Source organism: Acipenser ruthenus, chromosome 5, assembly GCF_902713425.1.
Source record: "Acipenser ruthenus chromosome 5, fAciRut3.2 maternal haplotype, whole genome shotgun sequence".
NCBI lineage: Eukaryota > Metazoa > Chordata > Actinopteri > Acipenseriformes > Acipenseridae > Acipenser > Acipenser ruthenus.
In genome coordinates, this window is record NC_081193.1 from 46,629,534 (window position 1) to 46,701,622 (window position 72,089).

The window sequence follows — 72,089 nt, forward strand, 5'->3', positions numbered from 1 at the left end:
GCCCAGAGCAGGAGCCAGGGGAGGAGGAGCCCGAACGTCCTGCGCCTGAGTGGGAGGAGCCCGAACGTCCTTCGCCTGAGTGGGAGGAGCCCGAATGTCCTGCGCCTGAGTGGGAGGAGCCCGAACGTCCTGCGCCTGAGTGGGAGGAGCCCGAACGTCCTGCACCTGAGTGGGAGGAGCCCGAACGTCCACAACCCGAGTGGGAGGAGCCCCAACGTCCACAGCCCAAGAGGGAGGAGTCGGTGCGTCCACGGCCCAAGAGGGAGGAGTCGGTGCGTCCACGGCCCGAGAGGGAGGAGTCGGTGCGTCCACGGCCCGAGAGGGAGGAGTCGGTGCGTCCACGGCCCGAGAGGGAGGAGTCGGTGCGTCCACGGTCCGAGAGGGAGGAGCCGGTGCGTCCTGTGTCCGGAGGGGAGGAGCTGAAGGCCCAAACCCCTATTTTTTTTGGGAGGGACGAGGGCGTGAAGCTCAGGCTCCACAGCAGCCGCTGTTTTTGCTGCTGAAGGGAGCCCAGCGGAGACGCCCGCCACCAGCCCTAACCCCGCTGTCGGAGGAGCCGGCAGCGCCAACAGCTCTAACCCCGCTGGCGAAGGAGCCAGCAGTGCCACCGGAGGGAGATGAGCTGCTGTTCCCGCCGCCACCACCTGAGGGAGAGGAGCAGGAGCTGCCTCTGCCTCCACCACCACCGCCACCCGAGGGAGAGGAGCAGGAGCTGCCTCTGCCTCCACCGCCACCACCCGAGGGAGAGGAGCAGGAGCTGCCTCTGCCTCCACCACCTGAGGGAGAGGAGCAGGAGCTGCCTCTGCCTCCACCGCCACCACCCGAGGGAGAGGAGCAAGAGCTGCCTCTGCCTCCACCGCCACCACCCGAGGGAGAGGAGCAGGAGCTGCCTCTGCCTCCACCGCCACCACCCGAGGGAGAGGAGCAGGAGCTGCCTCTGCCTCCACCACCCGAGGGAGAGGAGCAGGAGCTGCCTCTGCCTCCACCACCACCACCCGAGGGACAGGAGCAGGAGCTGCCTCTGCCTCCACCACCACCACCCGAGGAGCAGGAGCTGCCTCTGCCTCCCGAGGGTCCGCTGCTGCTGCCGTCGCCTCCCGAGGGTCCGCTGCTGCTGCCGTCGCCTCCCGAGGGTCCGCTGCTGCTGCCGTCGCCTGGGGTCGCCAGGGATCCTGCTTCGCCTGGGGTCGCCAGGGATCCTGCTTCGCCTGGGGAAATGCCGGCCATGAAGAAGGGGGGGGGAGGTCAGGAGACCAGCTTCCCCAGCCGCACGTTTGCGGCAGGATAGTGTGTGGCGGGAGCCCTGGAAGAGGGAGCTGCCGGCCACGAAGAGTTGGGGGGTGCCGGACCTCCCACCATGGCCACCCCCATGGACACTGTGCTTCCCCCTCTTCCGGGACGTTGAGACTGAGGGGGGAGGTGGCCATTGAGGCCATGTGTGCTACGCACAAGGGGGGGCGTGTGTGATAGGGTACACCTCGTCCCTGTATTATTATTTGTATATTTCGTATTATTATTATTATATTTGTATTTGACGGTGGGAAAGCCGTGTTTTTTTATTGTTCGTTTTGTTTATTAATTTAAAAAACCTGTGTGAATGTGGCTGGAGCCTCAATAAGGTAATTGTTTTATTGATAATTAAATAAGGCTCCAGCCACAGCTTAAAAGAACGAGCTCCAGGGTAATGGGGGGAGATTTTCCTTTGAGTTAGAGACGGGAGGACGGTTTAGAGCGAGATCATACATCCGAAGCAACTGCTACCACTGTACCACTCGGTATTTGTTTCTTTATGTATTTTTGGCCATCGAGCCCTTTTGTTTGTTATAGAGTGTTTTGTTTATTGTTTGATTTATTATTAAAACCTGAGCGCAAACGCGTCTCGTTTCCCCTACCTACCTTTGCCTTTGTTTTGTATTGCTTCTTCCTGGTCCGTGACGTCAGTACTGCAACCGCTCTGCCACACTCCTCTAATAAGTACTTTCTGTTTTCTACCTGTTAACCACTCCCTAATCCATGTGCATGCATTTCCTTGAATCCCTACTGCGTTTAGTTTGAGAATTAATCTTTTGTGCAGGACTTTGTCAAAAGCTTTCTGGAAATCTAAATAAACCATGTCGTATGCTTTGCAGTTATCCATTTTCAATGTTGCATCCTCAAAAAAGTCAAGTAGATTAGTTAGACACGATCTCCCTTTCCTAAAACCATGCTGGCTGTCTCCCAGGATATTGTTACCATATAGGTAATTTTCCATTTTGGATCTGATTATAGTTTCCATAAGTTTACATATAATAGAAGTCAGGCTTATTGGTCTGTAGTTACCTGGTTCGGTTTTGTCTCCCTTTTTGTGGATCGGTATTACGGTTGCTATTTTCCAGTCTGTCGGTACAACCCCTGTGTCAAGAGACTGTTGCATGATCTTGGTTAGCGGTTTGTAAATAACTTCTTTCATTTCTTTGAGTACTATTGGGAGGATCTCATCGGGCCCAGGGGATTTGTTTATTTTAAGAGCTCCTAGTCCCTTTAACACTTCTGCCTCTGTTAAGCTAAAGTTATTTAAAATTGGATAGGAACAGGTCGACATGCCGGGCATGTTGTCCGTGTCCTCCTTTGTAAAAACCTGTGAAAAGTAATCATTTAATATATTTGCTATTTTTTTTTCTTCATCTATGATTTTGCCATTTGTGTCTCTTAGACATTTAACCTCCTCTTTGAATGTTCTCTTGCTGTTATAATATTGGAAAAATATTTTGGAATTGGTTTTAACCTTGTGCTCCGTCTTTCAGGTGAGACGTAGTTGTAAGTGACTCTGTAGCTGATGCATAGTTTACACACCCTAGTCTCTGTAAGTCGCCTTGGATAAAGGTGTCTGCTAAATAAACAAATAATAATACAGCATTGGAAAGGCCAGTCCATGTTCTATGAGGATTTCATTTCAGCACAGCACGATCTGGCTTTATTTACAGACGCTTCATTCACAATCAATGGTTTTCTAGTGCATGGCCAAAGAAATCGAAAACCTAGCACCGCATCTAAAATCCACAGCTTTTCTCAAAATGTACCCAATAGCACATCTATGGGAGCATCTTTGGTCAAAGAAATCAATACTTTTCTTTTGTAATAACAAATCTACAGTTTATATTATCAATAAAGTCCTTTCCAGTTCACCTGTTATTATGCGATTACTGCGGCGGTTAATATGGATTTCAGTATCAAATACTTTTCTAATCCAAACGCACCATCTACCTGGCATTTATAATAATGGAGCTGACGCTCTTTCTCGTTTACAGATTCCCCGATTTCACAGACTAGTCCCTACAGATCAGCAAACTCCAGCAGTGACACCACAGTTCAACCAGCTAATTTTCAACTGAACCCAACTATCAACGGACTACTCAATACAGCGCACACATATATGGCTGCAGCACTCGCTCCTCCCATCAGATCCTCTTATTCCACCGGCTGGACCACCTATTTGACTTTCTGCTCTCAAAGCAGGATTAATCCAACCCCATTTAACCAGGACTGGATTATGGCTTTTATAGTGCATGCAAAGCACTCTTTACATCTTGCACCAGCTACAATCAAAGTCTATCTTTCAGGAATACAATACCAATTTTGCTTGATGTCCATTACCTCCCCAATTCTCCTATCAATACCAGCTGTCCGTCTCTAAGAGCTCTCTGACCACTTCTCCTTCTCGTCTGCCTATCTCTATAGATATTCTGAGCAATTTGATTTCAATTCTCCGTAAAGGCTGCTTCTCTACATCTGATGACGTAACAATGGAAACTATATGTATAACTGCATTTTTAGTTTAGTTTTTTTTTAGATGCTCAGAATATGCAGTTCCTTCTATTGCCAGCTTTCCTATGCTGGGTATTCGCTGCTGTGATCTCACGCTCATCTTAGATTCCCACTGTATCCTCTTCCTGCACATTTCCAAAACGGATCAGCTTTGGCAAGGTCAATTTATTCAGCTATGAAAAATGACTCTCCAAAGGGTTCCTGTGTGGTGCATCCGGTATAGGCGCTCCACGTGGAGTGCAGAATGCGCCCTATAGCCTGGACATCGCCAGTTCAAGTTCAGGCTATTCCACTGCTGACCGTGGACGGGAGCTCCCAGGGGGGCTGCGCACAATTTGCTGAGCGCCGCCGGGGAGGGGAGAGCTTAGGTCGGCCAGGGTGTCCTCGGCTCACCGCGCACCAGGGACCCCTGTAGACTGGCCGAGCACCTGCGGGCTTGCCTGTAAACTGCCCAGGGCAGCAGTGTGGAGTGGGCAGCAGTGTGGAATAGTGGTTAGGGCTCTGGACTCTTGACCAGAGGGTTGTGGGGTTCAATCCCAGGTGGGGGACACTGCTGCTTGAGCAAGGTACTTTACCTAGATTGCTCCAGTAAAAACCCAACTGTATAAATGGGTAATTGTATGTAAAAATAATGTGATATTTTGTAACAATTGTAAGTCGCCCTGGATAAGGGCGTCTGCTAAGAAATAAATAATAATAATAATAATAATAATAATAATAATAATAATAATAATAATAATAATAATTATAATTGTCCTCCGACACTGTAGCTCTGGGCTGGCTGCATGGCGAGCCTGCAGAGTGAAAAGAAGCGGTTGGCTGACGGCAAACGCTTCGGAGGACAGAGTGTGTTTGTCTTTGCCGCTCCCGAGTCAGCGCAGGGGTGGTAACGGTGGGCTGAGCTTAAATACAATTGGGCATTTCAAATTGGGAGAAAAACAGGGTAAAAATTAATTGCTGACTACTAAATTTATATGGGGGTGCGTCCTTGCCCCAGCTTTGGAAGCTATAATTCATCGAGGGCAGCTCTCAACGAGACCCACTTTCTTTCTTCCTTTCAGGTTATCAAGCCTCTATTTATGTGCAGGGCCCCCCAAACAAGGGGGACCCCTCTTTCAGATCTCCCAAACAGTGGAGACCTCTCCTGTGTGTCGGGTCCCCCAAATGGCAGGGGCCCCCCCTTCTATATACTGGGCCTTTGCCAACGGCGGGCCCTCTCTTATATGTTTTCCTTTACTAACTCTATGTCCCTGAGGGTGTCAGGCTCCCAGCCTTGGTCCTAACGGTGGGCAACTCTCCGAGAAGTCAGGCGACATGACCACCGGTAGCCTGGCTCCTGCCCTGTGAATTGAAGAGCTACAGGGTTTGATTGCCTGCTTTTCTAAGTTGGAATGTAAACCACTGCAGGTGAAGAGGTATTTTAAATCATGTTTGAAAGATTTCTATATGGGACATTGTTTTAGTGTAAGTTTGTACAATATCTAGCTTTGGTCTTAACATTATTGATTGTACCACTTGTGTAGACTTATATGTTTGCTGTGAGCACTGTTATAATGTAGTTATGTGATGTGTATAACATTTTGTACTGTTTCTGATTTTAATATTGCATGTATTTCTTTTCACAGGAGGCTCCTTTTGCCTTTCTCTTCCCATTTTTCTTTTGTATCACTTGCTATGTAATTTACTAATCTGTTAATTTGTATAAGATTAATAGTAGATAGAAGGGCGTGGTGACTTCTTGTTTTAGCCTTTAGTAAATATCAAATTTCAAAATAAACTAGACTCTAAATCAAAGAAAGCATTTTAGATTTGTATAGACCCTGTGCTTTTGTATCTCCTTCTACTTCTGCCCGTTCTTCAGTTTTGGTGGTTTTCCATCTTTACAATAAGATTAATATTCCAGGAGCATCCAGAGGAAAGAGTGATCAGTTTATACATAGAACATCAACATAGAGGTAGATGTGTTCAGTTTGTTGGAAGATACTGCTGGAGCCACATATGTCTCAGGAGCTTTTTTCACTGGACAAATTGATAACCTACACCTGAGACCTCCTGACCAGGTACTGGAAGTAATGTTTACACCACAAGTACCTCCAATCCCTGGTACATTCATTTGTGTCGGCTATTACTTTTCTAATTTCAATATTATATTTTGTTGTTTATACAAAACCTTATGCTCTGTCTTTTGTTTTGGTGTGTAACAGCCGTGAATAATGTATGTTTTTATTTCTAATATGAAATGAGAATTTTTGTAAAGCATTTTCAAAACAAGGGAGGCATGTGAATGGTGCTATTGACCAAAATAGAGTGAATCCTACAGCGATCCAGTTTCGGTAATAGTTGTAAAACAGAAAGTAATCTTATGAGGCTTTGATCCATACAAGAAATATGGTCCATCAAAGTCACTCTGTTGTATGCAACTTGAGAGTCCTCCCATACTAATTGGTAAAACAGAGACCTCCCAGTAAAGCACTTAATTCCTTAAAGGAGCCATTTGACTAATGTGCCTGACGTTAAAACCTCTCATTTGTAACACATGAAAACAATATTTCAAAATGTCAAAAGGTTTCCATGTAATAATGGTAAGAGTTAAAACATCTGGGAACCTTCTTATAATTATATTACTAAAACCACTTACACTTACAAAAATTCTATAAATTTTGATGAGGCTTATTAGTTGGCCATTGTGTCTTCCTTGGTCTTTTCAAGTCAATTATCTTTACAACAAAATTCAAGGTCAAGTCAGAAAAAAATACCTGCAGTACTCCCTGGACTGACTCGTGGAGGTGGTGGTTTATCCCACACAAGACACCATATGTGACAGGTTGTCAGAACCAGGAAGTAACATACAGGCAGACAGCAGTGTTGCAGGCTGAGCCGCTATTGCGCTCTTATTTATTTATTAAACAAAATAAATTTCACAAACACAAAAGAAAACGGCGCGAGGTTCAAAACAAACAAACAATAAATAATCAAAACACCAAACAAATACCATGCGTGCAGGTAGCAGTTGTTTTTTTGTAATTACTTTTTACCACAACAATACTCTGTCACCAGTCTTAGGTTTCTTAATATAGCAATTTTAGTGTTAAGAGATTCTATATATAAACATATACAGCACGGTTGTTTCTAATACCGTTCATCATTTTGTTAATTTGATTGTTTTTACCCTCTATTTTCTGGATGGAGTAATATAATAATAATAATGACAATTAAATTACATCTACCCACTCTTTTTAAGTACATGTTTGTTTACCAATTTTTTTTTTCTAAGAAAAAATGTAAATAAAGGGGGCTCCCGAGTGGCGCATCCAGTAAAATCACTCGCTAGAGTGCAGGATGCGCTCTATAGCCTGGACATCGCCGGTTTGAGTCCAGACTATTCCACAGCCGACCGTGGACGGGAGCTCCCAGGGGGCGGCGCTCAATTGGCCGAGCGTTGTCTGGGGGGAGGGAGGGTTAGGTCGGCCAGGGTTTCCTCGGCTCACCGCGCACCAGCGACCCCTGTAGTCTGGCCGGACGCCTGCAGGCTTGCCTGTAAGCTACCCAGAGCTGCGTTGTCCTCCGACACTGTAGCTCTGAGGCGGCTGCACGGTGAGTCTGCAGAGTGTAAAGAAGCGGGCGGCTGACGGCACACGCTTCGGAGGACAGCGTGTGTTCATCTTCGCCTCTCCAGAGTCAGCGCAGGGGTGGTAGCGGTGAGCTGAGCCTAAAAATAATTGGGCATTTCAAATTGGGGAGAAAACAATAAAGACTAATTGGCAACGACTAAATTAAAAAAAATAAATAAAGAAAGAAATAAAAAATGTAAATAATATTACAGGCTGCTATGAGTCTTGCCATGGATGAGAGTGATGTGGCAGAATTACCTTATTACAAAATATTACATATGGATGTGACTAGATATGGGATACATTTTGTTAAAAATATTTACTGTAACACAAAACACTAAAAACTAATTGAGGGGGGGGGGGGGCGGGGGGGTGATAATTTAGCACCAGTAGGCTCTCTGGTGCAAAACTTTCAAAACAGTTTAGCACCAATTTTCTAAATGATTTGCACCCCTGGCGCTGTAGCTGCAGCTCAACATGTTGGCATCTCGTATAAGTCCTGTGAAAATGCTGCAGTACATGCATGAAAACAGAGGAGCCGACAGATCACTCCAGTGACGGTTACTTCTAGTGAGCAGCTTTTCCAGGCTGAAATTGATCAAGACGTATTTGTGCTCAACAATGACTTAAAAAAGGTGATAAAGTCTAACATATCATGAATATCATTTACCATATCTTAACATTAATATATGTTGTTGCATATGATTACATGAGGCACCTATATACTAGCTTTAAGATACGGTTGCTACTGCAGCATTCATTTGATGTTTTGGACCCTGCACAGTGCAATCACTATACAGGCTGGCCCTGCCTGTAGGTAAAGTGTATCTGCAAGGACAGCTTTCAGTTCTACGTCAGATGCATGTTCACCATTTAAGCCTTGCAAAACAAATACAATGTGTAACCCATACTGATCTTGGGCACCAGTTGACTCGTCAGTGACCACTGACAAGCAACCAGACTGTTTTACCAATTCCATAATCTCCTGCTGGGCTGATGAAGGAATCACTCCACAATTTGCTACACTCTGAAGAATTTACGTAACTTTTTGTTGTCCAGTTTTTCAAGAGGGATATTTGCGCAAACTAACGCCTCTTTCAGGTCAAAAATGTATGTATTTTGTGCTTCACGGTTTTCTGTGGACTTTTGGAACATGGAAGTCAACATTTTTTGTTTATTTGCAAATAAAGCAGTCGTGGTACTGCTCTAGATTTCTGCCTTTCTCTTTCAGTGAATACTTGAATCTAAATGCCTGTCAACAGGCAATTTTCGGTAGTGATCTACAGTAACGTTGCAGGACCTACAGAAGAGCTGTGAAAAACGCCTGCTGGATACTGCTTTACGCGATCTGCTGCAGACACCTTTTTTAACCTTTTCAGAGACATTCATTTTCTTGTTTACAGTGTGTAGTACAGTAATCCCCCACATATGGATATGTAAAAATACAAATAATAATTATGAAATAATTTTTATTTCTTAAGAATATTGAAAAAATCACAGTATTAGGCTAATTTCACGATTTCCACACAGTCCGTGAAATCGCCATTTACACAGGGCCTTAGTTATATTACTTTTGAGCTATATTCAACTACATGTTCAACTGATAATAGTTAGTGTAGTATATGGTACATTTTTATCAAATAGCAGGGCTTGAATTGGATTATGTAAAGTTCTGTTTTTTTATCAATGATGGGCCCTAACTGTTACGTGTTCCAGTTACTGCATGGTAATACATTTCATTCATTTTTATTCAATCAGTTGGGACAGATACAAATGAGGCAGGGTCCTTTTTCAACAATCAGGAATAGCCCAGCTTTATTAAACCTCACTCCTCAAAGGAGCTAATCATTTGGCATCATGCTATAAATGATGTAGTATAGTGTGAATATTTTCTTTGCCTCTCATCTACTTATTTCAAAGGTGCCACGGGCATGCGGGCAGCAGCGTAACATTGATTTATACAACGCTTTAGATTGTTTCAGCCAATCAGAGCACAGATAGCCATGTGTTTATTATGCAACAATAGCACACATCCAACCAGCACCATGTAAATATACACTCAACGATGCAGTTATACTGCTAGATGTGTCATTATAGGATCCTAAATGTTTATATCCAAAGCGTAGCATAAATGAAATACTTGAGCAGTATTTATACAGTGCCTTGCGAAAGTATTCGGCCCCCTTGAACTTTGCGACCTTTTGCCACATTTCAGGCTTCAAACATAAAGATATGAAACTGTAATTTTTTGTGAAGAATCAACAACAAGTGGGACACAATCATGAAGTGGAACGAAATTTATTGGATATTTCAAACTTTTTTAACAAATAAAAAACTGAAAAATTGGGCGTGCAAAATTATTCAGCCCCTTTACTTTCAGTGCAGCAAACTCTCTCCAGAAGTTCAGTGAGGATCTCTGAATGATCCAATGTTGACCTAAATGACTAATGATGATAAATAGAATCCACCTGTGTGTAATCAAGTCTCCGTATAAATGCACCTGCACTGTGATAGTCTCAGAGGTCCGTTTAAAGCGCAGAGAGCATCATGAAGAACAAGGAACACACCAGGCAGGTCCGAGATACTGTTGTGGAGAAGTTTAAAGCCGGATTTGGATACAAAAAGATTTCCCAAGCTTTAAACATCCCAAGGAGCACTGTGCAAGCGATAATATTGAAATGGAAGGAGTATCAGACCACTGCAAATCTACCAAGACCTGGCCGTCCCTCTAAACTTTCAGCTCATACAAGGAGAAGACTGATCAGAGATGCAGCCAAGAGGCCCATGATCACTCTGGATGAACTGCAGAGATCTACAGCTGAGGTGGGAGACTCTGTCCATAGGACAACAATCTGTTGTATACTGCACAAATCTGGCCTTTATGGAAGAGTGGCAAGAAGAAAGCCATTTCTTAAAGATATCCATAAAAAGTGTCGTTTACAGTTTGCCACAAGCCACCTGGGAGACACACCAAACATGTGGAAGAAGGTGCTCTGGTCAGATGAAACCAAAATCGAACTTTTTGGCAACAATGCAAAATTTTATGTTTGGCGTAAAAGCAACACAGCTCATCACCCTGAACACACCATCCCCACTGTCAAACATGGTGGTGGCAGCACCATGGTTTGGGCCTGCTTTTCTTCAGCAGGGACAGGGAAGATGGTTAAAATTGATGGGAAGATGGATGGAGCCAAATACAGGACCATTCTGGAAGAAAACCTGATGGAGTCTGCAAAAGACCTGAGACTGGGACGGAGATTTGTCTTCCAACAAGACAATGATCCAAAACATAAAGCAAAATCTACAATGGAATGGTTCACAAATAAACATATCCAGGTGTTAGAATGGCCAAGTCAAAGTCCAGACCTGAATCCAATCGAGAATCTGTGGAAAGAACTGAAAACTGCTGTTCACAAATGCTCTCCATCCAACCTCACTGAGCTCGAGCTGTTTTGCAAGGAGGAATGGGCAAAAATTTCAGTCTCTCGATGTGCAAAACTGATAGAGACATACCCCAAGCGACTTACAGCTGTAATCGCAGCAAAAGGTGGCGCTACAAAGTATTAACTTAAGGGGGCTGAATAATTTTGCACGCCCAATTTTTCAGTTTTTTATTTGTTAAAAAAGTTTGAAATATCCAATAAATTTCGTTCCACTTCATGATTGTGTCCCACTTGTTGTTGATTCTTCACAAAAAATTACAGTTTCATATCTTTATGTTTGAAGCCTGAAATGTGGCAAAAGGTCGCAAAGTTCAAGGGGGCCGAATACTTTCGCAAGGCACTGTATATACCTGGCAGGAATGATCACACGCCTTTAACTCATATTTATATATAAAATCAAATCTACAATTAAAGGTAACACTTTACATTAAGGGGTAGGTGTACTAAGATGGGCCAGTCGCAGTGCAAACATACGGCAATTTGTGTTTTCGTTGCAACACTTCGCAAAATATACATCTTGTCGTTCGTACTAAGAGAAAATATATTAATGAAGAGAGCCGCAATATACTAATTTAAATATTTATTGCGTCGTCTTAGCGAGAGCTATAGCATTATACACTGTGAGAGTCATGCGATATTGTTCAAATAAATAGCGGGAGTTGAGTTGTGGTTTGCTGTAGCAGAGGGTGCCCAAAGGATATTGTTTATATAGGCAAGGGTGCAAGAATCAAAACAACATTGTTTTTGTTAAATGTAAACATCATCTGTACAATGCATTCTGTTCCGTCTTCATTTTACCTATTTTAATACTGTTAAATATATATAAAAAAGGAAAGGCAGTTTAATTCCATCAGATTCTATAGTGGGGCCCCCACCTTCACACCCAAAATGCCTTTCATAATCATATAGTATGTCCGACATAAGGAGGTGTCGGGTTTAAAAAAATACAATACAATCGCACACACATACATTTATAGTGCTCAATGCATTTTAAATTACATTATGTAAAAATATTAATCTGTACAGTAGGCCTATACAGTACAGTAATAAAATCAAATGAACACCCAGCGCACTTTCTTTTTACTTTGGCCTACTGGTAACACAAAATAAATCATGATGCTGCATGGCAACCATTGGTGTACAATGCGAATAAAAGATTATTTTAAATTGAAATTGAATGATTTTAGTGTTTTTTATGTTTGATTTTATTATTATTATTATTATTATTAATATTAACTTGGCCTACTTAGTAGCCTAGACAATTGACACAAAATAGATCATGGTCCTATGCAGATGCTCAGAATGTGTGCAGTCTATTGCTCCCAGCATGTTGGGGAAACCAGAAATGTCATAGCAATTTGTTTTCAGGGCTTGTAAGTACACCCTGCCTTTCGTGAAAATTAGGTACTTGAGTGTTCGCCTCAAAAATGCATTGAGCACAACTGGCAACACACGAGAAAAAGCGGACTGTGAAATGCCCGCAACAATTGTGACTGTTTAAAACGTGCTTTCCAAAGTTCGTAACAAATTGATGCAATTGTAAGTGTCGCAATTATAATATTTGAGAACCCTCATTTGCACTATCTCCGCCCCCTATTTGTGATTTTATGCAGGAACACCCATAAATACACATTCATCTAAGCTTGAACTGCAATGTAAAGCTGTTGCCACAAAGCATTCCCTAAAAAGTCGCAACTAGCATTGTGTTTGTTTAGTACACTTCACCCAAGACTTCCTACTCATTTGCAACTCGTTTGCAACTATTGTGACAGGCGCAGCACTTTAGTACATCTACCCCAAGTGTCTCTAATTACTGTGTATTTACATGGTAGTAAATACATGTGTACTTAAACATAATTGCAATGTTATTACGCATAGTTACAATGCACAGTACTTAATATGTAAATCTTTATGCATGATATATGTAGGTACACTGTTGTATCACAAAAGGGTTAGAATTAGGGTTACAGGGGTTAGTGTTAAGTTAAGAGTTAAGGTTAGGGTTAGGGGGTGTTAGGGTTAGGGTTATATCGTGCATAAAGATTTACACATTAAGTACATTGTAACTATGCATAATAATATTGTAATTATGTGTAAGTACACATGTATTTACTAATTAACTACTATGTAAATATACTGTAATTAAAAACACAAATTTCAAAAACACAAAGAAAGCATTAACAATATTTAAAAGCAGGGGGTCCCCGAGTGGCTCACCTGGTAGAAGCACAGCCGCATGGTGCGTAGGGTGTCATACAACGCAGTTTCCCGTCCTGGCTGAGCGAAGTAGACCGGTCTTCGCTGGGGACCGAAGGGAGCATCGCATTGGCTTTGGCGCTCCAGTGGGTTAGGGAGGTCAAACCGGCACCTTCCTTCTGCCTCCTTCTACTCAGCAGCCCCGTACAGCCAAGCTGCACGTCTTAAATACCCTGCACCTGACATTAATTTACAATATCTATCAGGTGCGGATGATAATTAAACAATAAACAATTAAACAAAATAATAAAACAATTAAACAAAATGTACATTCCGCACATGTTTCTCTCGCAGGGAGGTTTTAACCCCCTCCCTGCTGTCTGTCATAACCCGCTATCTCACACATCCCCCCCCTTGTCTTTACAAGACACAGGCCACGAGACGGCCACCTCCTCCCCTAAAACACAACCACCCACCCTCAAGTCCATAAATGTCCTTTCTTGCCCTCTTCCACAGGCAGGCTTGAGGGTGGATCGGTCCACGTCCCGGCTCAGCCAGGTAGGGACCGCGCACCGGCGACGAGGGACCCCACCGGTTTGTCAGGGGTGACCGGAACGACAACCGAGGCACTGGAGCCTGCAGCAGCGGGCAGAGGTCTGCAGCTGGGACCCAGTGCAGCGACGTCCGGTCAGCAAGGGGGAGCGAAGCAGTGACCAGGGGGAGCGTAAGCGACGTCTGGGCGCAGCGCAGCGACGTCTTAGTGTCCGGGAGGAGCGGAGCAGGGGACCCGGTGGAGAACTGTGCCCGATTCTGCCGACTCCTGGGCTCTAGGTCTAGTGACGGGAGGTCCAGGCTAACCGACAGGGTGTCCAGGAGCAAGGGGCGAGGGACCGGACGCAGCGATGCCGGACTGGACTGTAGGGGTGGTGGTCGGGGCTGTGGTGGAGGTATGCTCTTCGCCTCCCCTCTGGGCTCCGGGAGCAGTGGCTCCTCCCCTCTGGGCTCCGGAAGCGGCGGCTTCTCTCCTCTGGGCTCTGGAAGCGGCGATAGCAGCTCCTCCCTCTCTGGCTCGGGAGACTGTGGAGCTGCGCTAGCCTGCTCCCATTTCTGGAGCAACAGCTCCAACTCGGTTGGCTCCCGCTCCTATCTGTTCGGCGGTGCCAACCCCATCTCGCTCATCTGTCTCTCCCATCTCGCTTTCTGCTCTATCTGCGCAGCAGTAATGCGGTTGATTCTCGCAATTAACTCCTCGATGCTCTCTTTGGGTCGTAGGGGCGCCCACACACTTCTGACACCATATGTAACCCAGTTGCACTCACTCGGGTTCGTGCCCCTTTAAAATTATGACCCAGCACACAGAAATAAACACAAAAATAAACAAAACACAAACAAACACCTAACTCCGATTTGGAGCACTTACTACACAGGTTTTTCCCTCACTAACTTGCAGGACGGCTAAGCCGTTTACCTGCTAACACAAACACAAACAAACTTCGCAGGTCTCCAGCACTTACTTTTCAGGACTGCTCGGAAGCAGAGTCAGGACAGGACAGTGATATTTTGAAATATACCTATTTCCAATGAGAAAATGGGCGAATTTGTGTCTTGTGTCTTTTCGTTCACATAAAGTCAGAAAAAAACAACATATGAATCCAAATTAACATGTATTTATACTAAAGTAATACAAAAATGGCTACAAAAGATTTAGAAGTGAGTAGTTTTTCGAGATTTACGATTATACTGTAAATCACTTTCACGAATCAGCCCCCAAATGTAGTCTCCCATCATGTTCTCGTTATACTGTCCTTGGTAGCGGCGTTCAAAGTCCAGTATATCCTGGTGGAAGCGCTCGCCTTGCTCCTCCGAGTACGCTCCCATGTTAATAATTTATTTATTTATTTTATTTCTTAGCAGACGCCCTTATCCAGGGCGACTTACAAGATATCACATTATATTTTTACATACAATTACCCATTTATACAGTTGGGTTTTTACTGGAGCAATCTAGGTAAAGTACCTTGCTCAAGGGTACAGCAGCAGTGTCCCCACCGGGGATTGAACCCACGACCCTCCGGTCAAGAGTCCAGAGCCCTAACCACTACTCCACACTGCTGCCCTACTACTCCACACTGCTGCCCTCCTTGAATTTATCAAGATGAGCATCAAGGATATGGACTTTGAGGGACATCCTACAGCCCATTGTGCCGTAGTTCTTCATTAGAGTCTCAACCAGCTCCACATAGTTTTCGGCCGTGTGTTTGCCCAGGAAGCCCCGAACCACTGCGACAAAGCTGTTCCAAGCCGCTTTCTCCTTACTAGTGAGCTTCTTGGGGAATTCATTGCACTCCAGGATCTTCTTTATCTGTGGTCCGACGAAGACACCGGCTTTGACCTTTGCCTCAGACAGCTTAGGGAAGAAGTCTTGAAGGTACTTGAAGGCTGCCGACTCCTTATCTAGAGCTCTGACAAATTGTTTCATAAGGCCCAGTTTGATGTGCAGTGGTGGCATCAGCACCTTCCGGGGGTCCCAGCCGTACTCATCATACTTTAAGGCGTCCAGCAAGGTCTTGATACTGTTGTAATCCTCTTTGAGGTGCACCGAGTGAGCCAGGGGAAGAGACGGGTACTTGTTACCATTATGGAGCAGCACAGCTTTGAGGCTCCTGGATGAGCTGTCAATGAAGGACAGTATAACGAGAACATGATGGAAGACTACATTTGGGGGCTGATTCGTGAAAGTGATTTACAGTATAATCGTAAATCTCGAAAAACTACTCACTTCTAAATCTTTTGTAGTCATTTTTGTATTACTTTAGTATAAATACATGTTAATTTTCTCTCATTGGAAATAGGTAAATTTCAAAATATCACTGTCCTGGTCACAAAAGCAAAGTTTGTGGGGAATAATAGCCATTTTCTATACTTTTGAGGCATAAGCAATTAGGAAATAACACTTACTACCCAGGAACAAAGATTGTGTTACATAGTGTTATTTAAATAATGCAGTGTGCTGGATAAAGTTTAGGGTTCCTTCTATCTGTGCAGTTTTAGAAAGGTCAGATGTTGAGAGCTCAGTGGCAGATGATCCAGTGCAGTCAGAGATGCCCAGAGCAGTCAGAATGCCCTAGCATGAAAAATTCCAACATTTTCCAAACTCAGAGTGATTGTAGATAGACACACAGAACCTGACACATTAAACTATTACTCTGGAACAAGGTTTGCAGCATACCCTTTTAAAAGAAAATGCTGCTATTAACACATGGGTAAAGGCAGTTGACATAATTGTAATACTGTCATTTCTGCTCTTGTGCCTATTTTGCCATAGACCTAAATAATGTATTCAACATGAGAAATACACATGTATGTCTACATAACCCTGGGGACCACTTGTCTTACAACAGAAAAAGCCTTACCCAAAGTGGCACAGTGTGTACACTTTATGAATTCCCAGATTCAACCACCACACTTCAGTCATAAGGAAAAACACTTGGAGTTTTAAAACCAAGTTGCAGGTGTCTAGTTCAGACAACCAGCACTTTTTTTTAGTAGCAGCCTCTAAAGATTTCACATCTTTGTCTGTCTGTTACTTATCACTGGCATGAAAAAGGAGATACAAAAGGAACAGATTAATCCTGTCTTGTTCTTGTGAGAAAAAAAAAGAAAATCCTGCCGCAGTTAACAAATAAACATTTAAATAATATGTAAACTGTTTGGATTATTATTATTATTTAAAAGTAAAAGTCTGCTATGTTGTTTATACACAGAAAACTAATTTATAGCCATTTTATGTTGGAACTTTAAAATGTAAATTCAGTCTATCCGGAAACAAAGCTTTCCCAATACATTCTTTACCAAAAGAAAAATAATATTTATACAGACACAGAAGTGTCTATTTGAATTCTATATAAAAAATAAAAAAGACTACATATATTAGCACTGCCACCAATTATTAAAATAGTGCCTACCCTGGTATTTTACTTTTACAGCAACTAGACTCCATGCTCTGTTTTCCAAAGTGTTCTATTTTAGTGATCTTTATAGTATTTAGTGCAGAGGTCCAGTCCAGCTCTTTAATGGTCTAATTTTTATGTTATTTAAACCAGTTCACCTCCATCCTGACCAGTAACTAGCTCATTCTGTCATTTTACAATATACCTTCCAGGGTGATTGGACTCCCTAATGTGAATATACTCCAGAGAAAAAAAAAATATTAAAAGTACATTTGTTGTTGTTGATTTAGTTTGAAATCTATATGTAACAGGGATTTTGTACGTGTGTGGATCATCACTGAATAGTAATGAGTCAGACACAGAGCATGGGGTGGTGACACGCCGCACGGGTGCGCAGATTTATTTAACACACATGTGCTGCCACTAGGATACCAGCAGTCAGATTTAATAAAGAAAACAAAAGAAAACAAAGCTGAAAAATAAAAGTTTGCCACACAAGGCGAGCACTGTGCAGGAACCTACTACACTACGCAAACCCTCTCTATACTATTTGGGATCAACATCCCCTAAACTAACCTACTGCTGTTGCTCCTGAACTCCCGGCTTCCCAGCGACTCCGAGTCGTTGTGATGGTCCTGGCTGAGCAGATCCTTCACAGGCACCGTCTTGCTGTTGAAGGGTTCCATAGTAGTTAATCCTGCGGAGCGGACGCGCTCCTCCTCAATATCAACAAAACGCCACTCTGCGTAGTATGGTGGTACAGTCACCTCAAGCTGGGGCTCAGATGCCTTTTGAGCTGCGCGCAGCCTCTCTGGGCACACCCCCCAGCCAATCAGGACCTTCCAATCAGCTCAGCACCAGGCGAGCCTAACTGGTTGCCTAGCAACGTGTCTCTTGTTCTGCATCCTAGCTGCACACATTTACACATGAACCACTGAGACACTGAAACCGCCCTCCTGTCTGTCACCAACTCACTTAAGTGTGCCCGAGCTGCCTCTCTCTCCTCTGTCCTAATTCTCCTCAACCTCTCTGCTGCCTTTGACACTGTTGATCACTCTATTCTACTATCATCTCTTGCTGACCTGGGGATCTCTGGCACTGCTCTGGCCTTGTTCTCCTCCTACCTCTCCAACCGCACTTACCAGGTAACCTGGCGTGGAGCAACCTCCACACCTCACCCTCTCTTAACTGGGGTCCCCCAAGGGTCAGTCTTGGGTCCTCTCCTGTTCTCTCTCTACACCCACTCCCTGGGCCCCCTCATCGCATCCTATGGTTTCTCATATCATTTCTATGCTGATGATGCTCAGATTTTCCTCTCTTTCCCCACCTCTGACTCCACCATCTCCTCCCGTATCTCTACCTGTCTGTCTGCTATTTCCTCCTGGATGCACTCGCATCACCTCAAACTCAACCTCTCTAAATCTGACCTCCTTTTCTTTCCCTCCTCCTCCCCCTCCTCTGATCTCTCTATCTCTGTTCCTCTGGAATCTACCACACTCTCTCCCTCTTCCTCAACTAAGAACCTTGGAGTCACCCTGGACCCCTGCCTCTCTTATTCCCTGCACATCTCCACTCTGGCACGCACTTGCCGATTCTTCCTGAGCAACATCCGAAGAATCCGACCCTTCCTCACCAACTATGCTACCCAGCTCCTGGTCCAGGCCCTGGTACTCTCCCGCCTAGACTACTGCAACTCCCTCCTGGCTGGCCTCCCTGCGTCCGCCACCCGTCCGCTCCAGCTCATCCAGAACTCTGCTGCTCGCCTGGTGTTCTCTCTGCCTCGCTTCGCCCACGCTACTCCACTACTCCGCTCGCTCCACTGGCTCCCGATCACCGCTCGCATCCAGTTCAAGACTCTTGTACTAGCCTACAGATGCCTTGACCAGACTGCACCCAGCTACCTCCAGACCCTCATCTCTCCCTACACCCCCACTCGACCTCTCCGCTCCGCCTACACTAGAAGACTAGCTCTACCTCCGCTACGCTCCCCTGCCTCCAGAGCCCGCTCCTTCTCCACCCTTGCTCCGCAGTGGTGGAATGACCTTCCTACAGATGTCAGGACTGCCCAGTCCCTGACCACATTCCGGCGCCTCCTTAAGACTCACCTCTTCAAACAGCACCTGTAGAACTCCTCTGTTTGTATCCTAGGACACTATCACCCTTCATGTAAATGTGCTTTATTTTGCTCTTATCTGCCCCCTATTTTACTGCATTTAATCCTGTACTTCAGAATACTGTAATCTGCCAAGTGTTTAACCTGTAGTACTTTGTATTTAATCATATCCTGATGTAACTATCACTATTTAATCATATCTTGATGTAACTATCACTATTATCTGCTGTATTATTGAATTGTGGTTTGTCACACTTGTACTTTGCTTGAACAAAAGTTATTGTATTTCTTGCTCTTATTATATTACTTGTATTGTAACACTTGAAATGTATTTGCTTACGATTGTAAGTCGCCCTGGATAAAGGCGTCTGCTAAGAAATAAATAATAATAATAATAATAATAATAATAATAATAACCCTGTCATATACACCCCCTTAGAATGGCACCACTGGTACATTCGATTTTCTTCAGCTGGTTCCTCTTCTGTTTGTGGGGTCAACGGGTGATGGGAGGTTCAGACACAATGGGGGGTCTGGAAGCACTGGTCGAGGACAGGCTTATCTCCTTCCTCGCTCTCGGGGATGGCAGCTCCTCCTCCTCAGGCTGTCAGACGGCAGCTCCACGTTCTCAGGCTGTCGAGATGATAGCTCCTCCTTCTTTGGCCCTCGGGATAGCTGTTACTCCTTTTTGGATCATAGCTCCCCATGCAGGCAGCCACTCCTACTCTGGCTCTTTGAGGATGGTAGCTCCTCTTACTTTGATCTTTAAGGAGAGTAACTCCTCCCCCTTTTGGGGCTCCAGCTCCTCCCCCTCTGGCTTTTCACCCATGTCTCCGTTGCTCCTTCAGCAGCGCTTCCGGTGGCTGCTGATCTTCACCTGGTTCTGTCTGTGCATCCTGGCAGCCAACTGCTCTGTGCCTTTCCTGCTTTGACTCAGCAGAACCAGTGACGCCCACCGCTGCCATCATACACACTATTTACAGGGGCAGGCCTCGGCCCTGCCACTCCTTATAATAGGATTTATCTTATTTTCTATGTTGTAATTTCTTGTGGGGTAAGCAAAAAATGGTCTGGCATAGGATCACACTCTGGGGGCAGATTAAATCTAAATATATATATCTAAAATATTTCCCTGAAAGCATCTTGCTTTACAAGGAGTATTGCTATACTTGTACTATTTTGGGAGTGTGTTTCAATATAAAAAAATAAAAAAAAATACTTCATATTTTTATTATCCAATTGATAATGTCTTTAAAAGCTGTCACAAATGCTTGTGGAATTCAGGCTATAACCAATGTATTTAGCAGCTAAATCTGTAAACACCATTGACATAATTCAGAAGTATTTGCCCCAAATAGAGTTTAACCATAAACGAGTATGTACTGATGTGTTTTATGTTAGTTAGATTTTTAAAAATGCTAGGCTATAGAATGTGCCTTTGTAAATTACAAAATAAGAATATAACAAATCATTATTCTAGTCGCTTTGCAAAATTATTAAACATCCTACTTTGCATAGTGTAATGCCGAAATCATAACAACAGGCTTACATGGGGCATCTGGCATTGCACAAATAGGCATATGTGATAAATAATGGGGCTTAAGCATCAATAGAAATCAGAATGTACATGTTAACTAATTAAATTCTGTCGTAATGAATAGTCTTTTTTTGTAGAAATATTTTCCATGAAATTTCTGAATATATTTCTACCGGTTTGTTCTTTGTTCTTTTTTCCCTATAAACTAGGCTAGGCCTGCCTTTGTCAGATATAATTAACGAAGTAAAGTATGACCATAATGTAAAAAGCAAATCAGCAGGTAAAAGAAAAATGTAAAGTGAAATTCAAGATGCTCGTTCAGACTGGAAAGTTGAATTTCTCGGGAGTTCTTCCCTCTCCGGAAGACAGGAAAAAACCGACTGTTCATTACAGCTTGGAGAAATCTTCTGGTGGTCTTCAGGGGAACCTCAATCAGAGAAATCATCTTCCCACAGACCACTGCAGGCTAACTTTAATAACTTGCTTTATATTGAAGAATAAATCAAATGCTTATTTATGATCTTTAATTTGTCAGTCAAATCTTCATTGACTAAATATATAACACAAATAATGCCAGAAGTTCATTCCTATGTTATTATTATTATTATTATTATTATTATTATTATTATTATTATTATTATTAATAATAATAATAATAATAATAATAATAATAATAATAATAATAATAATAATAATAATAATAATTTGTATCCAAAATAAACAAGATTAATTACCAACAGAACAGACTGTAAGAAATCAGTTGCTGACTTTGTTTTAATATTTTTTTAACAATAAAAACAGAAAATAAGATATAGGGAATTTTAATACAGGAATATTTTACACTATCACATATTTTTTTTGCCTTTTTTGAAGCATTGTCATTCGTCATTGCCTTCCCTTTTTTGTGTATGAGCAGGGGTAAGACCAAAAATGACTTTTCATAAACTAATTTATTAAAGAAGAAACGTTGGGGAATAGAACAGTTTTATAGCCTTCCGGTAAAATATACTGATTGATTTAACAGCCTGTTTTAAAAGTGCAAAAAAAAGTTTAATATACCATGGTTGATTATTGGCAGTAGCAGGACAGTGAAGCCAGGTATTTTCTGCTTGTGGTTTATTGATTATGACTAGTATACGTCTGAATAATAACAGTGTGGTGCACAAAAAAATAAATAAAAAATAAATAAATAAACGTTGAAGAAATGGCATTAACATTATAGTATCGTTGTAATAAGACTAGCATATTGTTTAAGGGATTATTCATTTTAAACACATTTTAGTGTTTATATAGTAGGCCTATAAAGTATGTACTACTTTGCACTGCTGTTTACTTTGGTAACACGATTTAAATAAACACAAGATGTGTTTTTAAAATGTGGTTTATAAGATGTATGTTTAATATGTAATGTCTGATTTTACAGTGTGGTTGTTTATCCTAACTATTGTAATTACAAATGTAATAATTAAAGCGCCCTTTTGTTGCTGGTATTTTGCTTCTTGGGTGATACTGGTGGAATACAAAAGGCTTTAACTCCTTAATCTGTCCAGTTTTAATGATGTGCAGAATGTCATCAGAGGTTAATCATAATGTAGCCTTTGCAAGCACCGGGGAAGGGCGTTTCAAATCCACCTCATGAAATTGTAATGACATTTTCATTTTAAAAGACTTGTGCGGTTTAAGCGGTAATCCTGCGGCTCGTGTCGTTATCGACATAATTTATCATTGAAGAAAATGTTTAACAATTAAACATAGGCCTGCATATGCAACATGTTTTACATTGTAATTTATTTTAATTGTTTAGCAACATAAGACGTGTTACTGAAATAACCATTACAGTGTAAAGTATTTTACAACTTAAATGTTTTCATGTTAAATGTGATTCATATTGAATTAACAAACAATTTCCAGACAATTGTAAGCTACTGCTGCATGCTTAAGACTGTAGAATTAAAAAAAGTCCGTATCAATGTTATTCTTGTGCGCTGTCTAAATTCATAAAAATCACTTCTTAAGAAAACTTAATTTCAACTTTTGAAAACATCTGAAGGCTTCACAAAACTATGCCATTAAAAAAAATACTCGTTTTAATAGCATGTTTATTTTATGTTTACAAATTCTCATGGATCTCTGCAATAAAGTGTGACAAATGTTACCCAATGAAAGCCAATATGTGCACCCTTTATCATGAATAAGCACAATTAAAAAAAAGGTTATGGTCATTAATAACGTTTGTACATAAGTCATTGTGTTTACTTTTCAGACCAATTGTACAAATAATAATCCACATAGGGAATCAAAAGGATTTACAGAGAATAACACTACGCTAAGTAAAGTATACATTGATCAATTAAGCATGATCGTGTAACAGTTGCAATAAAACGTTACCCCTGAAGAAAAGGCTACACATTGTTCTGTAACTGTTAACAATAATCGGTATGAAATGTGGCCTTGACTGGGAAACACAGGTCAATTATATCATCAAAATTAAATAGATATGTTTTAATTTGGATTTTGTAGGTTTTATTTTCGTTTATAGACATATAGGTATGTATAGGTATATTTAAAGCATTTAGGGTAGGGTGCACACGTTGACAGGGATAATCATAAAAGCAAACGTTTATTTAGTTTACAACATTTCTATAATCAATAAAAGTTACTTGTTATCATACAGAACATTTAGCACCACATTTTATTACCTGTCCATCGGATTAAAGAAAGGCATTAGGCACCATAAATGGACTGACTTCTGATTCCTAGATCTAAGCAAGGGTTCATAAAATATACCCATCCATTACGTTGCATATATGTGGAGCCAGAAAATATACACAGGCTATAAATTTCGGAGTCCTGCACTCTACTGTTTAAAGACATTACATTTCCAACTGCTAACATTCTTTAAAGAAAAGGCTAAAGGGATTACATTAGAATGCTTATGAAAAGGTCTGGGCAGCCAAGAGATGTTCACGTCGTCATTCATCAACCCCTTATGACTCTGATACTCAACAAATGGTTTGTCTAAAGTAGCAAGTCCTGACAAGGTGGCATCGTTATCCTGTCTAAATGATGCATAATATTAGTATTAAGCTTAGATCATCGCATGGTTTTTTAAATCATCGGTGCTAACCATCGCCAGACCCCTTGGTCTGTGAAATTGTTTTTGTTCTAAAAAAGGATGAGCGTTTTTTTGTTTTGTTTTTTGTATGAATTATATAGGTTTGCGATAATGGCATAAGTTCTATGGAAAATGATTCGTGCTGAATTCATTATAATGGATAAAAGTATGGAATACGTAAAAAGTAGTTAATTACTATAGCAGCCAAAAAAAAAAAAAAAACCTGAATTGTCCTACAGAATTAGCGCTGAAGTAAAAAGGGTTTCAAATCTGTCAGTATTATAAAATGAATATGCTATTATTTAATAAGCTACATTAATTAAATGTTCTAACTGTCTAAATGGTTTTGAAAAGGTACCATGTTAGAAATGTTAAAAGTTTCTAAATGAAAATACCAAATGTAGTCTATTAGAAGCAATGCCTTTTCTGTTTTAATTATTCGATTGCAGCACTCAAAGACAAATACAAATTGCACTAAAGAAAATTGGTTGTTTTGGGAATATGCTGGGGGGAGACAATTAAATTAAAAGGCATTTAACATTTTGCAGATTTAAATGAATACGCTTCCTATTGTTATCGGTTAAAAAAATGTATTTCAACTATAGGCTATACGGTTAACTAAAATAATAAAATTCGAATCTCGTCTGAACAACAGGAAATATGAAAGGTGCTTTATCGCGTTATATATGAGTAATTTGTAGTTAAAGACTCTTCATTTAAGGTTGATCTAATACATAGTCCTACAGCGAAGGCTATTGGTTTTAATACATTCCAAGGGATGCACTCTGTAAGAAGAACAAATGCCGTACTGTGTATATAATTCCTTATAGTCCTTGGAGCGTCATTTGGCTGGCATATACGTGACACCAATTAATTAAGGCTAAACCCTTTAATGATGCTCCTTGTTTTTGTTGAGGCCAGGTGGTGCAGATCACTGCCATCAGCAGCAGGGTTCCCTTAGTTCTGCCTGGACCCCACAGAAGACCATTAGATCAATAATTTACTCAATGGATTTAGGATTGTAAACCACACAGGTTGATGACACATCAGAGACACTTGCCACAGCAGAACTCCTCTCTTGGATGTGATCCTCACCACCTTGGCATGGTCACTGCATCAATTAAATGGGAAAACTCCTCCAGTCCATCTTCAAGTATTCATGTGACATGTTGTATATATACTGTATAAAGATACCAGGTTCAGGGAGTTTGCAAAACCCATCATTTAAGTCATCCCCACTGAGATAATGGCTGTTTATCAATCAGTCTGGACGCACACAAGGCATCTCCAATTAATGTATCTCATCAATTTAATTGATTATACTAATGTAAGATTATGGTATTTATGTGATCTATGCTGTACACCAGATTGTAGCAGAAAGGTAGTTAAGTAAAACTTTTCAAACAATCTAATTCAAATAAAACTGTAATGTTAAAAAAAACATTCTTAAATATTGTTCTTTATAAAACCTAAACACAGTAAGAGTTCCAGTGAGTTAATTCGGGGGGAATGTAGGGTAGTGTAACCCAAAGCTTCACATAAGATCAAATGTCAAAAGTCAAAATGTGTCTTGCAGGTACTCCAGCAAACCCAAAAGTAAGCAAAAGTAAGAAATAAGTAAATACAAATTAAAAGAAAATATAAAATGAAATATATTTTCTAATAGTTACAGACATGACGTCTCATGTCATGGTTTAAAGTAAATAGACTTTTGTTTTTGTTTACGCTTCAATGAGAATAAAATGTCAAATTGCTGAATTTACCAAATTACTTAAAGTCATTTGTTTAAAAGTGAAATAGTTAAATCCATGCTTTAAAGGTGCAGGTTTTGAAAATAATTTTATGAAAAATAAATAATTGTAGCCTATATTGTCATGTTATGATATACACAGAACTCTATCCTAAAAATACATTTAGTCACACAGAATTTGGACATAGATGGAAAGTGTGTTAAATCTCTGATTAAGAACAACACATTGAGTGTTACATTTAACACAAATTGTGTTGACCTTATCCAAACACACATAGGGGTATTGGACTATTTCAATTTTAGTCTGATTAAAAATTGTATTTGTAAGTTTTATTTTTTTCATTGACACTCCACAGCAAGTAAATTATTCTCTATTAATGCCATAGACCACATTTTGCTGATGGATAGTTTATAAATACAAAATGATAAAATGTCTGTAGAGTTTGTCTCTAAGAGGCGACATGTGACGACCTGTATGCACCCCCCGCCCCCACCCGTGACACAGAACCATTAAATAACGTGTAGCTGTTAAAAATTGTGATTTGTGGCCGAAGAAAGAGGGTCAGAAAAAGTTTGCTCACTCCTTAATGGTTAAAAAAACCCGACACAACTCATTTGAGACCAAAATAGGTATTGTAAAAAAAAAAAAAAAAAAATTTAAAAAAACTCCCCTCAGCCGTTCGACATTTTTTCATAATAGAAAAATATTGAGACTTTAAAACGTGTTTGACATTTAGGTGCTGCTCTTGCCCACAATATTTTATCATGTTCACGACGTGTTCCAGACTTTTTCTTAAATCTGTTCAGACGACACAGTCAGTCGTGGTTTCTAAATAATTTTCTAATTCATTAACTGCTCCTGCTTTCAAGCAAACTGTAGAATGCACAGAAACATAGATTATGTATAATGCTGCAGTGAAAGTTTGCACTAAGATTCGGCACTTGGGATAATGTTGATATAAAGAGCCCAATGTTCTGTGATTTTAATTTAGGGGGGCTCCTATCACAGAGTACAAAGTCAATATTAGGGAGGGTCACTTTATTACAGTAGGGCCTAGAGGGTGAATTCGAATTCCATTACTTTATATAATGTGCGTTAATAAAATGGGCTATTATAAACATTATTATTATTATTATTATTATTATTATTATTATTATTATTATTATTATTATTATTATTAATAATAATTTAATAAAAAGCAATAAGGTGTGTGAGAAATTGTGAAATACAACTAAATGTATTTAGGTACTTTCCTGGACTGTGTTTTTATCCTGGTAGTTTGCATTGTAAAGCACATTGCCAGCATTCAAATACCCAATAAGAACTGTAGTATCCACCATATTTTTTTTTGTCTTTATAAATATGTCAATAGATGGATTTAAAGTAGTATATCAATGTTCTGATATACAATTCGAATTGTAGCGATCAGTTTGTAATGTCGTCCTATGTTCAATTATGTCCTAGTAGTAGGCTGCCAGTAACAGTTAAGCAGAGGAACCTTCTAATCAGATATGGGCAAGTGGAGCCGAACTGTCTCACTTTTGACACAGTTAAACAAAAAACTAAATAAACACCACACGGTTTGCAAATCTACAGCACACGCTCATGTTTTCAGTTAATATAGCATAACATTAGATTAGCCCACTTTTTCCTCAGTGCATTGGATAGATATTGTGAAATTAACTGCAACAGCAGCACCCACTGCGTAAAATCCATTATCCGAATCTACACATGTATCATTATTAAAATAAATGTGTTTTTTTATGTATATATTGTATAGTTATTATATAATTGTACTGTTTTGTTATATATGCTCTGAGTGCTTCAAGAAATAAAAAGTTAGGGATGCAAATCTAATTTTGCCTCATTATTACAGTGTCACGTTCTTATCTTTACGTTTAACTCACACAGACTCACATGAATATGAGTTCTGATAATATTAGAATTATGGTACGTTCATGAAAAAGGATCTGCACAATATCAATTAATTATTTTTTGGTACACTATTGTGTTTAAAATAGAAAAGAAAATAATAATAAACTAAAGATAGTTCTAAACTGTCTGATACTGTAGGAAATCCATAAAGAAATAAAATTCTCATTTGGCATAAAATACAAATAAATAAAAAAAATATGTAGCAAATTAATAGCAGATGTCAGGAACAAAACAATAAGAAACCATTTATTTACATTACTTTCAGTGCAAAATTTCTTGACAAATACGATCTAAGCAAAAGTTATTAAATATTGGATGTTCTGTAAAAGACTTCACATTTTCAGCAACATGTGGACTTCAGTGGCCCTATTACATTGGCAGAAGTGGCTCAAATAAAATATGTTGTAAAACAGTAATTTTAGGATATTTTGTTACTGGTTTTAATCCAATTGACATCTACACAAGCATGTATATGATTAAAGGTTAATTGCAATGCCATGTCCATTTCTTCTTTAGAAATATCTTACTTCTCAAAAAATCTTCATTTCCTGTTTCCCTTTAAACGAACTTCCATTTTAAAGTCCAAGGCAGTGTTTATTATTATTATTATTATTTAATAGTTGACTGTACATGGGAATATATTTATATTAAATTATTCTTGTTATACATAGTGTCTTTAAAAAGGTGCACTTATAATAACATTTGCGATGAGGGTCGTGCCGTCGTCTCTGTACTGGCCTCTGTGGTCTGTGTTGCCTCATCAGTACTCGAAGGAGACTTGATAACACTGGTCTTGTTGTCTTCTGTGACTTCAGTGTCACTTTTGTCAGGCATGTCCTCAAACTCAGGGTCGCTCCCATCACTCTCGCACTCAGATCCGTTCTGCTTCTGTTCCGACTCCAAGGTGGCAGACACTGGGGACTTCTCGGGCTGCTCAGGAGTTTCCTTCTCTTTTTGAGCCTGAGCTTCCTTGGAATGCCTCCACTTCATTCTCCTGTTCTGAAACCACACTTTAACCTATTGAAAATGAATAAATATGGAGAATATTGGTTAACTACTGGTTAACCCATCCTCAATATCCCTTAAAAATTAGCTTATCGTGATTGCATTAATTGAACACTCTCCTGCAGCCTGTTGCCTATATAATTACTGCACGATTCTCAAATTGGCCTACACTACTGTTTTTTAGAAAAAAAAATTAACAAATAAAATAAATTATTTGTAATGTGTGTGTGCGTGTGTGTCTGTGTGTTTTATGGTAGAGCTTATGATAATATTAGAAATACATTTTTACCAAGTTGATTCACATTTAGAAGGGCTTATATTGTAGCAGGCCTATGTTGTTTTTCTTGTAATTTCGATGCTCTTCTTAGGAAAGCCAGTATTGCCTAATAAACCATTCAATTGGAATAGCAGTTCTAAGAATCATGAATCACGGTTGTATGCAATTAATCGTTATAAATGGCTTTCAGTTCCTCCTAATTCTAGCTTTCACAACCAGATGGTTATGAATACATGCTGTTCTGCTTTTAATTATGAGTCCAATTATTAAAGCATATTTGTGTATCTTATAATTGCTGCCATATTGCATTGTCATACGTTAAATGCTATAAAGAAAATCAGTAATCCCAGTACGCTTTGGTTATATATTTTGTCACTGTGTTCACAATTAGTGATACAAAATGTGATTTTCATATTACTGATACTGATATGAAACCTGAGAAAACAGAAGCTGTATCAACCAATATTAAAACAGACACGTGTCTACATTTTTGTCACACACACACACATACACATACACACACACAGTTTTTAAAACGGTGTTACCGATAGCATGTTTAAAAGCAATATAGCTGGTAATATGGCTAAGCAATTAAAGTATAGTGAACAACCCTAAAAATATTTGTTTATTAGTCTGAAACTTACTTGAGCGTCTGTTAGGCCCAGCATCGCTGCTAGTTGTTTTCTGTCTGGTTTGGTGACATACTTCTGGATTTCAAATCTTTTCTCTAATCCTTTTCTCTGGAGATTGGAGAAGACAGCCCTGGACCACGACCGTTTCCTCTTGTATGTCTGTGGCATTGTGTCTTTAGTAAGAACCGCATATGGACCTGTTATTACAAAAAGAAAAATAAATATTTACCCCTATAGGTGACAAATGAAGAAATGCTATTGTTAGCTTAATGTATACAATTATTAGATTTTGTAAATAATTGAGGTAGGTCTACTGCTTGCTGAAAAATACTAATGTAAATGTTCAATGTTCAACTTACAGATGTGTTTGATGCAAAATGGAAAAAAAAGACCCACGTTAATGTTCTTTAAAGGGAAATTACTAAGGGGCATGTTATATTACCTCAAACATTACGATGTCATGATAGAGCTACTCTACCTGGGAACGTGTCTTGAAACTGGTGTTGAGCTGAATATCTGGCTCCGCTGCCTAAATGGTTCATGATGGAGGAAGGTTCGCCGATTCCAGGCTCTAAAGACGCGAAGAATTGGCTTGCTGAAGGCTGTATGGACAGGTGAAGCCCTGACTGACGATGTGAGCTAATGGATGTAAAATCTGTGACAAAGGACGAAAATATAATAAATCAGAATGGTCAAGATACTGTAATGAAATCCGTGTTATGTGTGTGTGCGTGTGTGTGTGTGTGAGTGTAGGTATTACTATCAATGTGCGGACAAAATTTGAGAAAATGTCCCCACAAAGATAGTAACTCCTGAAAAAATGACGTTGTGGGGATGTCCCTACTTTGTAAAACACGTTTTTAAGAACTAAATATGCCTTTAAAAAAAGCCAAAATATTTAGTTTGTTGTCGACTTTCACCATGTGTGGAGTTTTGTCTGACGAGTTAGAAATAGTAAATATATAGTGAGAGTCAAAGAGAAGTCCCCACAAATATAGGAATGCAAACGTGTGTGTGTGTGTGTGTGTGTATGCAGAACCCCAATGTTGCACGACAGTAACTGTACAGCACCCGTCCCATGTTTGTAATATATATACAGTTAACTTATATTATTTAATCATCAGCTTATGTTAATAGTTTATTTTTTAAGAGAACTTCCTCCAACTACTTCCTCAACCGTACCACAATAGGGGTTTTCAGTTTACTCACAGTATACCTTAAATTAAATTCATAAATTGGGAAGGAAAAAAAAAACCCTCTCGCAATTTATTGTTTTTAAGACTAAACTAGAACTGTGTTGAAAGTCGGCTACGTGTGGCCAAGCTAGTGTGATTAAGGTCGTTTTTGTATTTATTGACATCTTATTGACATCTTATCACAATTAAAGAATTTCGTACCTCTTAGAGTTGTGCATTCTTTAACTTTAGGATCAAATTCCGAAGACAAAATGCGATCAATGCCAAATTTCAGATCTTTGCTAGAAGGCGCTGGAGCTTGTTGTGAAGAACCGTTTAACGGCACTCTGGATACGGAGGGTGCTCCCTGAAGTCCTGGGTGTCTGTGGTAAGGAGAGGCTGGAGACATCCTTGAACTAAAAACAGAAGACTCTGGTGCCACTGGAGATGGGCGCAGAGGTGATCTTGAAGGCTGGAGCTGATGACGGGGTCCCAAATGAGCTACAAGTGCTGAAGATCCAGGAAGGTTTTCAGAGTCTCCAACATGCAATATATCAGCGATGCAAAACGAAGGTTTCTTTACTGAATCCAAGGCAAAGCCGCTGGAGCAATACGCAGACCACAGACTGAAATTAGAAGCATAAAATGGGTTTAGTCCTGTAGTATACATCATCATGACTCGCCTTTTCTTCGTATAAATATGAAAAGTATACCTATTTTAAAAATACGTTATGTTAAAATGGCTGTTTTCTCTTTCTTAAAGGGCCAGTGATCTTTCTCATACTCAGAAACTTTGGCAGCCAGTTCAAGTAGTCCTGTGTAAAATGTGTTAGTTAAACGCTGATTGGCCGGTGCTCTGCCAATACGAACTGCGTAAAAACTTTACTCAACGCCCACGAGGTGCTAAGGTAACAGCACAGCGAAACAAGTGCCTGTATGGTGTTTGTTGGAGAGTTTAAATAATGCTAGACAACTTTTAAACAAAAATTAAATAAATAAATGACAGATCAGTTTAACAATGCGACCTCACTTAACTCTTTATATTATGACAGCAATCCTATGTTCCTTACGAATGCTGGCACTCATTTTAAGCCATATTTTATTTTCTAGTGAAACACATTACATGTGTGTAATACCAAATTCAAGAAGAACTTAACCATAACAGAAATGCTGTTTATAATAATTCTTTGGCATCAGTTAATTCAATTCCTAATTGCAACATTGTGTCTGCCAGAAATTAGCCCACATTATGGGCTCCGCATACATGTTTAAATGTTACATTTCATATAGCCTCACAAATAAAGTTCGTTGTTTGGCTATTTTAGCCATGCACAAAATTAGGAGGATCACACTTTGTACTTTATAGCCTATATCTCACGATCTAATGAAAACATGTGTTTATTTATTTATTTAAAACGCGTTTTTATATCATTCTGTGCATTTCAAAATCATTTTCTTCATTGAAAATTCCGTTAAAATGTCAATTAGTCAAGAATTATCTCTTAAAACTCTTTATAAAGCAGATCGATTTGGTGGGCATTGTATTTCTTATTCCTCTTCCACAAAACGACAGTGCTAACTAAATTACTAACCTCAGAGCGCCAATTATTTTATATATGGACTTTTAATTGGGAAAAGACAAATTATGCGTAAACACAGTACTTTGTTTTTGTAACATTCATAACTTTTTGTGGGGGAAAAAAGAGCAATACAATACTAGCTATGTAAATGTAGGCCAATTATACAGTAGCCTGTTGAATGTTTTGTTTCTGGCCCAGTTTTGTGAGTGCAGGAAACTCCAATCTCTATTAAGTTCAGGTCATCCTGTTTTTGATGGGCTCTGACTCCAACTAAATGAGCGGATATGCCTGCTAGATTTGTCCCAAAATAGAACCGGTTTCAGTATTTTAGGATGCAGCAGAAATCCTTATTTCTTCCGGAGAAAAACTTTATAATGACTGTTAGAACTTCCTTTTTCAATATTTGTGCAACTTTATCTGGGCAAGCAAGTTGCTCTTGTGACGCAAATCCGTCTGTATGCATGAAATAAACCCGAGGAAATCAAATCCCTTCTAGAAATGAAAACATAAACATGCAGCAGGAACTTTCCCCCATATTGTTCCGTTTTATACAGAAAGATGAAAAAAGGAAAAAGCGACAGCAGCACTTAATGATTTATTCAGTAGGCTATTAAAATTAAGTTTAAGAAATATAACAGAGTGCATGAAAAATGCACAAAGTCCAACCAAAAAAAAACAAACAAAAAAAACAAACAAACAAACAAAACTAGATAACATATCCGCTCTATAAATGCAAATTAATTAAGTATGGTCACATGCACGGGGGTTGCCAGCTTGATAAAATATAATTGCCTTTCAACGGAGTGTGTATGTATATATATATATATATATATATATATATATATATATATATATATATATATATATATATATATACTTTCTTACTCCTTCCCCTGTCATCACCTTCCTTTAAATTATCTGGCCTTATTTTTGCAAAAGATCATGACCCACGACTTGTGCTGCAATTATACACAAAAGGTCCCAACATATTTCACTCTGCCTATGTTTAGAGTTTACCTTTATTTTTAACCAACCCATGTCTTCATCATACCAAGTGTAGCTTATTTAAGAAAAAAAAAAAAACATATTATTTTAAAGCTTCGAATGGACAACTTAACTAGACTTTTGCATTTTAATGATTCAAACGTAGGTTTTAACATATTTGAATATAAGCTAACAACGCCTCTCTAATTTAAAAATACCAATCAAAATTATATCTATATGTCGGTAGATCTATCTATCTATCTATCTATCTATCTATCAATCTATCTATCTATCTATCTATCTATCTATAGTTCTCGTTAGAATGCAATATCAATACATCGGCGTGTGTCAGACAGGAAAAATCATTAAATACAGACCAAACTGCAGCCTAAGTGGTTTTTATTTTCAATTAAAATAATAATAATAATAATGAGCACATTTAAACCCCTCTGGAACGATGCATATTTTGAGCACACTCCGATATTTATCATCTGTTGCTGTATCATTTGTTCTATTTAAATATATTGCGTGTTGGTGCAGGGAACATTGGAAGTACATATACTGATTCATTTAGGCCTACATGATCTGCATTCAATATAACTCACCAGGGCAGTTCCAGATTGGGGTTAAGTGATCCACAAGCACTCGCGCTGAACTAATTCGGATGAACGAGCTGGAGCAGCCCACGAAGTGTGTTATCCTTCCATGCGAATCGCAACGATGACAATCTTAATAAACATCATTAAATGGTGTGAGTAATTTAATAATACATCTATTTAATATAACCTATATGTTTAGCGTAGTTTTTAGCTTTTTATTCTGAATTGCTTTCCGTATCAGTAGATTAAATTCAATTTGTAATTGTTGACTTTCATTGTTCAGGTTATTGTTTTATATACCAATGATCATTGATACATATTGCTTTCATGTGCATATCGAAAATGAATACATTTGCAGCTCTGTTTTAGCAAATGACACTCGTGACAATTCGATTTTAATAAATTCACGTATTGATAACTTCGTATGACTCTCATCAAATACTGAAACAGCTGTTTCTGTATTATTATCGGTTCTATACCCCGACTGTCTCCCATAATCACAGAGCATTCAGTGACACGTTTCCGGGTTAAATATAGAAATGAAATGTATCGAATGTCCTCAATCAGGCAGACATAACAATCTAGGGAAAAGGATGTCGAAAAGGCTCAGCAGGCTAAAGCCGTCTTTGGTTATTGCAGGTGTTAGTGAGCTCAAAGAAGAACATATTAAAAGCAGTCAGCCTATACTACATGACAGGCAACAAAATACTCCATTAAAAGTAGGCTATACGTGTTTAGACACGTGTGTTAGATTAACACTAACTTGTAAAAAAAAAAAAAATAGAGGAAAGGGGAAAAAAGGAACAGGACAATATATCTCTCCAGTGACTAGTGACCTGGCCATGGAAACTTCATGTAGAAAAAAATATAGTTTTTTTCTCAAGTACATTTTAAATCCTTATATACGTATATTGAGAGAGAGAGAGAGAGAGAGAGAGAGAGAGAGAGAGAGAGAGAGAGAGATAACTAACAAATGTACATACAACCGAAGTAGTTTATTTAAAAAAAAAAAAATGCTAATTGAAAAAAAAACATGCAAATCAACAGAAACAGTACATTTTTCAGTGTGCAACAGGGAACGAGGCTTGTATAAATATATTTGTAGGACGACGGATTTAAATTATTGGTCTAAGTAGCTTTCTTAGAATTTCTTCAGAAAAGCCCGTGAAATACAGTTTCGTTATAATTTATGTATTTTTGTTTGTTTGTTTTACTTCTGGAGCTAGTATTTGCAATAGGTTGTGTGTAAGTCCAAAGGTAATGGTTCTTGTTGAAAATTTATATCATGACCCTCAATTTTATTAATTAATGTGCACTTCTAACTATATAGAGCCAATCACTACAAAGAGTCGTACAATAATGTTTGTCCATTCATTCGAATGTTTCGTGATGTGGAATTCCGCCCATTAGGAATTACGGTTTACACGTATTATAAAATTATATGATTTGATAAAACTACCATCCTGCCCCACAGTCGTCAAGCTGAAGATGAGAATATGTGGGTTAAGACCATTTAGAAAGTCCCTGGTTTCAATGTGTAGCTCTACTGTAACAGCACAAACACCTTCCTCTTATCCACAGCACATACCGTATCAAAGGTATGCGTTTATTTTGAGCAGCAAGCTTTTCAACCACAGACTTCCTTTTGTGAAAGTGTCTTGACTGTGTCACTATTAAACTGTATTTAATAGTGTTTTCTTTTATGAGTAGAAGAAATTAGATACTTACAAAAAAGAGAAAACGCTAAATACAGTTTTGTTAAGTGCGATTAGCGGGTTGTCAAAGTTTTGATTTGGTCTATTTGGTCATTAACCAGCTAATAATGTTAAACTTCCCCAAAGAAAATTATGGAAAATTTTTACAGGGTTATGTGAAGAAAAACAAATCTACCTCCAGCTACCCCAAGTCCCTTTTATTATTATTTTTTTTTACAACTGTTACTTTCTCACCTTTAAACTTAGAAAAACACACTAGGTCCAAGCTGAAGACAGAAAAAAAAAAAAAAAACATTTTCAGGACCATGCTGAGAACGTCCAGTTCTCCTTTATGACAGAAAGACAACCCGCACACACTCCATCACAGCTGCAAGTAGACTATGGGACATAACTGAAAATGTAACAATATGGTGGTTCTAGTTTTCTAAAATCCTAAAACACAAATATTCACATTGATTTATGTACATTAATAGGCCTAACAGCTAACTATTTATAGTTATAAAGTTATAAAGTATGTTTATAACTAAAATATAGTAAAGGTGTGTAAAATGTGGTTGTGGTTCCCGCAGAAGTCTAGAACAGTTACAAATGTATTCATAACACTTTAAAACTACTAAAATAACTTTTGTGAATTTGGACTAATGCAGCTCTGTGAAAAAAATACAGGACTGCTAGTGGCCCCTACTGGCTATTATGTGTGTTGCAAGGTTTAAGTGTGTGACTGCTGCTGAAAATACTAGTATAACAAAGTCAAAGATAAAAGTTAAAAGCCCTTTTCATAGGCCTACGTTGTGATTACTTATTTCTAAATCACATATTAAGATGTTTATATTTATGTAATACATGTTTGTCACATTACTTATTATTACATGGATTATCTCTGTTGTTTTGCAATTTGGAATCCAAATGAAAGTGAATGGCAGGGAGATCCCAGTTGTCAAAAAACTGGAGATAGTCTTCAGAGTCGATACAATCTTAGATGGAGTCAGGTTATAGCTACAGTATTTATTGCAGACATATGATTTCTTATATGTTTTTATATTTGATAGGTTTTATTCTAACTTAGATCTAGTCACTACCATGCCTCAAGATACCGTGGGAAGAAATGTAACATTGTTTTGTTTTTTACAGTAGCTAATAAATAATGGCTTTAAATGTGGGATGCTTATCTTTAAACTTATATTCTTTATAATGCAATTATTTACTTTATCTCCCTGTTACCTGAGGTCAGTTACCTTATGTGCAACAGGTGGACCAGTTACTGATGATTCCTAATGATAACATCAAACAGTATAATAGCGGATAACAAATGATTAAAGCATTTTAAAAATATAGTAATTACACCTTAATAACTATATGTAGTATAACAGGATGAAGGTTAATGTTCTGCCAACAATATTGTTTAGTTTCATAAAAAGAATGTTGCATTATTCACCGTGTGAGTGCGTCAGTTGACTTATTCCTGGAACTTGGATGCAATTAAATAATCTCCATTATTAAAACAGGCATTATTGCTCCCTGCTGCTAAACTGAAAACTGGGCCAAGATTATTAATTTTTGCTATGTTTGTCTCAGGAAGGAACTTTCAGAAGTGTAACGGGGTTCTGCTATTGTTGTTTGCCTTCTGTTTGGACCATAGCCAGTTCTATGTTGAAAAAAAGAAGAAAAGTTTAGAAAGTTATTTTGCGGTCATTAAACTGTAAATCCATTTGAGGTGCTCTCAATTCTTTCAAAGCATTATTATTTAATGTGCACAGTGAGTGTACTAGACTCGAAACTTCAGTATGGGTTAGTAAATTATTGCAATATTTACCCAGACTTTTGATTTTTATTGCTGTCCAAGCCAATGAAGTATATTAGGGTTAAATTGCCAGGCAACAAAACAAAAACAATACAGCTGTGCTTTGTGGAGGTCTAGGACTGTTTACACCATGTGGACATTCATTGTTATTTATGTAACTTGTTATTTATTATCATATTGTTTATATATATATATATATATATATATATATATATATATATATATATATATATATATATATATATATATATATATATATATATTTGTCACCCTGTATTTAATATTGTTCATAGCACATTATTTAGGTATTGTGAAGAGGGAATATGACTGTATTTATACAATGTGACACATTGAATATATATTAATGAACCTTACATTATTTCCACTATGTAAAAAGGCCATAACTGGGAACTGTATTGTTTTTACAGTTGTAGTCAAAAGTTTACATACCTCAATGGAAATGTATCATTCCTAGAAATTTCTTGAAAACAAATAATTATTGGAAAAATCTTTTGTGGCAAAAGTTTTGCTTTTGTGGATGAAGAAAACAAGATACAAGAAATAGATGTCTAGAATTATTTATTTCAGCAATTTTTTTGCAAAACTCCAAAAAATGCTAATTCAAAAGTATTCATACACTGACAAGGAAAATAAAATTAATAGCTAGCTGAGGCACCTTTAGCAATAATAACCTCTTTTAAACAATTAGGCTATTTGTCAATGAGCTTTTGGCATGAGTCTTTAGTGATTTTTAACCATTCTTCAAAGCAAAATTGATCCAGTTCATTTAAATTCCGAGGACTTCTCTTGTGCACAGCCTTCTTCAACTCATACCAAAGGTTCATACCAATCAGATTTAAATCAGGACTTTGACTAGGCCATTCCAGAACCTTGGTTTTATTCTTCTTTAACCATTCTGAAGTAGATTTTGATGTGTGCTTTGGATTGTTGTTGTGTTGGAACATCCAGTTGCACTTTAAACCAAGTTTTGTAGCGGAGGGTTTCAGATGATTGGTCAATATCTTATGGTATTCTATGGAATCCATTTTACCATGTACTGGAACTAAATGTCCTGTGCCATTAGAGGAAAAACAGCCCCATAGAAGGATATTACCACCTCCATGCTTTGTATGCCTCACCAGACTTTCTCCAAACGTAACGACTATCCGCGTGATGAAATAGCTTGATTATTGTTTCATCACTCCACAAAACCTTTGACCAGAACACATATTCATCATTCAAATGCCGTTTTGCAAACTTTAAGCGATTGTCCTTGTGACGTTTTCCTAAGAGTGGCTTTTTTCCTTGGCCTGCGACCATTGAGACCTTCATCATGCAATACTTCCACTTGCAGCCAATTCACTTTTAATATTTTTGGCAGTCAATCCTGGATTGTTATTAACCTTCCTCTCAATTCTTTTACTTGTTCTTGGTGAAAGAAACTTCTTTCTTTCAGATCGAAGGAGCATTAGTCTCTACCATATGTCTTGTACTTCTTGATAATAGAAACAACAGTTGAAATTGGGATACTCAAATGCTTGGACATCTTCTTGTATCCTTCTACAGCTGTATGACAATAAATAATATTCTGCTTAAGGTCTTCAGATAGCTCTTTACTTTTTCCCATATTTACTTTTGGTAATGCCAGCAGTCATCCTATGCCTAACCCTTTTATACTCTCTAAGAATATTCACCTACAATCCAGCATTTTCTAGACATTTTTAGAATTAGGTTCTGCATTATCATATTGAAATTTCTAGCACCTTGTAGACAATGCTGTCGTAGCATCAGAGGATCTGAATACTTTAGAATTAGCATTTTTGGAATTTTGCAAAAAAATTGCTGAAATAAAAATCTATTTCTTGTAACTTTTTTTTTCCTCATCCACAAAAGCACTTTTGCTACAGAATTATTTGTTTTTGAGAAATTTATAGAAATCAATAAGAAAAAAGAAAAAAGAAAAGGATATTTCAGGTACTTAAAATGTAGAATAATTGATTACAAATTCATTACAAATATATATATGTGTATGATATATACTGTGCAGTCCAGTACTGTGCTGTATTTTGTAACAAAGCTCTACTATAAGTAGGGCTTTTTTATTTATTTATTTTTTTTTTTTTTATCTTGTTTTACAATCAACACTTCTACAAGAGTTGCTAACTATAAGCAATGGAACCACAATAACCACTAACAACAGAGTGTAATGGAAGAAGATTTTTTTAAATCATTTGTGCAATTTTGAATTGAATAATAATAATAATAATAATAATAATAATAATAATAATAATAATAATATCTTTATATAGTGCCTTTCATAGTGGACCACCATCACAAAGCGCTTTACAGAGGTAGGCTGTGAATTGTGCATTATATGCAGAGTCACTTACAACAGGACATTGATTTAACATCTCATCTACAGGATGGTGCACAAGGAGGTTAAATGACTTGCTCAGGGTCACACAGTGAGCCAGTCAGTGGCAGAGGTGGGATTTGAACCAGTGACCTTCTGGTTACAAGCCCTGGACTTTAACCACTGGACCACACTGCCTGCTTAATGAAAACAGATGCAGAGAAAGCAGCACCAATATCAAACAAAAGTTGCAATCAAGACACACACACCACTAAAATAACTACAGTATTAGAACATAGTGAGAAATTATTAGTTTAACTTATTATTTACAATAGTCTCATCTCACAGTCAGACAGCAAGTGAAACATAGCAATCAAAATGTAGTGATCAAAATGATTTAATAAAAACAAAAGTGCAATGAATTTACTGAGGCAAGCATAGGCAAAGCAGAGAAACGCTTCCTTTCTTAATAAAAATAAATAATTGTGATTGTGGGGTGGAAAAAACAGCACTGCAAGCTACACTATGCTAAAGAAATACCACATGGAGTGACTGCAAGCTCTAAACACAGACACTGTGCCGCCATAACTGTATTAAACAAACAAATATATATATATATATATATATGTTTTTTAAAATCGAATAAACACTTTTCTAAAATCCTAACCCTTGGTGAGACAGCATTTTCCTCTCACACAGCCTGCAGTGTAGCTCCTAACTGGAGCCTAGTGCTGCAACCGTGCACGATACACAGAGACAATCGCCTTGTTAAGCTGTTTACAAAAATATTCAATTATATTTTCACAACATTAAAAAAAATCTTCTAAATTCATATTCCCTCCAAAAAATTATTTTATAGGTTTGCGCAGAGTCAAGTGACTTCCGCATAGCAACCGGTAGCCACTGAAAACAAACCGTTGTCAAGCTGTGTAACATACGACCGGTGGACATGGCTAATTAGGCTGACAACCTACTTGACCAAAAAATAATAGATACAAACTAAAATTAGGTGTTGTAGGTTTAAAGCAATGCCCATACAACCTGCTGGGCGATTTCTGGGTCATAATAATAATAATAATAATAATAATAATAATAATAATAATAATAGCTAGGACTTAAGAAAGCTCAAACAAATAGAATCTCTTCATTTTTTGAAATCTTACAATATCAAAGTCATACAGTAAACGAATCATATGCTGGGTTAATTTTACTGGAGCAACGCAGGTAAAGTACACTGCCTTGCTCAAGGGTACAGCAGCAGTGTCCCACCGGGGATTGTTAGTGTTCTAATCTTGCACTACCTGATGCTAATGTAGGTAAACTAGTATGTAGTACTAAAAAAAGGCATTAAGTAAATGAATGCATAATGCTCTTATTACTAAAATGAATCTTCACACTACTAACGTGTTACAATATTGTGCTTATTATTTTGTTAAGTATAAGTTATAATTGTGTATTACTGTAATTATACTGTAAGTATAACTATGTTCACCATGAATAAAATGTTTACTGCAGATGGTTCTTGAGTCTGGTGGACTCCATTTAGACCCATCTTCATGCTGCTGATGTATAGCAGAAAGCCACTTTTCCCGTCTATCTGGGCTTAAACACCTCTTCAGAAGTTCAAAAAATGACATGTCTTTCATGTAGTTGTGGTTGTGGCATCCAACAACCACACAACTCTTTGGAATTGTATTAAAAATAGGTGGTAACAACTCTTCAATTAATAAATGAAACAGCGTCTGTCTTGGTTTGTTTTCAGCGGCTCCAAAGTTGCTATGTGGTTACTATGTGTGTGCGCAACAAATTGCCCGGATGTCCACGCAAACCTATACAGAACTGAAGCTCTGACTCTGTACCCTTCTTCCCCACACTGATTGGCTGCCAGTGTCACAGACCGCAGAGGGAGGCATGGTTGAAATGAGAGACAAATTCTCATTGATTTCAAACACTTCGTTTTGCAATGAATACTGCCTATTCAGCCATTACTAATATTAGGAAGAAGACCGTTATTCGTGCATATCCTAATACGAATTCATATTCGAGAACACTCCTATATATATATTGTTTGGTCCTTGCCCCTCTGATTTGAAACTAGTGTCAAAACAGAGTGATGAAAATGCTGATAGACCAAATGTGCAAATGTTCTATGTTTGCACTTGCAGTAGTTGACAAAACCTCTTAACATACTGTACATAATAGGAAAGAGAAAAATAAATAAACATGTAAGGGGCCCAGGGGTCTCCCCCGCGTCTCTCAGAGAGCCACCTAGTAGAAGTAGAGGCTGTGTGGCTGAGCTCAGAGGCTTGTAAACAAGCTTTGTTCTCCAGAGAGGGAGACAGGCGCTGGTGAAGACAGTGAGCAGCAGAAAAAAGGAGAAAAGGAGTTAAGAAAGTTTTGACCGGGGTCCCCTCTAGCGCACAGAGGACAAGGTTGGCATGGCGAGGCCTCTAAGGTTGGGAAGTGAGCTTCACTTGCCCCCAAAAGAGGACCCCCAACTTCCCACAACTGTGCCACCAATGCGAAGAAAAAGAAATAGAGGTAATTGTTTTTTACTCTGATGGGGTATTAAACACTAATCTCACTTTCCAGTGGAGAGGCAAACCCTTGTGTGAGGAAACCTCTGGTGGTCCAGACAGAGAGATGGCCCTCACTCTAGGCATACAAACAATACTCTATTGGGCAAAAGAAATAACAGGGAGAGAGGAACGAGTGTAAGACCAGTGCCTCTTTATTTTTGATGTGCTGATTGACATTGACTTTGGCTGCTGAGGCTGCTACACCTACGCGGTAGGACTAGATTGTCTTTTGCTGGACGAGGAATGGCAGAATGCAGTCCTGGTTGAAGAGGAGAACCGGATGAAGGTGGTGAAGGCGGACCAGCTGGTTACAGAGGAGAGGATGGAAGGACCAAGGGCAGCGGCCACGTAGTCTTGGATGGAGGCGAGGAGATTTTGCAGATATGAATTTAATTGAATAACTGAACTGAAGAATAGGCAGGGGGGAAATATGAGCTAAAGAAACCGCATCTAAACCGAGGAACCATCAATAATGTTGCGCCACAGCAGTGACTGAAGGAACTGTGGTGTTGAATGGTAGAATTAGTTGCTTGAAGTAATGGTGATTTGGAGGCCCATGTTGGAGAAAGAATCAGTAGAAACAGATGGATTTGGTAAAACTGTACCTGGGGCGAGAGCAGCATTATTACACTATGTAACACAATTTTTGTTCCTGGGTAGTAAGTGTTATTTCCTAATTGCTTATGCCTCAAAAGTATAGAAAATGGCTATTATTCCTCACAAACTTTGCTTTTGTGACCAGGACAGTGATATTTTGAAATTTACCTATTTCCAATGAGAAAACGGGCGAATTTGTGTCTTTTCGTTCACATAAAGTCAGAAAAAAACAACATATGAATCCAAATTAACATGTATTTATACTAAAGTAATACAAAAATGACTACAAAAGATTTAGAAGTGAGTCAGCCCCCAAATGTAGTCTCCCATCATGTTCTCATTATACTGTCCTTGGTAGCGGTGTTCAAAGTCCAGTATATCCTGGTGGAAGCGCTCGCCTTGCCCCTCTGAGTACGCTCCCATGTTCTCCTTGAATTTATCAAGATGAGCATCAAGGATATGGACTTTGAGGGACATCCTACAGCCCATTGTGCCGTAGTTCTTCACCAGAGTCTCAACCAGCTCCACAAAGTTTTCGTGATTGCCCAGGAAGCCCCGAACCACTGCGACAAAGCTGTTCCAAGCCGCTTTCTCCTTACTAGTGAGCTTCTTGGGGAATTCATTGCACTCCAGGATCTTCTTTATCTGTGGTCTGACGAAGACACCGGCTTTGACCTTTGCCTCAGACAGCTTAGGGAAGAAGTCTTGAAGGTACTTGAAGGCTGCCGACTCCTTATCTAGAGCTCTGACAAATTGTTTCATAAGGCCCAATTTGATGTGCAGTGTGGTGGCATCAGCACCTTCCGGGGGTCCACCAGTGGCTCCCACTTGACGTTGTTCCTCCCCACAGAGAACTTGGTCCGCCTTGGAGACCCATCAGGAATGCCACCATTTTGAAGTCTCCTATGACCTTGATGCGCAACATTTTTCATATATGATATATTTTTTTCAATAACATTGAAAATTGTAAACCATTTTAAAATTAAAAACTTTTACAATTTTAAAAATGTTAACAAATTTTATAACATAAAATTCCGAGCAACAATTGTCCATCTTACCTTCCAGAGTTTTTTTGCTGTGCTCGCAGGTGAAATGAGGTGCCCAGGGTTTGTCTTGATCCCCGACAGGCATGCCGAAATATGCCTTGTAGGCCTCACACATCTTAGCAGATGCTTCCATGGAGTACTTTTTCACTCTTGTCTTGATAAATTGGCCGCAGACACAGCAAAATGCGTCTGCCGGATGCTTGCAGCCTCTTGATGCCATCTCAGAAAAATGCAGATATGTATCCACTTAGGCAGCTGGAACTAAACTGAACTGGTGGGTTTAAGGCCCCTGTATTTATACAACTATTTATATTACTGGAAAGTTCTAGAAAGTTCTAGAAGTTACTCCCAAGTTTACTCAGCACTGAATCTATCTGGAATGTTCTGGAAAATAGGTAAATTTCAAAATATCACTGTCCTGGTCACAAAAGCAAAGTTTGTGGGGAATAATAGCCATTTTCTGTACTTTTGAGGCATAAGCAATTAGGAAATAACACTTACTACCCAGGAACCAAAAAAAAAAAAAAAATTGTTACACGGTGTTATTAATACCTTGGAGATAGTTGGTCATGTTGGTTGTAAATAACGCTGTTACATGCAAGCTTTGTCTTTTTTTATTATTGTGAATGGAGTTGTTTTATACTGATTTGTACTGACTTGTTGGTACTTGTCAGCAGTGTGGAGTAGTGGTTAGGGCTCTGGACTCTTGACCGGAGGGTTGTGGGTTCAATCCCCAGTGGGGGACACTGCTGTTGTACCCTTGAGCAAGGTACTTTACCTAGATTGCTCCAGTAAAAACCCAACTGTATAAATGGGTAATTGTATGTAAAAATAATGTATAATGTGATATCTTGTAACAATTGTAAGTCACCCTGGATAAGGGTGTCTGCTAAGAAATAAATAATAATAATAATAAAGTAAATATAATAAGCAGGTGTTTTTGTTGTATATTTTTCTTGTATGTTGTGGTTTTGTTGTATAGAAAAATGTGGTTTTTTATGCAGAGCTCTGTGTTTGTGAGTATATATTTATGTTTGTTTGGTGTAAATTAAAATTAAATAATAAAAAGACACATAATAAACTGCTTTTTGTTTTACAAAATGGGACACTGCTTTCAGGAATTTCGTGGAATGGTGTAATACATATGAACATTACTAAATGTGACCAAATATTTAGTTAAAATATAATGGACCCCATCCCCTCTGTTAATCCAGTTATACTTTTTCAGTCGTTCTTTAAGAATTTTACAATGTTACTATTGCAATTACAAAGTTTACAATGTTATTATTGCAGTTTTAAAGCCACATTTTTTCTAGAAATTAATAGGTTTAATAATCACCTAATATTTAAATTGAATTGCTTAATTCAAAAACAGTATAACAATATAGGGCTATATTTTTGTAAATAGTTTTTCAACCTTTTTTTTTTTTTTTTTTTTCCAGCCAGTTACATTTGTAAAAACTGTCAAGTTTGGTGTTATTTGAAAGAATGATTTGACTTGTTTAAAATATTTGCCAAATTTCCAAGGAATCAACAGAACTGTTCTTGAATTATTCTGGGGTCTAAAGGGTTAAATAACGTACCTGTAAATAAATTGATTTGATATTTGTATTTAAAATGCATAGGTCAGCACAGGTTTTTTTTTTTTTTTTTTTTTTCTGCTGGGCCATTCAGTGACCACAATGCGTTCTACAAGTACAAATAATTACCTGACAGCGTACTAAACCGGCCAAAATGTTTAAAAACAAACAAAACATTTACAGTAGTGAAATATCTGTGTGACAGACTTCAGGCAAGACAAATCAATCAAAAGGTGTTTCACTAAAGCCCCTAACTAATAGCTATGGTTGCAGTGTTGCAGTGTAGACCAAGGCATCAAAGCGCAATTCATTACAATTTATATAAGATGTTGATGGAATGAATTGCAGAAGGAGAAGAACATCCCCTGAATTATGAACTTCTACAAACTGATATGAAGACTAATGTGTATAAGGATAGTACATTGTCCAATTGTTTAGTGTAGGCTAATGTGCTACGCTTACAATATTGCATGTTGTTAGTATTACCCTTTATTTTTTTTTCATTTTGCCATCTATGAATTTGGTCCAATGTAGTATATTACTAGTATAGCTATTAATTAGTTATTATAATGTAGTATTTAGTATGTATGTATGTATGTATGTATTTATTTATTTATATTGAAAACATGTTGTTTAAATATTTTATGGACTTAAAGTGCACTTAAAGTATTTTTCTGAAACAGGTTGTCGAAATCAGAAATATATATTTTTTATGTTTGCTGTTGCGCAGACATTATTCATATTCTAACATATGTATGTACATAAGTATACAGACGATAACTAGCATGAATTAAAAATATTTTTTAAAGCAATTTAAAAAAAGACAAAGATGTGCGTGTTTTTTCTACTTTTGTTTTGCTTTCTCGTTGGGTAAATTAAGATTTTACTTAATGTCAGAGTGTAACCCTTGGTATGTCCAGGTTCTAAAGACACTCAGCATTTCAAAAAGGGATGCTTTAAAATGATATATACATTAATTTACATAAGCAGCTAAAACCCTGCCAATCACTTAAAAAGATAAAAACGTGCACCTGTCAAACAATTATGTGCAAAATCAATACCATACATGATATTTTAAAAACTATTTCAGATTCTAGTTCCTGCGGTGTGTGGCTACCACTGATCACTTCACATATTTTAAGTAGGAGATCAGTAAATTACACTTATGAGGACATTTCTAAAGAAAAATGAATTTTCAAGTGGATTTTTTAACTTTTGTGTCATATTCAAAGTAGGTCAGTGTGGGTATACTTGGTCATAGAATGAAATCATTATTTATTTAGGAATCTGCAGAGCAACAGCTTTTTAGAAATGTATCATACTGTATACTTTAAGTAAATATTTGGTCTGATACATGCTCTAAAGTTAAGTCATCTCAGTCGGCCCTCAAAATGGTAGAATTCTCTTCATACAGGATAATCTTCAGTTTCACACAATATTAATACATAAATAGATACATAAACAGATAAATTCCTTCATGTCAAAGTGCCTACTTTGAATTACCTATCTGAGTTTGAATTATTCTCGAGGTAGCCCCAAATGTGTCAAACTAGGCTACTTTGGGGGAGGGGGGGAGGGAAATGGAATGCTGTAATAAAAAGGTATATTGCAAGCCTATGCTTTTAAATACAATTATCAAACCATCTGATTTATTTATGTATTTATGGTGTTTCAACTACTCTGTGTCTTATTCTCTCAGCGGATATCCACACAGTAACACCCCTGTTACACCATGTTTACTTCATTTTCATCCCTTCATGTAGACTAGTTGGAATTATTCTCAGGGTAGCCCCAATTGTGTCAAACTATGAAAAAAAGGCGAGAGAGAGAGATTGAGAGAGATTGAGAGATTGAAACCACACAGTCATCACTGCCCAAGCTTCACTGGATCATGTCTCTTCAGGAATACGGGTAAGAAAAAAGAATTTGCGTCCATCAGTGATCAGAGAGAGGACACACTTCTCATCTAAAACCCCAGTTCACTAAAAACTTGTCAGGATGTTAACAATGAAAAGAAGAATTGGAGGTACATTATTTAAATAGTTGTGACAACACGTGGGGACGTATAACGCTATATTTTTCGGAACCCTGAAAATCTTCTTTTACCACAGGAGAGACAGTGCTGTGTAAACTATAGATACAAACCAGCAGCAAAGTGGCTCTTTCCCTACACATCATGGCTTCAATACTGTTGCCTATTATGGAAGAAACTGACCAGGACTCATAGACATAACCCTGTATTCAACCAAGATCAACTGTAAACTTTTAATAAACCGCAGCAGAAGACAACAAAAAAGTCACAGGTTTATGGGTCCTGTAAGTAAGTTTGCAAAATCCCTGCTTATTGAATGTTTTTAGAGCAGGCCCTTAAAGGATTATTCTGTGCTTTATCTGTTGCCATTGGCAGTAGGTTTCTATCTTAGTGAAATATTTTAAATTTAGTTATGAATAAACTTCTGCCAAAAACCAGCACTACAAACACATTGTATTAAAGTGTTTTCACTTGTTGTTGTCTCCAGGTTAATAATCATAATTGTTCTGATGTTTTATTCATATGCCCTGGTCATTAATCAAGAGTTTTAATAGTTTTGAGTTCTAAAGGGGAATGAAATAAAAAAAAAAACATTTAAAAAATGTAAATCCTTTGCACTTAACAAAGCTTGGATGTTTTGTGTTTCAAAAGTGAGGTGAAAGGTCAGCAAAAATGAAACATTTCCCCTCCAATTAACTCCTACATCGTAGCAAAACATTTAGCAGTCTATTCTGCAGCTGTTGGCAGGGAATGAAACCACACAAGTTTGGTTCTATTTCCATCTTCCCCCACTTGAGGAAATATGGAAGACAAAATGGGAAATTTCAGTTGATTTGAACAAATGTGCTCAAAAGTTATTGGTTAAACAAACTGATGGAATTTACAGGAATTAGAGCTACAGTATAAAACACCTCAGTGGGTAGGTGGCACATACAGGAATCTAACAAATCTTTGAGCTAAGAAAGCAAAAAAAAATCAAATAAAATAATAGATTTTCTCAATGAAACCCTGAAACCCATTTGAAATGTTTTTTCTACAACACTGTATTTAAAATAGTTTGACTTAAGAAATGACAACTGGACAAAAATGGGTACATCTCGATTTGCCGACAGTATCTTTATGAATTTCCACGTTGTTGTGACAGAGAAAGAATGAATCTTAGTTATAAATCTCCCTCCCGACCTGTGAGGGCACTGTGTAAAAGGAACAGAGTGCCCCGAACTGGATGGTCTGACAATTCAACCCAGGGAAAGGTGGAAGTTGGCCACCTAGAAAGGGGGCAGAGCCACGGTACACCAAGTCATCGCCCCAGAAGGGAAGCGATGAGACAACCGCGGATTGGAGGAGAAACAGTTGCATTCGCTAACCAAGGGGGCGTGACTGACGGTACAAAAGGGGACGTGGCTAAGTGATCTGTTCCTTTGTTATGGTTGCGAGCGAACCGCTAAGGGAGAACTAAAAACGTACCGTGACTGTTTAGTGTTTCTTTGTTTTGTCATGTCTAATTCTATTTGTTTGTTGTTATAAGATGGCTAACACGTACCGGGAGCTGTCGCTTAAGGTCAGCACCAACCCGGACAACACTTCACCATTGTACACGAATAAATTGCATTTCACCACTTGCACGTTAGCACTCACTCTGGACTTGTGATCGTGTGTGTGTCTTTGTGTGTGTTTATACTGTGTTTATTATTTCGGGACTGTAAGCCATTGTTTAAAACAGTGCAATAAACATTGCTGTGTATTGCCTGGGATTATTATTTATGGTCACAACGACCCGGATTACAAATAAAGATCTGTTTGGACTGTGAGCTTTGTTGTCTGTTTTCTGTTACGTATCACATCACCTCTACACTTGCGTACTGCAAACCACTTTGTGTTCTTGTTAATAACAGGGAAGGGGTTAAGATGATTCTGAAGTCAATGTCATTTCGGACTTGACAGTCCCTATGGGGAAAGCATTTGTTTTCTTTCTGCATATTTATTATTATTTATTTCTTAGCAGACACCCTTATCCAGGGTGACTTACAATTGTTACAAGATATCACATTATTTTTACATACAATTACCCATTTATACAGTTGGGTTTTTATTGGAGCAATTTAGGTAAAGTACCTTGCTCAAGGGTACAGCAGCAGTGTCCCCCCACCTGGGATTGAACCCACGACCCTCCGGTCAAGAGTCCAGAGCCCTAACCACTACTCCACACTGCTGCCCAGTGTGGAGTATTTAGAGCTCTCAATACAGTCAGCACTCGGTTATCTGTTACCCAGATACACGTCAGTCATGTTTTACCGCCCTTGTATTAAGAATACCCATTATATATGTAACAAATTATATAATAAATAAACACTTACCCTTCACATGCGATTTCCAACTCCGTCACCAGTTTTTGGATAAAAAGCCCATCTCTTCAGTGTTACAATTTATCTGAATATCCATAAAAAAAAATCTCTCCAATACCAAATCAGTCTGCAGTTACACAGCGCTTCCTCCAGTTTCACCTGACGAAAATACAGCCAAAACAAAGCAAACAAGACAAGCTAGGGTAATGTAACAGTTAATCATTATACAGTTGTAGATACTGTGATATATTTTTTTAAATCTGTGATCTTTAGTTGTTTTTGTGCATATTCATTTGCAAGTGAACTGTGACATTAGGGCCTCATCGAGCAATATATTCTGCAATTTTGAATACTGACTTTGGATACTGTTTTAATTTTGGAAACTGTGTTGTTTCTTCTTTTATGTCTTTTGGTTTTGCTAAATTACATTGCCTTTTACGTTTTACGCAGTTCTGTGCATGCATAACATTTAGAATTCATTTTGCTGTTGGGTCGTTAATGGGAAATTTTACATACTGCTACAATACGTACTAGATTTAAAAGTATGTAGTGTATTGCAGTTAATGTGTTGTCTCTTTAGTTTTGGCAAGGGATTTTTTCAGAATCATACGTTCTGAATTCAAATACTTATTCTGTTGAAAATATAGTACTGTAGCAACAAAACCAATACAGTACATCTAAATGGAAGCATACTCATTTTAAAACACAGTCCTTTCAGCTATATAATTTTGATATTGTATTTTTTTTTTTTTTGTATTCCCTGAAAAATGGACAAGGGTTGGAACGGGGCAAAACGAAATAATCAGATATGCGTCACAAGCGTTTAACCGTCAGAATTTGATAGGGTTGGATATGTGAGTGCTGACTGTATTTACCTTACTCACAATATTACTGAAAGTTTAGCCAAGTGGAGCCACCGCAGTGGCTTGTCATACAATATTATTTGTATCATGGGGTTACTGTTTAGTAAGAGATGGAAAACATACATGGAACAGTTTCAAATCATTTGTTTCCAAATTCTGGTCACGAGAAAACACTTTCTAGGTAGATATATTTTGCTCGTCTGTTTTGTGATTGATGCATTTTGCCTGCCAGCACATCCAGTATCTTGTTTTTTTTTAAAGGATACGTTTTGAAATTGGCAGCCTGAAATCTTGTAAACAGCCATTACAGACTTCACATTGATAGTGTGCTATGAGCAGAAATGTCCTCAAAGCATTGAACTTTAAAGCGAATGTTTTAATTCAACTGCAAAGTTGTTGGAGTGGATTTTCACCATTACTGCAGCACCATGTTTTGAAATACTGCTCACCACAGACTGGTTACATAGCCTGTTAGGCGTACCATTGTTCCACAGATTTTCCTACCTGTACTGATTTAGTACCACACTGTCCAGCTGCCTTTGTCCTAAAAGTTGACCCAGACGCTACCTAGCCTAGAGTCAGTGCGATACTGTATACCTGTAGTTAAGCTGTCAATATTACAAGCTTTGCACTGTAAGGTATAAGGAGAAATAATTCAGTGCTTCTGTAAAACTGACATTGCAGGGGAGGCAAGGAGCCTGCATTACTAGTGTGGCTATTGCTGGACAAAATGCAGTGTTCCTGATTTCCTATTACTTGCTGTTACCCCAAATGTAAAAAAAAAAATAAAAAATCAAAAGCCAGTACTGCATTAATCTATAACATTTATAAAACCATTTACAAGCTTTCAGTCTGGCTCTTGAGAAACCGACAGCTGCAGATATAAATTAACATAGTTATATTCCTGGAACAGACTCCCTACCATCTACTCTAAACAACATAGGCTATTAAAACCAAAACCTCATGGCATTTTCATTTTACAGACAACCTATGAGTTGAAGTTCCAGACCAGTGTGAAATATTAACAAAGATAGAATCAATTTTGGTCATGACCCTTCTGTATTAATACATTTAAAAGTTGTTTTATGGACCCTTTTAAATATAATGGAATTCTGGAAGTCTGCTCCAGTAACAGGTTTTCTGTTTATCTTACACACAGACTAACTGATCTTGTGACATGAGGATACTAATTGCTCCCTGGGTAGATGTACACAGGGAAAAATGTAACTTAAAAATGTGAGTGGACATAATGCAAGAGGGAAAACTATCAAACCTAATGGAAACACAAAGGTCATCATAACAAACCATTACTGTTTCTTCTCCTGAGTTTCTGTCTCTCTTCTCCAAAGAAGAATCTCTGCAATATAATAATTGTTTCTCCTGTGTTATGGCATTGCAATGACAGAAATGGTTCACGTATGACTCATGGAGGCTCAGAAATGCAGTAGCCATGTGACTGCAGGGTGATCAATTGCAGGTTTGTTTACTGAAAGCCTTCCTCACTGATGTTAAGCAGTCTCTCTCACAAAGCCGAGCTTTACAGCTGTTTCAATGTCCCTGGAGGCCCTGTTTAGAATCCAGCAACCACAATTAATTGTCAAAATAATACGCTGCTAGAGAGTGGACATAAACTAAGCTAATTAGCAGGTGTGACAACCTAACACCGGAAAAGAGACCAAGGAATAAAACAAAAATTTTAGCCTTTTATTTTAATTGCAGAATAACTCAGATTTTTATTTTTTTTTATCAGAGAATTTCTTTTTTTTTTTTTTTATTGTGGAAAACTAGGACCCCTGCTTATTGCATATTACAGTTACATTCTTTGTTTTTTTTCTATCTGTGTCTAGACATATCACTGCCCTCGTTATACAGTTGATTTATATTGGACCCTGACACCCATGTTAAAACGAGGGGGTGGTGTATTTAGAGGAACCTCTCTGTTAGTCTGTACATGTAAGTAACACATTTTTACATGTGCATACAGTGGATGTAGGTGATCTACTTTATTACGGGTGATGCATTTACCCAGTTAATACTGATTCCTCAGTTGTATATGCTGCTGTACTATTCCATGATAACTGAGATGCATCAGGCTCAGTTGTTTTGTAAGTAGTTTGAGCAATTACAAAATCCCCACATGGGGCAGTGTCATTAAGCAGCGAAGCAGAAAATTAGATAGATAGACAGATAGAAAAACAAACAAAATGGGTGAAAGAAAACGGACACAGACACAGATAACCATGCAGAGACTGAATGTTTTGGCTTGCAGGCTTTCCTCAGGAGAACAGAGGAGAGGAATTCCAGTGCCAGCACTCATGCTGTGCACAGTTGTATCTCAATGGTGAGTATTAGTTTACATTATCGTAGCCTGTTAATGCCCCCTCTCTTATCCAGCACTGTAATATTATAGATTGTATTCAATAAAACTTACACTTGAAGGAGGACACCCCACAAACACACTTCTGCACTAGAAAAGGATAAAATCGCCACCACAATCAAGTACATTTACTAAACTGCTCAAGCAATTCACACTCACTTTACATATTGAATACATTGCAGTTTAGAGAGGCGAGTTAAAAAACCTGACCTGCCTTAAAGTGTCCCTAGATTCTGGAGCCTGTTGACAACCCTATTTGAGAGCTATGAGGAAAAAATTACCGTGATGAGTGACCTGAATCTCCCAGCGAAATAAAACCCACGTTGATTTAAATGCACCGTGTGTGTAACACATATCAAATAGGCTACGAAATATTATTTTAATAAAACACAGCAGTTCCCAAATGGTTTTACTTGTATTGGCACATTACAGTAATGTAAAATGTAATTTACTAAAGCATATTGTTCAACAACATCTTGCACACCTGACAGTTGTAAAGTTACAAAAAATATATATTTCTGTGCACCGATATTTTTTTCTCTCTCTCTCAGTATGATCTCTACTATTATTATTATTAATATTTATTTCTTAGCAGACACCCTTATCCAAAGTATTGACAAGAAACTTATCCTGGTACAATTATACATACGGTGATCGAAGAGGATGTGGTAGGTACTTATGAGTAAAGTAGTGAGAGAGAACATAAAAGGGGAAACAATTCATCTTATTAGAATGGCAACAAGATAAACAAGCCATTGAGGCCTGGTAAAAACTATTAAAAAGTCATGCTTTAAACCCACAGCTTTATCCAAACCATGTATAACAAAAACCAAATGAATATAGATTGTACACATTATACTTCCACTGTACTCATTGTGGTTTACACTCATTTAGCAAGAGGACAGAGGATATATATCACAGGCCTGTCATTTTCGGTATTAGGCTTTACTTCTCCATTTACAGTTAATTTTCTTTTACAATGAACAAGCAGATTATAAATAGTTAAATATGGAAGCATGCAATAACAGTATCTATTTGAACAGAATAAGATCTTTTTTTGAATAGTCATTATTTAAAAGGGGAAATTGTCCTCGGCAAATTAAAATCAGCAACATTCAATTTATCTCCATGCATATACTCAATTTCCTTTCTGCTGCTAGGTGCAAGATATTAATGTAGAGATACATTTGGCCACACATTTGCTATATGTTTCTATTAGAACTTTAAGTAGCTGTTGGTCCTTCCTCCTCTTGGTGTCCTGGTTCTGACATGCATAGATAAATGAATCCATCACTATAATCAGTTTCACTTACAAAGCGCTGCTCCTTCAGTAAGTTATCTTGTACACAGAATCCCCAACTTGAAAAACTCCAGTTTCGTTAACTGCAAAGTACTGTCCAAACAGCGGGGTTGATTTGTATATGTGCTGCTCTGATGGATCACAATATTAACAATATTAAACATCAACTGCTATAAAACAAGGTTAACACAGGGGCCGTTTAATGCAGACATGCGTCTTTGCATGACCCTTACCTTGTGATATACCTCAAAATGGTAACATAAGTGGGCTCAGGTCACAAGTTAAATGAGTTTTGTGGTTTCAATGTAACCACATGTTGTTGCTTCATCTACAGGCAAAAGCTCCAGGAACAGCCAGGTGCATCTACATATAAACCTAGTCCAAACTGTCAAAATTTACCTCAAAACTTGAAGTCACTTAATGCTATGCTAGTGCAACTGAAATATTATTCACCCGGAACATTTCGTCAACCTGCAACTTAGCCATTAGTGGACATTAGGGCTGCTAAACTACAGCACTTGCAACATTCAGCACAATGCACAGTCTCTGCTTGAGAGTACTAGGACTGAATCATAGGGGATGTTAAGATCAGGACTGGGGTGCACTAGCAGAGCCGCAAGGGGATGTTTACGTGGCACCTGTCGATTTGAGTTTCCAGGATGCAGTTGCAGTCTGGACAGCCGATGATCTAACTATTAGGGCACCCACTTTCAAAGCCTTTTAAATATGTGCTTCTTTACATTTTACAGTTAACTAACTAGTACCTAAATTTTGTAAGACTTTCTTAGCATTGCCTCTTGATGAACTTCAAATTATCATATACATGTAGCTAAATGTAGCTATTTTACTATCCAGTTTAAATATGTATACATTCCACAGTCAACTCCACTTATTTGCTTAATTGCATAGCATGCAGCTGGTCCCATTTTTTAGTGCATCATTTTCTAGGATTGTATGATATGGTTAAATGCATAATTTGCTTAATTGCATAAAGCAGCACGGTGCCAAAGTCCATTGTACATTGCATTTTAATTTGGATAATTGCATTATGCAAACAATGTTCGAGTGTTTAAAAAAAAGAAGAAAAAAAAGAATGTTTGAGTGTTTCAGAAACAGCAGTGATGTAGAGCGCATAGCAACGGCATGACAACGGGAAAAGCCGGCAAGAAAGACAGAAAATGGCAAAGCAAATCTGTAAAACTCTCGAGCCTAGCGTACCATGAGCCTCCATGGAGGCAAATGGTCTTATGACAGTTGTTTTTACAGTTGTTTATCAGCTCAGTCGGCCGAATACTGTGCATGTGTCACAAGTGACGGATTTTAATGGGTTCCTGGGTGTTTATTTTGTATATTTTAAATTGTGTGGAATCTGCTCCTCTTAAACCCCTGCTTTTTTTTGCTGTGCTGATTCATGGACAGGGTGCTGTTCTGCCTAGCAACAGGAAGCCCCGCCTGGTTAGTGTCAAGGCCAATGGCGCTCCAGGTGGGACTACATAAGGCAGGTTGAGACAGGAAGGAAGAGACATGGAGGCAGGAAACAGAAGACTGGACGGGCCAACAGGAGTGCGTGCAGGCAGAAGCGTGTAGCCTTGGAGGAATCATCTTGGGAAATCGACTGTTTGCTGGATTATTCTTCTTCTGGCTGGAACGCTGCTGAGGGAACTGGCCAGAGTTTCAATCATTGGATCCAATGGGTTTGGAAAAACTATTTTTTTATTCTTATCTTTTTGTGCGGGACAGTATAGGACGGAGGGCTGTATTTTGTGGCTGTTATTATATGTGATAACCAACATAGCTATCTTATCTAAAAAACAAAGGGATTCACATTCACGGTTTTTTTGTTACTTTATTGTTGATTTAATTTGGACACTTTAATTTTTTCTGTTTTCTTTTGTTCACTCGCTTTTCTTATTGAACTGTTTCTGGAACAAGATACGGGTTATTGGTTGGTGTCCCAGCTTTTGGACACCTGGCTTTTTCTCCCCACGGATCTGGGAGAGGGGTTATATTTTGAATTCTACCCGTGCTGAAAGAAATAAGAAGAAAGGATTAATTGTGTTATTGTTTACACAGATGGACAAATTCCTAGTATATTTTTTTTACTGTAGAAAAAAAAAGAAACTTCTTATCTACGCTGGTTGGCCCCGTACAACCCTTCTGGGTGTATTCGAGGCCTACGGTGTGTTACTTACCTTCCCTCCAGGTTTTCCAGTCCAGCTTCCAGGTCGGGCGTGGTGGCAGTACACAGAGGATCGGGCGAGGTCCGAGGGCGTGGTAGGAACGTGGGAGAGAGGAGAGAAACGTGAAGTGAAAGACTGACTGAAGGTGCAACGGGGACAGAGGTGGATGGTGGACAGAGGGACGGGACGAGCGCCAGGGAGCGTGGAAAGAGGGAAACGCGAAGTGAAAGACTGGCCGAAGGGAAGTGACCAGAACTCGGAGGACGGGTTGCAGTTTACTTACCTGTGGTACAGATCCTGATGGCCTGTGGTCGAGCAGCTGTTGAGTGGCGTGTGTAGTGACGTCACCGACCAGGAAGTACCAGAGACAAAACAATGGATGGGCGGGTGAAGCTGAACGCTACTGCGCTCAGCGTTTTTATTAAATAATAAAACAAAACAAAAGATTTAAACAAACAAAACACAAAACAAAAAGGTGCGTTGGCCAAACAAATAGAAACAAATAAGCGTGCTGGTTTTAGCACCAGCATGATACTTAGCAGTTGTTTTTTTAAATGTAGTTTCTCTCTCCTCGCTCTCTCCGCTCCCCGTACTCTCCTCTGTACACTTCCCCCCCGCAGCACAGACAGCTGCAGGTTCTTAAACTCTGGCCAAGGGGTTAACTAGCTGTTAATTATCTTATTACCCCTCGGCCACAGTCTGCACGAGTTTAGTAAGGATGCGTGACTGACAGCTAGTTAAATAAATCAGTAGCTGATCAGCCACGCATCCTCACAAGATTTTTAAAATATAAAAACAATAACAAATACGCGGCGCTTTTATCCGCGCCGCAAACAATAATACAAATAATAATAAACAGTGCACATATAAATATAGGGGCGGGACACTCCCCGTGGGGCTCCGGCCACCCGTTCTCCTGCAGCGAAAGGTGACGCGGAGCAACAGGCAACCCCGGGCGATGCGGAGCATCAGGCAGCCCCGGGCGATGCGGAGCATCAGGCAGCCCCGGGCGATGCGGAGCAACAGGCAGCCCCGGGCGATGCAGAGCAACTGGCAGCCCCGGGCGGTGCGAGGCAGGCATCCTTGGGCGGTGGAGGTGGAACCAGCAGGTATGCACCCTCTGCTGGTGGAGGTGGGAGCGGCAAGCAGTCCTCCCATGGCAGTTGAGGCAGAACCAGCAGGCATTCACCCTCTGCTGGTGGAGATGGCGGAGGCAGAGGCAGCTCCCGCTGCTCTGCTCCTGCTGGTGGAAGCGGTGGAGGTGGCGGAGACAGAGGCAGCAGATATTCTTCCTCTGCTGCTGGAGGCCTGGGTGCTGGATGCACGGGCTCCCCCCTTCTGGGCGCTGGATGCACGGGCTCCCCCCTCTGGGCGCTGGATGCACGGGCTCCCCCCTTCTGGGCGCTGGATGCACGGGCTCCCCCCCTCTGGGCGCTGGATGCACGGGCTCCCCCCTTCTGGGCGCTGGGTGCTCGCGCTCCCCCCTTCTGGGCGCTGGGTGCTCGTGCTCCCCCTCTTCGTATTGCGTGGGGCATATGGCCAACGTGTGCCCATATGCCCCACAGCCAGGGCACAACTCCGCCACGAGGTTTGCAATATAAACCTCCCAGCCAACATCATCCTCCTGCTGTTGACCACTTTCTGGTCGCAGGTTCTTCGGGGTGGTGGTCGATCGGCCGGGAGAGGTCCAGTAGTGAGCGGCTTTCCTACCAGCGACAAGGAGTCCGATTACGGACCAAGCGAGTTGGAGGGGGAGACCCTGGGAGCGTGGGATTTACCCCCGGACTATTTCTTTCTGTTTCGTCCCATCTTTGTGTTGCGTCCGTGACTGTGGTGTTTTATTTGGACCTTGTTTTTATGGGTTTTTTTTTCTCGGAGCCAGTGACCGACAGGAGGGGATTGCCTTAGTGTGCTGTGGATTTTTGCTTATTTTCTGTTCTGTCCTAGTGTGGTCCTTTTTTCGATTTTAGTCTAGTGATCTTTTTTTGTACCGTTTTTAGTACCCTGTCGAGAACAATAAAATTTGTTTATCCAATACGGTTTCATTGTGTGTGTGTGGGAACCTGGGGGTCAAAGAACCTGAATGGGAGAGTATAATTGTCATTCGGATACTAAGGTCCTTGCCTTATTAAAAACAAGGTGGCGTAGTCGTCAGCTACATAGGTATTATCGTCAAGGTTATCTCAGGTCACCCCACCCGTGACACATACTTCCATCGTTTTTTTATTTATTTATTATTATTTTTTTGCTCTGTTGTACTGACAATATCTATAGTAAGGTACTGTACACACCTGTTATTTCACGTTTTATGTTTTACTGCACTGTATTACAATAACTTAGTTTATTATTATTATTATTTATTTCTTAGCAGACGCCCTTATCCAGGGCGACTTACAATCGCAAGCAAATACAAATACATTCAAGTGTTACAATACAAGTCATACAATAAGAGCAAGAAATACAATAATTTTTTCAAGTGTGACAAACCACAATTCAATAATACAGCAGATAATAGTGAAAGTTACATCAGGATATGATTAAATAGTGATAGTTACATCATGATGTGATTAAGTACAAAATACTACAGGTTAAACACTTGGCAGATTACAATATTCTGAAGTACAGGATTAAATGTAGTAAAATAGGGGGTAGATAAGAGCAAAATAAAGCATATTTAAATGAAGGGTGATAGTGTCCCAGGATACAACAGAGGAGTTCTACAGGTGCTGTTTGAAGAGGTGAGTCTTAAGGAGGCGCCGGAATGTGGTCAGGGACTGGGCAGTCCTGACATGCCGGCTGTTATATACTGTACATCATTTTACTTTTCATATTGTGCGTTGCAAGATAATAATGTTGTTTGTATTGAGTGCATAACGTATTTCAAGTTGTTTTATTTTTCTGAACATGTACAGTATTTTGGGTTAATTGTAATAAGTTACTTGTAATAAATATATAAAAAATAACTTAAAATAACTTAGTTTATGCCGGCGGCCACACCACCTTGAATAAGCCTGATCTCGTCTCATCTCAGAAGCTAAGCACGGTTGGGTTTGGCTGGTACTTGGATGGGAGACCGCGTGGGAATACCAAGTGTTTAGGGCAGCAGTGTGGAGTAGAGGTTAGGGCTCTGGACTCTTGACCGGAGAGTCGTGGGTTCAATCCCCGGTGGGGGATACTGCTGCTGTACCCTTGAGCAAGGTACTTTACCTAGATTGCTCCAGTAAAAACCCAACTGTATAAATGGGCAATTGTATGTAAAAATAATGTGATATCTTGTAACAATTGTAAGTCGCCTTGGATAGGGGCATCAGCTAAGAAATAAATAATAATAATGCTGGCTGTTATGCAAATTATTTAACTTTTCATAGCGTGCGTTGCCATAGAGTAGTGTTGTTTGCATTGAGCGTATAAATCAAGCTGGTTTATATTTCTATGGGGAAAATAAAGTGAATCTGATCAAAATGAGTAATATATGTACATGTACCTATAGACCTATTGTCATTGCCATTGTATTCCCTCACACCTGTCCCGAGCCAATGTAATTATGCAGAGTGTGTGTGTGTGTGTGTGTGTGTGTATATAGGGTCAGTATTTGTTTAAAGAAAGTATACAGTATTCCAAATTCATTTCTGTTCTACAGTTGATGGTGCATCTGTTTCATCTTACAGTGTATACTGGTATGTCAGCATGGCATGTTTGTGATATGTATCAGGGGTTGAATGTGTTTTTAAATATTCAGAAATACATTTTCTGTGTTCCAAGTGGTTGTTTCCTGTCAATGATCCCAGTTTCAGGATCCATATTGTCAATCACTTTGAAATGTACATTTTATTAAACATGCACTGATTAATGACTTATTCAAAGGTACCCTAATAAAATGTGTTTTTTAAAAAAAACTTTAAAGATTACTACACATCAGTAATAGGAAAAGTAGTGATTGGTACTCTTGGCAAGCCAATGCACCTGGCTTCTGAGAGTAAGAAAATGAAACATTCAGATTTTTTTCTCAGACTCAAACTCCCAGAAGCAATGCACATGTATCTGATGCCTTCCTTCACCGTCAAGTGCAACATGGAAAGTAGTGCAAAAGACATTTTGCAGTTTAGTTGTTTACAAAAACTTCGAAGAAGCATCCATTCTTACTTCAGTGGCAATGAGATGTTTGTAATATTCTAAAATGTTTATTATATTCTAAACATTTAAACATTCCAAACGTTTATTACCTAACTAAAACTTTATTGTCAATCCGTTTACATAGATATTCACTAAAAATGTGATTTTCTTTTTGTTTAAAGTAGAGAAATACACTGGAAATGGCCTAGTGAACAATTTTCTAGCATATTGTTTTATTTCTTGTGAATAAGCTTAGCCCCGCCCATGACATCATCATGTTGACCAGGTTAAATGCTAGAAATGGGTTTTAATAGAAACGGCCTAGCGAACAGATTCCTAGCGTATTTATTTATTTCTTGCAAATAACCATAGATGTGCATAATGTTTATTTTCTGTCACACTTTAATGGAAACTTAGCCACTGTTAACAAGTTGACTTGAGACAACAGATAGTTCACATTTTACCTAATTTGATGGAAGGGTGCCACCTAGTGCTGAACACGGTATTATAGGTAAATCCTTGTGATCACTGTTTGCAATAAACAGCCTTGCAGATCTGACTCCTTTTCTTGCATAAAAGTGGGACAAAGACTCTTGCTCAACAAAGACGGCTTAAGTTCAGGTTTTGAACGATGTCCTATTAATTTTTTTCATGTTTTTTACATACAAGTATTTTAGAAGGTTGTTCTAAGCACATGCAGAAAATGACTGCTCAACAAGAACGCCATTTGGAAAACAGTCCCCTTTTTTGTTTTGCCATAACAGAGCTTGAAGGTGTCACTTCCTCCCTACTGCATGTAGCAGCAGTTTGTCCAAATGTTGGTTTACAAAACCTGTTTCTTTTAGTACAGTATTACATAACTGCAGAGTGATGTAGTGGTAAGCAGATTCTAACCCTCGTTTGAAGCAAACACCAGCAGAAATCACACATTTATTTATTTTCAGTATACTGGTCAGATAATAAACAAACAAATCAATCAATAAAATAGACAAAAAATGTATGGGTTTGTATGTTGTTTTTTGCTAGTTGGTTGCACTGTTCAGCCATTCTTGACTCTGCCATTCTTTAAATGGTACATGTTTTACACCTGTACTTCTTACTGTAAAAACGTTATTTTCACACGCTTTGTATATTTATTGCTTCCACAGGGACAAAGGCAAACTTGATATTTGACACATAGTCAGCAACATGGATTATATTTATAACACATTTTCAAACGACTGAGACAAATAAATAGTAAAATAGTTTATAGAAAGCTATTACATGTGTACTGGAATGGGCCTTGAGGACTTAACTTGTACTTTACCTCTGGAAAGGCTCCACAGCCTATAATGTTAATACAAGGCCTGAAGTTCCTCACCATAACCTTACTCTCCAACATGGTGTCCTAAGGAAGATTCAGACAGCAGCATAGTTGGACTGGTGTCTGCGTAGACAGTCTGACAGTGGGGAAATAAAACCATACAAGCAATAAGAACAGACTTCAAAGGGAATAGTGGTAAACCTGCTAGGGGGTTTGGTAAAGGAAGGTATTTACAATCAAATAAAATAAAAATGTTACCTTATATTTTTTCCTGAAGTTCTTTTCTGTTTCTTGTGGTCGTCTACCATACTCAAACTGCACCAGACGGAAAGTTTTTTTTTTATTGTTCAGGTGATGTGTGATCCAGTGGAAGGCCACATTTCCACAGTCTCTGCTCTGGATGTCAGTACCCCACACTCTGAAAGACAGCCAAGATGTTTCCCAGTATACAATGAGTCACAGATTGCTGCTCAGCTAAGCCAAGGCTACTACAGCGGACTAAAAAGAATACTTACATACCCTGGCCTTTCCAAAAAATGTAAATACTGTGCTTGTTTGCTGGCGAGTGGGGCCTTTATTGCCCATTTTACCCCACTCAAACCAATTCTTTATTAAACATCTTAAAATAGATAATTGAGTATCCCTAAATAGATAATTGCTCCCCTTCAAATAAATGCAGTGGTACCCCACAATGTAGCTTAATTCTGTTAATAAAAAATGTCCAGGAGTGAGGGATTTATATTAGTTGATATACAGTAATTAGTCATTTATTTGTGACAAAGACGGTATTACCAGCTAATGAGATAATTGCAGGGATAGTGTCCTATGTGAAAGTCAGTGGGACATCAAACTTAATTATCAGTCAGATAATTAACCATTTTGTACACTATACCTAATGGATTTTCAGGAAAAAAAATATGAGCTGTCATGTATTATTGTTTGTATTATTATTATTATTATTATTATTATTATTATTGTTGTTGTTGTTATTATACCCATGTTAACTGTGTCATATGATTTCCTTATAGTGTATTGTTACTATTCTAGACATACAGTATATCACCAGGTCATTTTAAGTCAGGTCATTTTAAACCTACCTTGCTATGCAGTCAGTGCCGTGCTTTGAGTTTACCACCTCCTCAACCTCCAGCTCGATTTCATCCTCGTCAGCGGAAAAAACTGAACCAAGAAAAACTTCATTGCCTGGGAGGCATGGGCAAAATATTTTGGTAGCAACATGAAAGAACACGTCTGGAATAAAATGCGGCTACACTTTAACCAAATAACGATTCATGAGAATTCTTATACCCAGAAACTACTCCATGTATTATAGTGCTGAATTCCACTAGTTCTCCAACTTGCCCTGATATTTCAAATTGATAATAACACATGCTTTTCTGGGCACGTAGTAAAACAAGTATGTTAGTAACATAACCACCCACAACCCTCCCAGCTGTAATTAAAAAATGTGAGCTATCAGTATGATGAATAAGAATTGACAATTAAATGTTTAATCACAGTTTGATAAGGGGTTCTCCACATATATGCACATACAGATGGATTGATGGATGAACAGGCATTTGCCACCATATATTCCCACAATCTGATATTCTAAATAACGTATGCTAAATAATGATAATACCAAGTTTTACGAAACAAGGCTAAGCAGTGCTCCAGATATATACAGGCTTTGCCTACCCCAGATAGTGAGGTACAGTAGCAATGCACTGGCAGGCGCAAGATTTTTGTTTTGTTTTAATGCATTATTTGTTTTGAATCAGTGTATTTTCAGGGCTCAAGAGCTCTCATGAGAACTAAATTCATGTCACTAAATTATCTGATTTTAAACAAAAAAAAATGATATATGATGAATAGACAGACTGATAGATTTAAAAAATGCGTGAAAGAAAACACACTGACACAGATGCAGAAACTGTGTTTTGGCTTCCAGGCTTTCCCAATAGAATAGAGGAATTCTAGTGCTTGTATTAGCCTGCCAGCAATCTAATGCTGAGCACAGCCGTATCTCAGTGGCAAGTATTATTCTGCATTATCACAGCCCTGGTATGAGACCAACCCTGTTACCACCCAGTTATCCAAAACCGGAATATCAAAATTAATTCAGTGTCTTCCTATACAGTACAAGTGCATAGAGGGCATATCACAATTGGGTAATGCAAAAATATCAAGATGTGATGGATGATGTAACCCTTGTGATATTGTCTAAAGTCTGTGATAATGATTATTTTTTTTAAGTTTCTCTAATACATAATTTTACCTCATAGTTGTATTATTTTTGCTTTATCCACACAGTACCATCATGTTTTTTGATTATCCTACATAAAAAAAAAAAAAAAAAATCAATACAACAATATAGCCTTGTCTGCATTACTTGTGTCAAAGAAACCAGCTACCCTGCTGTAAAGGTTTGATTCTATTTGTCCATTGAAACTACCGTATGTTTGGTGATGTGCGTTTTCTCCAAATCTGGCCATTGATTTACAGAAAATAATTGGAACACTTAACACATGTAGCAAAAGCATATTCAGTGCAACCTTACCAAAACACCTGTTGCCGAGGAACGCCAGTGTTGGTATTAGAGTACCAAGGTCTGTTACCTCCCAATGCACAAATATAAACATTTTTTACAGCAACACTACAATAAGGGTTTGTTTATCTATTTTTTATCGTTATACCGATCAATGAATACATTTTTTGAAGGCAATTCTGTCTTGACAAATCCCTGTTGACAAAAGAAAGCAAAGCCACTCCTGCTGATGGTATTATTCAGTCAAGGTCCTCAGTGAGAAGAAATTTGTGCATGCAAATCTAAACTAGCCTGCCCTGTGTCTTGTTTATCCACCAAAGCTTGCTAAAAAGCATTAAGCTATGAGTCACCCAGATTGGTCCATAGAAAATACCATGTGGGTGAAGAACTCTAGGCTAAGGATGGAATGTCTTTTGTTTTACAGCTTTGAAGAGCTGTTTACATAAGGATGTTTGTCTGCGTGCAGTATGTAACGTCATTCATTTATTTACTGATGTTTGTGTCAGCGAGTTGCGTACATATGAACTTAGTGTTAAATAAAACATGTATTATTTTTTTCGAGAAAATTGTAAATTATTATTATTATTTATTTCTTAGCAAACGCCCTTATCCAGGGCAACTTACAATTGTTACAAGTTATCACATTATTTTTACATACAATTACCCATTTACACAGTTGTTTTTTTACTGGAGCAATCTAGGTAAAGTACCTTGCTCAAGAGTACAGCAGCAGTGTCCCTCACCTGGGATTGAACCAACGACCCTCCGGTTAGGAGTCCACAGCCCTAACCACTACTCCACACTGCTGTAAATATCACAAAACCACAATAAATCATGAGAAGTTTTGTTTTTAGTTACATGTACGTTTTGTTTATTATTTCCATACTGATTTGTGAGGTGATAAAATGTTTAACTCATTTACATTTCCTTTGCTTATGTTTGACACCACAATAATGACAGGTTATCTGTACATTATCTTTTACTATTTATACTATTTGACTTTTTTTAAGACGTGTAAACCTGAATCTTAGAAAAGTATGCTTACTAATGTCTTTTCATCTGAAGTGTACCACACCAAGGCAATAAAAATGCACAATAGCAACTGTTCCACTATGTTGTTAATTCAAAATGCATATGAAGTTTTTATTACTTTTTTATTTGTTATTATTGCACAATATTACCTAATACTAATTTCCATTATTTCCAGAGCAACATGTGTATATATATATATATATATATATATATATATATATCATGTATTTATGTACCAATACATAGAAAAACACACCCGATTAAATACATAGTATGTTTTCCAAGCAGTACTTTTAATTAAACTTTGCAAAACTCTTCAGTTATAATTACAAATAAGTCTAAGTGCAGAACATTTCTTAACATATGAAATTGATACAGGGACACCGTTTTCCACATACAGAACATTTCATATGTAATATACTCCATGTCCATAATAATTACAAAAAAAATCATTAATATCGAATAGCCTATATAAATTGTGCACTTAATTCACATTCATATGGTTAACACATCATAAATTACTTATTTATATTCCTACAGATCATTTATTATATCATTTACACAGACATTTTATTTAGATTGGTGAATCTGAGACGGAATTATATTTCTTGTCAGTTAAGCAAAACTAGTTATTTGCAATATGTAATAGTGAAAGTACAACTTTCTGATAGCTCTAATATTAATAATTGGTGTTTAAAGTTATTTGTTATTCTCACTGGCTACTTAATGCAGAGAACATTCAAATCAAGTAATTATTGACTTGCTTCCAATTGCTCCTTTAGTAAGTTATCTTGTACACAGGATCACCAACATGAAGAATCCCAGTTTGGTCAACTCCATAGCACTGTCCAAACAGCGGGGATGATTTGTATAGGTGTTGCTCTGATGGATCACACTTCCGGTAGCTGTTTAAAAAATATTAATTTAATCACAACTGCTATGCTTAGGGTTATTTCAGAAGGGAGGGAGGAGGGTGTCAAAGCACCCGACTGTTTAATTGAGCCTCAGCGATATGGTTAGCAACTAGCTTTGAAAAACTCAGCTTGTGGGGCTCCCCCCATGGTTCATCCAGAAAGGCACAACCACGCTGAAGTGCAGAATGAGTCACAGGATCAGGAGCATTGGTTTGAGTTGTCAGGGGGCCCATAGGGTGCTCAGTATTGGTTCCCTTGGGTTGGGGAGGACAGTTCATCAGATTGCACTTCTGTGACCAGTGGCCAGGCAGGAGAAGACCTCAGGCTGGGCCTTTGCTTTCTAGTAGCTTGGTAATGTTGGAAGGTCAGATTCAGCAGGTGAAAAAAGGTGACTGTCATGATATTTGGAACGGGGGAAGCTGTGACCTCTACAGTTAGCAAACTTCTTTCTCGAATGCAAAAAGTCTGCTTTGAAGGAAATCTGCACGCACCTAAAATAGTATTAAAATCCTTCAAAATACATACTACAGTATATCACTAAATCTGAAACTGATCATTTTACCATAAAAATATATATTTTTTTTTTACCAAAAGATACATTTTTTGTTAAAAAAAAACAAACATTACACACTTAAAAAAAATATATTGAAGTACAAACCAATTTTCAGAAATACCTTTTCAGTGTTTCGAGAGGTTGTTTTCTGTCAATGACCCCAGTTTCAGGATCTACAGTTGTGAAAATGCACCTGCACAACACACAATGGAAAATAAACAACATGTAAAGTTTAACACAATAAGGCAGAATCTGTATAGAAAATGTGTATATAATATATTATTTTACACATATAGGTTTATAAGTTCTGATTTAAATTACTTCTTCAAAGGTAAATGTGCTGCATTCATGTAATGTGTTTTTTAGTAGTACAGTAGATCTGGTGAATAGCACAGTAATGCAGAACTCATATTGTTATTGTTTGAAAAGCTTTAAAACTGTACTACACATGGAGAAAATGCTAACTTACTTACTATTCAATTTAGAACTGTAGCAAAAACGCAGATTTAAAATGTACAAGAAACCCTGGGTTAATTTTAGTGCTTGTTTTTATTTTATTGTAAACAAAATGCATTCGTGCAGTTGCTCAGTCATTCAGACTCCTTTGGCTTGAAAGAAAAGTTTGCTTTGTTTAAAACTAAAATGTTTCTGCTATAATTGCCTGTACAGTAATCTGTCGCATATCCGACTGCAGTGGGACCAGAGTAAGGGTGGATATGTAAAAAGGCGAATGAATGAATCCTGTTTTAAATACCATTATACACAGCTGTAACAATTACTATATTCACACAATTATTGTTTTGAGATTCAGCTTTTATTAGGGAGCTCCCCTAAATCCCTTGTTTATACAGATACAGGGTATTAATGCTTGTGACAGCGTAGCCATCTGCCATGTGGATGCGTGCATTCGCTGCTGAGTGACAGGCAGGAGATCGAGATGGAGGTTGAAGTTGATACGCCCCGCAGGTGAACAGGATTTATTTACCTATCCACACACTGAACAGCTCACGTGACACTACCAGCAATGGCAGCGCACGGATCACATACAACACAGTGTATGAAAACTTTGGTAAGATTTACAATATCTGAACTAATCTTCTCTGTTCAATATTAAACTAACGCTGCTGAAGAGGTTGATCATGGCAAATAAACGGCTAGGGCAGACATGTGACAAGCAGATATGCGACGGATTACTGTACTTGCTTTGAAATCTGCCTGGATACATTGTTAATACAGTCATTTTGCCACCTTCATGACCAGCATACCGCTTATAGAGTGTTTTAATAAAAATCAGCAGCAGCAGCTTTACGTACACTACATCTGTTTTTACTGCTCTGCTGTGTTTCCTCCCATTTGCAAATTGTTTAATTTTTTTGCATGCCTTTTTTTTTTTTTTTTTTTATATGGCTGACAAATTTTCCCGATACAGTATTCCCATTGCTGAGGATGATACCATTGTCAAGTTTTAAAAAAATATTTTCAATGTTTTCTTTATTGAAAGTGTAACACGTTTGCGTTTCCCAGTTCTTACCATTCCAGTAGGTTAACCTTGTGCTTTTCTAAACTGGTTTCTGGCTGCATTGTAGGCATGGTTGAGTGATTGCACACTTCCAGCTAAAAGTGGGATGTTCGGTTAAGCGATCAGTTTGTAAATTTGGTGTTTGTAACTCTGATGTTCTACTGTAATAGTATCAACAATAGTGTCAATGTTTTTTTTTTTCCTATATGACGTACAGCGTTCTACGAGAGAATCTGAAGATTCTGAATTTTATTTATTGTACCCTTGAGCAAGGTACTTTACCCAGATTGCTCCAGAAAAACCCAGCTGTATAAATGGGTAATTGTATGTAAAAATAATGTGTAAAAAATAATTTGATATCTTGTAACAATTGTAAGTCGCCCTGGATAAGGGCATCTGCTAAGAAATAAATAATAATAATAATAATAATAATAATTACATGTGCATAAACAATGTGTACTTTTATTTAAATTATAAAAAACATGATTACTGTTCTGTATAACGTATTTTTAAACTACATGTGAATGTTTTATTCCATTTATATGGATTACCTGTAAAATAATAGGATTTTCAATCAAATATAAACTAGTAGATATGGTGACGTCACCAGTCAATTATGCAAATTAGTACCATCCAAAGTTCGAACCTTCCTAAGGTAATGTGTTCTGAACCTTTGAAGGTCAAAATGTACCCTTTGTTACAGTCCTAATATATATAATAAGATAATAATAGGTAATCGGTTGTCAGGTTCTCTTACATCCAAGACTAAAAAAAAAACATGTGTTTCACAAGGAAAAGTATTAAAACAAATGCCTCTGTGGGCACATTTCCATTCCCAACTTCCCTGAAGGGATCTGAAATCACTGTTGAGGAATTGTTATGTATCCCTCAAGAACGATTTAACATATCTCATCGAATCAGTACTTTTCTGACTCTCCATGGCATCCCTACACCCCAATGACAGTGTTAAGACAGGTGTTCCCTTTTTTTTTTGCCAACCTCACTATACTCTTTAGTAGAAACTTTACCTCCCACATGCCATGACACGGCGGAGACAGGTGCTACCGATCTGTATCTCATCCCATGAGTCCTGAAGACAAAAAGCAGTGGTCAGAATCGTACACAGCCATACAGTAATTACATTTCTTTTCTCTAGTTTCTCCAATACTTCCTAAGATAAATGTGTTTCTCCTGATTACACATTTAAAACCTTACTGTCCTTTACCAAAAAGCTTTCTTGTTTTAAAACACATACATTATTTATATTTCCTTTTTAAGATTGTACTTTCAGTGTTACTGAAAAAGGTTTTAAATATAACTAAAAAAAACAATATTCACTTCTGGACTCTACACACAACAGCTGCATTAAATTAATTTGATCTGAGCATGGGAACAAATACCAGAAACCAAGCCGCAGGGGACAGATGTTTGCAGGACGTAAAGGAAAAGTATATGCAATGCACATACTGATTCACAATACCTTTTTTGTTTGTTTGTTTTTTAATTTGAAGTAACTAATTTCGGTATCAGAATTACCTTGGGGGTTTAATTTGATTTAAGTGATCATAATCTTATCTTTAAATAATCTTTTAGTAAGGCCTTGAGAATTCTGCCAGGGAACATGCAACCTTAATAGTTAGGGATCCAGGGAGATAAAAGTGGTCTAAAAATGGATGGTCTTGGTCTGCTATACTCCTCAGCACAGACTTAGTGTTTAAAAGAAGAATTTATTAAGTTATAAAGAGCTCTAATAAACATTTGTGAAAAAACGGGTAAACATTGGAAAAGACCCAAAAAGTGTTCCATTTACTATACAAGTCTATGTAATTTGATGTTTTTTTTTTTTTTATTTTCAGTATTTTTTTTGACAAATGTTGACTATTAAAATAGTGATTTTTTTCATATTTTGCAAGCGTTCCGGCAGAGCAGGCCTCTTGATTCTTATTCCTGAGGGTTTAAACTTTAACCTGGATTGAGGAGTATAGCTGACCGAGTCAGGTACATCCCATTTCAGGGTGTCTGGGTCTCTGACTATAAGAAGTAAGACCATCGGATATGTTGAATTTAGACTTGTCTCTATTATTCTCAATAGTTTTCATAATGTTTGGATTATATGTCGACACACTTTTATAAAACAGCTACAAGCCTTTGAATGAATGTGTTTTCATACATAGAAATGGTTTGCTATTTTATATACAGTAACCTGACACTGGGTTCCGAGTTAAAAATATGGATGTGGTTAAGAAGCTTATTAATAGTTTCACCACAGTGTGACAGTGTTGCCCTTCCCCAAAATAAAGGAAGATATTTATTTTGATTGTTTCCTTTACTATTCATTGGTGTTAAAAATGCCTAAGCACTACATTTTACCCAACTTGGACCCCTTGCTGACCAAAAAGGTTGGTGTATCTTCAAACACATGCAAAAGATTTAAACAAGCAATCTGCCTCAAGTGCTGTGGCACTCAAAATATTTGTAATTTACTACTAATTCAAAACTAATTCATTTGTTCTTTATTTTACTCCCAGAAAAATGGGTGCGTCCAATGGCAACTACTTCGACTAGTGTAAGGTTTATGCTCTGCAATAGGGGTACAAACTTAATCTTAAAAAGTTATCTGGCACATGGAATCAATTTCAGAGATAAATTACAAAGAGATTTATAAAATGTATCCCTTAAACTGAAAGAGGCTATTCACATTTTGTTAAATATATGTTTCATGTGCATTTGTTTAATTACTGTTCATGGTATACAGTACTGTAATACAAGACTGTTAACAAAAAGGGATTTTCTTAATAAACATCGGTTTGCATGTTATTTTGCTCACACTTTTGGTACCCAGAGAATGATCCACAACATATGGGGGGGAATACAAAAGGACTTTAAATAGACACTTTACCTCTGCAAAGGCATCACAACCTGTGACAACAATACTGGGCCTGAAGTTTCTCATCTCAACCTTCTTCTCCATCCTGGTGTTCAGATCCTCCAGGGAAGCCTCAGATAGCAACATGATAGGACTGTAGTCAGGGTAGGCAATCTGACAGTAGAGGAATACAAGAGTTATCATACCACTAATAAGAATGTACACGCAAACATTCTCACAATGCACACCTTCCCCCTGGATTTTCCCACAAACCACTACCAGCATGGAACCAAAAAACATCTGTTTTTACACAACCCTCCACAAGCTTTGGGACAGATGGCAGGTGGGCAATTTATTTACCCCAAGCTGACCACTTGCTTACATAAATATCTTGGTATCCCTGAATTGATAACCATCCCCTATTGAAAAATAGGCAAAAAGTTTTAATAAGCAAGTCGTTCCATAAGTGCAGTGACAACCCAAATCCATTCACTACCAGAACGACATTTTTTCATACATACAGTAATGACAAAAATTATTTCTTCATTTTTTTATTGAATCTTGGACCTCTTTGAAGTCAGTCACAAGAATTAAGTAGTATTCTACCCAGTCGTTTTTCATTGGTAATAAATGGATAGCATTTGGGGTGCTACTGCACTTAATAGGGCAGCAGTGTGGAGTAGTGGTTAGGGCTCTGGACTCTTGACCGGAGGGTCGTGGGTTCAATCCCCAGTGGGGGACACTGCTGCTGTACCCCTGAGCAAGG

At 38.4% G+C, this 72,089-nt stretch overlaps 2 protein-coding genes across 3 annotated transcripts in view; both read right to left on the bottom strand.

The window, feature by feature from the left end:
* Positions 1 to 27,675: 27,675 nt before the first annotated feature.
* hlx1 (H2.0-like homeo box 1 (Drosophila)) lies at positions 27,676 to 31,340 on the bottom strand. 2 transcript variants are annotated; one of them, XM_034004129.3, is made up of 4 exons: positions 30,767 to 31,340; positions 29,848 to 30,024; positions 29,382 to 29,566; positions 27,676 to 28,472 (listed from the first exon to the last, which is right to left on the bottom strand). In XM_034004129.3, exons 1-4 carry the CDS (start codon positions 31,218 to 31,220, stop codon positions 28,146 to 28,148), a joined length of 1,143 nt encoding a protein of 380 aa, XP_033860020.1. In that variant the 5' UTR covers positions 31,221 to 31,340; the 3' UTR covers positions 27,676 to 28,145. The 2 variants fall into 2 exon arrangements, with proteins under 2 accessions (XP_033860020.1, XP_033860021.1); XM_034004130.3 differs by lacking the exon at positions 29,848 to 30,024.
* A 34,403-nt stretch (positions 31,341 to 65,743) lies between these two features.
* marc1 (mitochondrial amidoxime reducing component 1) overlaps positions 65,744 to 72,089 on the bottom strand; it is a 16,386-nt gene continuing 10,040 nt past the window's right edge. The window contains exons 4-7 of the mRNA XM_034004003.3: positions 71,357 to 71,497; positions 69,486 to 69,547; positions 67,060 to 67,131; positions 65,744 to 66,376 (exon numbers count right to left, since the gene is read on the bottom strand). Coding sequence (XP_033859894.1) covers positions 66,250 to 66,376; positions 67,060 to 67,131; positions 69,486 to 69,547; positions 71,357 to 71,497 — 402 coding nt within the window. The 3' untranslated portion in view covers positions 65,744 to 66,249. The remainder of the gene's footprint in view (positions 66,377 to 67,059; positions 67,132 to 69,485; positions 69,548 to 71,356; positions 71,498 to 72,089) is intronic.

Bases quoted from the DNA above. Each gene is read 5' to 3' on its own strand.
- hlx1 (XM_034004129.3), bottom strand. From the start codon at position 31,220: ATGATGATGTATACTACAGGACTAAACCCATTTTATGCTTCTAATTTC. The intron at 29,567-29,847 runs GTAGAGTAGCTC...TTGTAATAACAG, and splicing joins GTTTCAAGACACGTTCCCAG to GTCCATATGCGGTTCTTACT. The intron at 28,473-29,381 runs GTAAGTTTCAGA...CATTTTCAATAG, and splicing joins TGGGCCTAACAGACGCTCAA to GTTAAAGTGTGGTTTCAGAA.